Source organism: Miscanthus floridulus, chromosome 11 (assembly GCF_019320115.1).
Source record: "Miscanthus floridulus cultivar M001 chromosome 11, ASM1932011v1, whole genome shotgun sequence".
In the NCBI taxonomy this organism is placed as follows: domain Eukaryota; kingdom Viridiplantae; phylum Streptophyta; class Magnoliopsida; order Poales; family Poaceae; genus Miscanthus; species Miscanthus floridulus.
Genome location: NC_089590.1, coordinates 80328274 through 80399360, shown reverse-complemented (window position 1 = coordinate 80399360; position 71087 = coordinate 80328274). Strand labels below are relative to the sequence as shown.

The 71087-nt window shown below is 46.2% G+C and overlaps 3 protein-coding genes and 1 pseudogene across 5 annotated transcripts; all 4 read left to right on the top strand.

Annotated features, from left to right (window-relative positions):
- Nucleotides 1-34166: 34166 nt before the first annotated feature.
- LOC136491340 (uncharacterized protein At4g15970-like) lies at nt 34167-36967 on the top strand. 2 transcript variants are annotated; one of them, XR_010768026.1, is made up of 5 exons: nt 34167-34527; nt 35441-35806; nt 35981-36462; nt 36563-36678; nt 36785-36967. XR_010768026.1 is itself a non-coding variant. In XM_066487611.1 (4 exons), exons 1-4 carry the CDS (start codon nt 34285-34287, stop codon nt 36582-36584), a joined length of 1113 nt encoding a protein of 370 aa, XP_066343708.1. In that variant the 5' UTR covers nt 34179-34284; the 3' UTR covers nt 36585-36967. The 2 variants fall into 2 exon arrangements, 1 of the variants encoding a protein (XP_066343708.1); XM_066487611.1 differs by having other exon boundaries at nt 34179-34527; nt 36563-36967.
- A 68-nt stretch (nt 36968-37035) lies between these two features.
- LOC136492279 (glutamate receptor 3.1-like) lies at nt 37036-49970 on the top strand. The gene is made up of 22 exons (XM_066488352.1): nt 37036-38056; nt 38162-38254; nt 38493-38566; nt 38650-38708; nt 38814-38862; nt 39429-39526; nt 39813-39847; nt 39935-40033; nt 40295-40353; nt 40448-40622; nt 41191-41364; nt 41550-41661; nt 42498-42555; nt 42635-42740; nt 44106-44297; nt 45685-45703; nt 46063-46374; nt 46588-47936; nt 48029-48306; nt 48515-48546; nt 48651-49057; nt 49163-49970. The coding sequence occupies exons 1-22, from the start codon at nt 37328-37330 to the stop codon at nt 49646-49648; spliced, it is 4995 nt and encodes a 1664-aa protein (XP_066344449.1). The 5' UTR covers nt 37036-37327; the 3' UTR covers nt 49649-49970.
- A 10628-nt stretch (nt 49971-60598) lies between these two features.
- LOC136493548 (protein S-acyltransferase 21-like) lies at nt 60599-66843 on the top strand. Of its 2 annotated transcripts, none has more exons than XM_066489645.1 (10): nt 60599-60963; nt 62782-62895; nt 62977-63079; nt 63171-63376; nt 63899-63967; nt 64077-64148; nt 64282-64410; nt 65053-65133; nt 65240-65431; nt 65948-66843. In XM_066489645.1, exons 1-10 carry the CDS (start codon nt 60919-60921, stop codon nt 66752-66754), a joined length of 1818 nt encoding a protein of 605 aa, XP_066345742.1. In that variant the 5' UTR covers nt 60599-60918; the 3' UTR covers nt 66755-66843. The 2 variants fall into 2 exon arrangements, with proteins under 2 accessions (XP_066345742.1, XP_066345743.1); XM_066489646.1 differs by having other exon boundaries at nt 60601-60963; nt 62819-62895.
- A 3422-nt stretch (nt 66844-70265) lies between these two features.
- LOC136492278 (probable E3 ubiquitin-protein ligase ATL44) overlaps nt 70266-71087 on the top strand; it is a 1660-nt pseudogene continuing 838 nt past the window's right edge.

Sequence of the window (71087 nt, the reverse complement as noted above, 5' to 3'; positions counted from 1 at the left end):
CCCCATATAGTATTCAAAGACCCAATTACTCTAAAGACTAATTGGAAGTCTGAGTCAGAAAGTAACCTCATGAACTTCTTAGTGAACCAACGCCACAAGAAGGATATACTCTTTCCCTATAACTTCAAGTGAGTGTTAATCATGTCGATCATATCCTTAATGGCTCATATGTTGATTCTAGTTAATTAATGAGTGTTATGCGTTATATCCTATAAATACATGCAGCAATCACTGGATATTGATGGACATCGATCTGGTGAAAAGTCACTTGATAATCTATGACTCGATGAGAAAACCACAACAAGACTACCAAGATATGATAGATATTATCCAGAGGTAATTTTGGGATCTTTAGCAACTATATATACACACAAACATGATGATTAACTATATCTGATGACGTGGCAAATTTTTTATTGGGCAGTGTTTGGAAAACCTTTATTGAGAAGCAACACATGGAAAAATGCAAAGCGCCACTGAATGTAATCCCTTTGAAAGTAAGTCCCCTGAATCGCATCATCTTTATTAATTAAACATATAGCTTTCACCGGATCACCAGATTGGATGACAAATCTTTTTCTCGTAAAGTGGTGTCTGAGGCAGGAACAGGGGAACAACTACTGTGGTTACTATGTTTGCAAGTTTATCAAGATGCTCTCCCAAAGAACTCCTACAGAGAGACTCAAAGTACGTTAAAAATACACTATATATTCATTTAATTATTATTATTGATTGTATTACTATGTCTTTATATATATATATATATATATATGTACATATATTAATTTATTTTCCTTTAATTCAAACCTGTAGACTCGATGGTTAGAGGAAAAGGTCATACGGCAAGACCAAATCAAAGCAATTCAAGAGTCTATAGCCGGATTTTTAATGAGCAGGTCATCGATTCCAAGGGCGAGTTCTACTTCGACCCAACACTGCCATTGAAGCCAAGCTAGAGGATGAGAGGAAACTTGTTATGTTACAACAACTATAATGCAATCTTTTGTAATATATGCACATGAAATAATATAATGTAAAATACACATATGCATGCATGCATGTAAATATATATATATATATATATATATATATATATATATATATATATATATTTCTATGCTTGTGTGATTTAATACGTTCATTGTGCTTGAACCAAAACATACTATATGCGCGTATAAATGTATAATTAGCAGCGTACAATACGACTTCGAAAACCTATTTTGAAAAGAAAACAAAAAAATGAAAAGAAAAGAAAAAAGAAAAAAACCTTTAGTCCCTGTTCGTATTACCAACCGGGACTAAAGGTGCCGGCCATCGTGGCATGTCAGGAGGCACCTTTAGTCCCGGTTGGTATTACCCACCGGGACTAAAGGTCCTCCTTTAGTCCCGGTTCCTGACCCGGGACTAAAGGACCCCCTTTAGTCCCAGATGCTTGCTCCCGGGTGGGGAACCGGGACTAGAGGGGGTTCCTTACCGGGAGTAAAGCTCGGTTCTCTACCAGTGAGCACAGCATCGACAATATCGTGGGCGACGCGTGCATCATTCTTCTGCTCTTTGGTTCTGCCAAGAAATCGTCTAGCCAGAAACAAACGTAAGTGGGCGGAACTTGCAGATGGCCAGTTGCTTTGTTTAGTAATATTATCTTCATTTCCAGTTGTTTCTGGTTTCCGTTGACCTTTTTTTTCTGTATTCTTCAGATGATGTTGTAGAATTGCCTAGCGGCTCATATGCCATTTTTGTACTCTTTTCCTCTATATAGGTAGTTGATGTACAATATGAAACTGTGCATTTTTTTTACTTTCCCCTCCGAGACGTTCTCTTCCCACATATATTGTTTGACATATGAACGCTGAATCCATCTTGCAATAAGTTTCCCGGATGGATGGGTGCATTCTTGAATATATTTGTTGCAAAAGTTATGTCTGGTAGTAGGCCCCGGTCGGCAAAAGCTGTCATCTCAGACAAGATTTTGGACTTGCAGTTGTCTGAAACGTCAGTTTTTTTTGCTTAAGTGTCATGCCACAATTTATTTGTTGCACATTTATATAGGGTGATTACGAGGGGGGTACAGTCATATGGCATGAGTTCACATGGTTTTGTTAGATGCTCATGAGATCCGGTATGGATAAGGTGATAGGCTAACAGTGATAGACCAGGTCATATATCTATCTATTGAAGTAATCACATGGACGACTTAGACAGAACAGGTAAAAATTATTTCTCTCAGTTGATTATTTCTATCAATTGAGTTTGTGTTTCTTTTATAAGTTGATTTATATTTCAGTTTTATGACTTATTTTTTTCTAGATGTTACTGTAGCATTAGCACGGGCAATATACTCGTAGACATTTAATTCCACGATTCATAGAGAGTTAGTTTCATTCCATAGTTTCATAGACATTTAATTCTATGACTCATAGAGAGTTGGTAATTATGCTAGGAGAGTTTTATCCCATGAAACCTAATTCTTCTCTCTCTTCATTAAAACGTTGCCATGTATTCAAAAATACATATGTGGTATGCTATTAAATGCAATTGAAACTCCAGTGAAACTCCCACCGAGACTGGCCCACCGGCAAGTCCTGCTTGAGAACCAGCTAATTAGTGTTGTTCTAGGTCGATAACCTACCTCCAATGGTTTTTTAAGGCTGGTGCTGTGCAAGTTTAAGTGTGTGTGGCATGTGCCATTTATTACTGCTTTTTGTTCAAAACGACGGGAGCGGTTAGCTTAACACTCCGCACTAGTTTTCGGTTGGCCGCTGCTTCAGCGTAAGAACATCAACCCTGAGAATGTCTTCGAAGTTGGTCGACATGTAATAAGCAAGCAAAATACCACCAAGAACACTTAACTGCAATGTAGGCATAAGAACATCAACCCTGAAAAATGTTTTCGGAGTTGGTCGAAATGTAATAAGCAAGCAAAATACCATCAAGAACGCTTAACTGCAATGGTACAGTGATGATGTTTCGTACTACTACTGGTAGTCCGTAGGATTTGACTAGGAACATGGAGGCTTTCGCTTTTACCCTTTTGGTACACGGAGGCATCAGCGAGAAACGGCGCGGGAAGCAAAACCTAAAATTGTTAGTTCGATCTTCACCAATTGGTCCAACGATTAATTGGGTCTTTAGATTCACGTCCTGATCGGGGTGCTCAACCGCTCTATAGTTGGTGGGTTCTTATCGCACAACGTCATAAAAAGGGAGGTGGGGGCCGGGGCACAAGGCACGAGAATCACTTGCGTCGCCAGACATCCCACATACACCTCTAACCCTAAGCCGATCTAAGTGAGGGGGCGTTGCCAGCGGCGGAAAACACCGCCTATAGGGTCGAGATGACAACTAGAGGGGGGGTGAATAGTCGCTTCTAAAACTTAATTGCGTCGGCTAACCGAAACAAGTGCAGAATTAAAACTATCGATATAGCCAAGACGACACCCCTCTATCTTTGTTCTCTAGCACCTCGCAAAGATCCTAATTAAGCAACAACGGTGCCGGGCTAGCTAGAGCTCACCTACCTAATTCTAGGAGCAATGTCACACAAACCTATGCCACTAGAAATTCAAGCAATGAGGCAGCTCCTACACATGCTAGTAAGCAAAATCACAAAGCCAACTAAGCTCACTAGCAATGCTCAATAACAAGGCAACCAATATCAAATTAGAGAGCGTAAATACTTAGCTACACAAACTAATCAATGTGACTAACAAGGTTACACAAACCAAATTAGCCACGCAAGGGAGCTACTTCTATGTTACACAAGCAAGAAGGTAACTAGTGAGCTACACAGGCTAACTAATTACAAGAGCAACTACACAAGCACAATGTATATAAAAGTAATCACAAGCTTGTGTAAAGGGATTGCAAACCAACGGGAAGAATAAGGTTGACACGGTGATTTTCTCCCGAGGTTCACATGCTTGCCAACATGCTATGTCCCCGTTGTGTCGACCGTTCACTTGGTGGTTCGGCGGCTAATTGGCATCACCCGCCAAGCCCGCACGTCGGACACCGCAAGAACCTACCCTAAAAGTAAGGGTAGCTCAACGACACGCTCAACTAGTTGTTGCTCTTCGCAGCTTCCGTGGGGCGAGCACAATGCCCCTCACAAAGCTCTTCTCCGGAGCACCACACAAGCTTCTTGTGGGCTTCGACGGAGACCGCCACCAAGTCATCTAGGAGGTGGCAACCTCCAAGAGTAACGAGCACCACTGGCTTACAACTCGATCACCTAGTGCCACTCGATGCAACCTCACGATGCAATTGCACTAGAATCGCTCTCTCACACAATCGGATGATCACTATCAAGCATATGTGAGATGGAGGGCTCCCAAGCACTCTCAAACATGGACACAAAGTCCCCCGAGGTGCTCAGCACGAGCCATGGCTGAGACCACCTTCTATTTATAGCCCCATGGGCTAAACTAGCCATTACCCCTTCACTGGGCAAATTTTGGGACGATCGAACGCTCCGGTCAGATCGACGGACGTCCCCTGCCGGCGTCCGATCGCTCTACGCCATCCACGTGTCACTCTGCGATCAACCGGAGCCGCCCAATCTCAATGGTTAAGTTGCACCCGGATGCTGCACAGTGAATGACCGGATGGTGCTATGCCTGAGTCCGGTCGTTTCCAGAGAGCTCCCTGAGCCTCTGTTTTGCGACCGAACGCGTCTAATCCACCATGACCGGACGTAGACCAGCGTCCGATTAGTTCTGTGCCCGCGTGCCTAACTCCAGCGCCACCTACATCACCATACGTCAGCACTGACCAGACGCAGACCCTGAGCATCTGGTCACTCTTCGCGCCAGTGTCCGGTCATAAGACCGAGACCACGCACTCACTGCTGCCACTGACCGAATGCTGGACCCAGCGTCCAGTCACTATGTGACTAGCGTCCAGTGCACTCTGTGAAACCCTATCTTTTCTATACAGGGCACCGGTGGCACCATCGGACTGTCCGCACTCTACAGGCGGACACTCCACCGGTGGAGTTTCGAACCTTTCTCGCCTCCGTTCCTTCACCGAGTTGATCCACATCAACTCCAACTTCATCTTCTTTGTAAATGTGCCAACACCACCAAATGTACACCACCATGTGTATGTGTGTTAGCATTTTCACAATCATTTTCCAAAGGTTTAGCCACTCAACTTGCCACGCCACTCAATCCTAGCGACGATGCAAAGTTAGATCACTCGAGTGGCACTAGATGACCGATATACAAACAAGCTTACCCCTCTTGATAGTACGGTCATCTATCCTAAACCCGGTCATCAACTTCTCTACATACCTATGACCGGTGAAATAAAATGCCCTAGGTTATACCTTTGCCTTGCGCATTCCATTCCATCTCCTCCAATGTTGATGCAACACAGGCACCAACACGATTAACAATGATATGATCCAGTTTATATCATCACATGATCATATTGGTTCATCGATCTTGACTTCACTTGCTTTTCACCGTTCCCTTCGTCCATCAGCGTCAAGTCTTGCTTAAGCTTCACCGCCACATGGTCCATCGCTCTAAAGCCTTCAACTTGCCCTTCACGCTTGCAACTGGTCCATCAAGTCAAGTCATGTCTTGATCTTCTCCACCTTGATCACATGACTCAATGTTCGTCTCATTTGCAATAAGCTCCTTCATCATCACATGTGTGAGCTTTGCAACATCTCCAAGCCATTTTTACATTCATGGCATATGTTGCTCACACACATGTACCTATAGACTAATCACCTATGTATCTCACAAAAAAAACACAATTAGTCCACCTAGGTTGTCACTCAATTACTAAAACCACACAAGGACCTTTCATCGCCACCGACCAACACCGCCACTGCACCGCCGCCTTTCACCACCAATGCCTCCACTGATTCTCCACCGAGCACCGTGATGGCTAGCTCGTCTTCTACGAAGGCGAACGATGGTTTGCCACCCACATCCCACTCTCTCTCTATTTCCTCACACTAGGCCATGTTCTAAGGTTTACTATTTTGTCCAAATGTTAGTGTACATGCTAATCTATGGCTAGTGGATCCTGTTATGTTATGTATCAATGGTATCAGTCGCCTAACTAGGCGTAGATCTAGCTTATCGAGGTAGAAAACCGAGTAGAAGAATGTAGAAGGAGGGGACTCGATCTGTCAATCGAATTAAACCCTGAACCCCTAACCCTAACCCTAGAACGAATGGATGGAAGGGGGAGAGACCTTCCCGATTTCTTTTCTCGCTACCGTCACCACGCCATTGTGTGGAAGGAGCTCCGCCGCTGCCTCATCGGCACGTGGGGAGAAGCCAAGCCGCGCTCATCGCCATGAGCACGAGCCCCGTCCGAGGACACCGTCATAGGACCGCTCAACGGCAGCGCGCTCACCCACTAGAGAGCGCGTGCTCTGGCGAGGGGACCCATAGCGGTGCTGAATAGATCTAGGGTTTAGGGTGAGCCCGCCGTAGCCTGTGTGGTGGTTTAGGGCACCGTCGCCCAATCCGCTCGATGGTGTCGTGCTCAGCCTAGGGCGAGCGCGCATGCCGACGAGGGGATCGGCGGCGGCGCTGCTCCGCACTCCTCTTCTTCAACGGCACTGCGGGTGGCTATCAGAGCTGCTGCGCTGAGTGTTGCGGTGAAGAGAGAGAGCGTAGGAGAGAATGAAATTAGGGTTAGGGCTCTTGGGCGCGGTGAGGCTTTTTATTCCACCGAAGAGCGTGGATGGCCGTCGGATGACTGCAAACGACTACGATTCGCTGGACCTAGTTTCTGCCTAGGCAGGATTCAGAAATCCTGACCCAAGCCTAGGTTGTGGCCTAAGACATGGGGGAGCGCAGCGTGAGTAAAAATGGCAACGGGTAAAATCCGCGTGGATATAGGAATCACAAACCCGCACCCACGACAATATATCTGTGCCCGCGCCCGCCACCCACCACGGGCAACACTATGTGTGGTAGAACCGCCTAATCTAATGTCTCCCTAGAGTGCTCGTCTTCCATTAGACACTAAGCACCCAAGGGAGAACACTAAATTACTCGGTTCCGTCGCACACACCTTAGGGGAGAACCCGAAAATCCATATTTTTGCCATTAGGATCACAAATGAGAGAATAAAGCTTACGTCATTTAAGCCATTTCTTACATCAATTTTAATACAACATCAGAGTATAATATTTATTATTATAGTAGCGGAATGTAATCATATTATCAGAGTTATAAACAGTTTAATTGAACAGCAGAATATAAATATGTGATCAGAATTACAGCGGAAATAAATATCTAATCATGACATGATGAATTATTGATATATAAACTATGACAATAGATTATGAAACTTTTATTTATAAAAACATTTGGTGAGAGTTATAAATAATAACTATGATCGCATCATAAAGGAAATTCCCTCTGAGCCCGCCAGGAGGAATCCACACACAAGGGTTAGCTCTAGCCTCCACCTGCCACCTGCAACAGGGGGGATAAAACCCTGAGTACTCAAATGTACCCAGCAAGACTTACCCGACAGGAGAAAAGAAAAGACTCTAAGGATATGCAAGGCTATTTGGCTTATGGGTTTATTGCATTTGTAGGAAGCATTACTAAGCGTGCGCCCGTATATTCGATTTTTATTAATAGCCGCATTGGTTCATTAACTAACCATTCTATGTAAGCACCTGTGCTACTTTCAAGCAGGTGGTAAGCAATCATATTTCCTTTCTCCGTCTTTCATCTTTTAGTCCTTACTACGGTGCTAGAGTTAAGACAAGTCGTACCAAAACGTTGGCGATTCACAAATCAATGCCCCCAGCTGGGTACCCCAAAAACACACGTTCCGCTTATATCCAAGGCACAAGCAGGACCAACTCATCACCCTCCTATCCTAGGTTCCTAGGTCTCCATCCAAACTAGGACTCCAAGCCCCCGCCCTTGAGTCCCAGACTCAGTACGGTGCAAGGACCTCCTCCACCAAAAAGAAACCCTAACAGTCGGTCCAAAAAGAGCCAGAACCCACGATAAGAGAGCAATAAGTCTTCTAAGCGCCCATATCCAAGCATGTGCTCGAGATAATAAGTGTGTGACTTGCCTCGAGTCTTATACAACGGTCGGTCCTTAACTGACATAGACAGACAAAGCAGTGTAACCAAGCTATGCCCCGCGTCCACGGCGACACAACTTCTTACACCCACCAATACCCAAACCATATTCCCGCCCTGTCACCAATTTCCTTTCCACCATTTATATTTTCCAAGTGATAATAATCTAGTAATATATTTCCTATCTCTCGCGAGTGACAGGCAATCACTCGACTTCTACCGGAGTCCTATAGCATAGCATTCTACACGATCCTGTAATACTAGTAAGACTCATAGGATATATATATATATATATATATATATATATATATATATATATATATATATATATATATATGCAAGTGGGTTTCATTCAACTCCTTAAAACTTAATGCACAAATATGATTTAAACTGTAGAAAAGTAGAGGTTACACACCGGGGCTTGCCTGGATAAAATATAACCAAAAGATAGCATTCCATCTTCGTGACATGATCCCTGGCACCATCTTTTTAGCTACTCTAGTTGATACCATCGATCCACCGTCGTTCCTATTATGATATGTATTGATGCAAATACACAGATGTAAATAATCAACGACAGCCGAAATTCTTAGAAATCCAATCACGCTTCCAAAAGTACCATTTCTTCAGCAACTCCCGATGACTCCATGATCCATTGACATCCCTCCGTGTACGTCCAACTCGCAATACTCGGCAAATAGACACAAATAAATATTCACATAAATTCAAATACGTTCAAAAAATTATGAAACTTTATGGATAGGTAGGGTTTGATTTTAGATGAATTTAGGAAGAAGAAGTGACCGAATCGGAGTTAGCATAGTGTAGATATTAATTGTGCAAGGTGGACGCTAATTAATCACAAGGAGAGAAAATGAAACGTGATTAGTGGCCATGTGCTGCTGCTGGTTTATTAGAAAGGGAAAAATAAAGAAATGGGTGGAGTGGATTAATGGCTCATGACTCTTGACCTTACGTGTATAGGAGCCGAGTTGATTCTCGGCTTTGCTACTAGCACATGGCGTAGGACAAGCTGCTGTTGTGGACTAAAACAGAGCAGAGCGGGTATACAGCTATGACTCTTTGAGAGAGATAGAGAGCTCACCGGGCGTTCATGCTCCATAGCTCGTCCGCCATGGACAGCTGCTGGACCTTCGCCTGACGGCGATTCTGGCCACGACTTCCAAATCCAAGGGCATGGGGAGGTAGAGGGGAGGTTGAGGATGTATGGGGACTATCTACCTTGGTATATTGCAGCTCAAGGAAGGAGATCGACGGGGCACTCTTCTCTCTGCACGAACAGAGGAGGAAGGAGAAGAGCGAGGAGTGGGCAGTTACAGAGCTGAGCGGCTCAGCGTGGTTGGCGTGGTAGCTGCGGCCATCATGGCCACATGCGCAGGTGGTAGGGGTCCAAGGTGGTGGAATAGAGTAGGCCAGGGCTGAGCACCTAGAGCATCGATGGGTCCATGCTGCTAGAGCCTTACACAATGAGATTGCAGTAGGTGCCATTGCAGACAAATCCACCATGACCAGGGCATGGCTCAGAGGAGACGAGCACCGACAAGGTGGAGACGCTGGCCCAACGCGAGTGGGTGCGGGCAGCAGAACATCGGCGGTGGTTGCTCGCGAATAGGGTGCTCGCCATGGCGGCTGCGACAGCAGCACAACCACGACGGGGACGTGGCATGGGCCAGCGTGGTCAGTAGGGGGGCCGAGGGGCACGCACGCGCATGTGAGGAACCGAGCGACGGCAGCAGCAGTCCGTGATTGGAGGCGACATGGTGCTACGGTGGCGCGGGGGAGCAGGTGATGCGGTGCACGGTAGTGCGGTGGCCGAGCGACAGTGGGCAGTGCGGTGGTCGAGCGACGGTGGGGGTGACCTTGATTCGATTCTTCGGCATGGTCGTCCGCGAGAGGCGCGACAACACGGGCGCTAGATGTTGCAACGACGGTGTAGCCATGGCGTCCTGCGGTGTAGCGGCAGCCGAATAGGAGGGGTGCCGGCGCTACACGCGGTGGAGCGGGGGAGAGCGCCAAGGGACGAGAAGAAGGGAGCGGGGCGGGACTGCGTGGCTCGGCTTGGAAGAGCCAGCAAAAATAGAGGCAGAGAGGACAGAGGAGAGCGGCACAGAGAAAAAGACGAGGAGACATGAGCGAGCTCGGTTACTTCTTAAACACGATGGTAGGACGGCCTAGCCCAACATGGCCGACAGGGTGTGCTGGTTGGCACGGACAAGACCGTGGCCTTCATTGCAGCAGAGACGACGCGATGAAACGGGCAGTCAATAGTGGCGCTCGCATAAAAATATCGGACGCGACGCAAGCGAGGGAGAGGGAGCAGCGGCACAACGATGGGACTCGACGACGCGGTGCGACGCAAATGTGAACAGCGATGCGTTGTCGGCACTCCAAAAGATTTAAATCCTATCGACCACCATCCCTAAACATTTCACGCGATAGCTCCTACTCTATACCCAGCCATAGAACAAAATATTAAGTGTTATGTAATTATTTTGCGCAAAACAATTCACCACAATTAGCGATTTAAAATATAATTTCCGATTTATATTGTTGACGCGAAAAACTGGTTTTTAAATTTTAAAATTCGAGAAAATCGGTTCGGTAATTTTTCTTAGGCCTAAATCGCGGTGCTAAACAAGCCCAGTAACACCAGAGGTGTTACAACCAACCCCCCTTAAAAAGAATCTCATCCCGTGATTTGAAGCAAGAACCAAGAGAGGGAAAAACATGATCACATTCCGTAGATCAGGGATTACACAAAAGATTACACGACTTCGAATGCTAAACCACACTGAGGATTTAGAGATACATGGTTAAGAGCAACCTGGTACAACCTGAGACTTAATCTAGAAGGCGAGATAGACTGAGGACAATGGTGAAACAACAATATAATGATGATCCAAAACATGGTGTAGGTTCAATAAATCCAGAAACTAGTCGACTGAGAAGTAAAACATCATGAACCCTAAGACCAAACTAACCAAGTGAACTTGAACTTCTTCAGGAAGTCAGATCCTTTCTTCTTCTTAGATTACACCATCACCTCAGACTAACGAACCTAGCTTTACAATGTCGACTGGATTTCGTAGCTCTGCTCCGAATGTAAGGGGAATGGAGATGAAGAAGAAGAGCTAGGACCAAGAGTATTTTATAGTGGCGAACGGTGGTGGGGCACAACACATTGCAAGTGGAGGTGGCGGGGATAGGATACACAGACGGTTCATGCTATGGAGATAAGGTTGGGCATGGTGCGCTTCCTATGTGAGCAGTAGAGGGGAAAATAAAGGAGAGGAGAGGGGGATCCGCTCGACGAGGTAGGCGTGTGGGCGGTCGTGTTCCCCAAAGAAGAAAGAAGGGAGGGGTCGGGGGTCCGATATGGGGGACGAGGCATGGGAGTCGGGAGCCGACTGGATGTCAGGAAAAGAAAAAAAAACGCATAGTGCACAAAGACGGCGAGCATGGCATGATGCCGCGGCCACACGAAAACGGGGTGATAATGGACCCGACACCGACGGTGTTCGCAAGGCACGCAGCAAATAACCCGGCATGTGTAGCGCAGTCAACTAAACACAGGACTTAGGACATGACGTCCACTCAGGCTTCTACATTCTCTCTCGACTACCCACGGCTAACTTTCCTTACTACTCTTCTTTTCTTCCCTTCCTTGTCCACATCCGTCTTTCATATAAACTAAAACCATGCCATAGTTCTTCCTCCAAAACCACATCCTCTTGTCTACCTTGAGAGAACACTAATTCATCAACCCGTTGTGGATTTTCTGTTTGAACACCTGAACATTTTCAAGGAGAAAATTTTTAAAAACAAAATGGTACGGCGGTGTAACTTGGTAAAGGTACTTGGTTAACACTCTCGATATCAGTGCGTGCTGAGCAGCGTCACATGTGGCAGTTGTTCCACAGAGAGCCCTCAGTTTCATTGTGGCATCATAAGCTATTAATCTAGGACACTACTACTAATTTACACGCCATGAAGGCGGTGGGGTCATAGACCACAGAATAATAGGAGTATTGCAAGGGAGAATTCAAACAACAAAGGTTCCCTTCACAACAAGGAACAAGGAATTCAAATCCAACGGCAGATTTGATTTAAAAAGATTCAAGCATTTTGTTGGGACATCCACAACTAGTAGATACAGTATCCTATGTCATCCAATCATGGCTGGTTTGCTGACATCTGAATGCCAACTTCTCTTGTAACTCACTTAACATCGCCTTTGAAACCTTAAGCATGTCTAATGGGACTTAAAGTAGATGGACACAATAAACACAATGAAATAATACAATGCATATTCCAACGGTCTTATATGGGTACATCGTACAGGCATTCAGGCTCCCATTCTACGTCGGACGATTTTAACAACTACGGACGACAACAACGACAAGAGTACAATACCGGAGGACAGCGATGAAAAAACACTACTGCTACGGGTATAGCATCCCAAGACGACTAATCTACTCGACACCATGCATCTTCATTTCTGGCACGGCGGATTCTTCCACCGACCAGGCTATGGATCTGCATCATCTCATGGCAATGGCTGAGTGAGAGGAATCAAGGGTTCTACTTCTAACACTTTCAAGGGTGGGGTGCTGGCGGCACTGCAACACTGGTTCTCCTTCTTTTTGGCGGGTGGATAGGGATTTTTTCCTAGATTGGGGCGTCCTACCTTTCAGCAGCCAGCGTCCTTCGCTTAGCCCTGGTGATAAGATAGGCCACCCGCAGCTGATGAACATGCTGATCTTCAGCCTCCTTCAGAGCTTCCGACATGGCAGTCTCCTAGCTCTCAGCAGCTACCATACTGGCATGCACTTCGGTGAGCTGCACCTAGAGCATCCAGGTGAAGATCTCGGCTTCCTCAACTCGCTAGAGACAGATCCTCAGTTCCAAGGCTTGCCGGTCATACTGCTCATCTAGAGCAAGAAGGTACATGGTCAAGTGCACCACAGCTGGACTATCTTCTTACGCATTCTGCCCTTGCAAGGCCTCAATGCGAGCCCTCCATGCCTACCTGATTCCTGTCCAAAGGTGGAAAGAACTGCATAGGGGTATGGGCAATTGGCTCTCATAGATCTGGCATAGGTACCACAAGGCTTTGTGGGCCACAACCTAGTAGGTGTCGACGAAGTGAAACCCGGTTGTGGTCACACTCTAGGCTTCAATGGGGTCGAGGAACTCTTCACTCTTGCCGATGTAGACGGTAACCTCACACCGCTCGGTGCCATGCTCCTCATACACACGGCCCTCATACTCGGGAACGATCTTTGACTCCAAGCTTTTGCAGGGTGGCATGTAGGATTCTAGGAAAACCCTCAACGTTCAGGCAGTAACTACTAACCCAGGCTCCTACCATCTCTGTAGGTGGTGGTGAGGAAGGCTGAGCGAAAAGCTAGCTCAAAAGAAAAGCTAAGCGAGCTAAAGTGCATCGACTGGTGGTACCAATGGCTAAGCCAGGCTCTACTTATAAAGGCGGAGCGTTCAGTGGTCCTGACATGGTTCACCAGGGTTACTGCGTGGGGTCGCTATGAATGAATCGACCAAATTCCACGCGTTCGAGGCGAGCGACGTGCGATGCCATTACTGACTAGTACGACTATAGGGCAAGGGTCCAACAAGAGCATAGAAAAGGGGTACGGGGAGACGTGGGTCACGACAGGCGTGAACCATGGGTGAACACAGAGCACGATGCCACAATGCAGACCTAACTCTAGAACTAGAACGAGTCAACCGTGCACCATATAACACATGTGACACCTATGGATGGCGTAATTTCAAGCAATATAGCACTTCAATGCACAAACAGGATATGCATGGATGCACGTTCTATACATCCTTCCACTGTTGCCAATATATAGGGCAACCGTTCTCAGATTTTTGGCACATCGTTCTCTTCCTGTAGCTAGGCGATACTATCGGACTATGCTCGAGTCAGTATACCTATAGAAACTTAATTAATCCTATCTAAGTTAGCGGAGTGCCATCTATCCTGGATATATAACGGCTTGAGAACTGGCTACCTGCTCGGCTGGTCTTTTGCTATTCTTCTACTTTGGACCCTAGCACCACATGACTACGTCATCTACTGTCAGGCTCGGGGACTAAGTGGGCACACTTCACCTTGCGATGAATGTGCTCTCTCTCATTTTGGGGCTACGCTCGAGGACTGGCTGCCTGCTCGGCTGGTCTTTTACTATTCTTCTACTCTGGACCCTGGCACCACATGACTACGTCATCTACTATCAGGCTCGAGGACTAAGTGGGCATACTTCACCTCATGGTGAATGTGCTTGCTTTATTCCAAAAGACTCCACGCCTCTTGAAGTTGAAGAAGACTATCTCCTTTTCTCATGGTCGGACTCTAAGTGGGCACACTTGTTCCACTACGAAGAAATTTTCAATTCTGAAGTTGAGCTCCTTACACCCTTATGGCAAGTCGTGCTTGGGTTATGCTGCTCAGCTATGGTTGGTGCTACTTGGTTACAGTATGCGCTGCTCAGCAACTGCTAACAACTACTCGGTAACTCTTCAATGTGGTCGGACCATGAGTTTTGACTACTCGGCTTCGTTCGCACTTGCTCGGACAAGCTCAAGACGGCATTGCACTATGGGTACAAGGCGCTCGGGGACTAGCTAGTGGGGGTACTGACCCCGGATGCTCATGGTAGACCACATGAGCTGCGCCCTCAGGGGCGGCCTAGCCCACAAGACGAAGCCTTCTGGGGCATGACTCTAGTCGGCGGCTTTCGCAAGACATCTGGACGATATCCTAAAGATACTATGAGATCTGTTAGGATATGTATGATCCCAACATTCCTATAATCAGTTATTACTTTCCGGTTATCTCTCAGATCTAATTGACTTATAACCCTGCTCTCCTGGACTATATAAGGCAGGGTAGGGACCCCCTCCAAACACATGCAATATCATACGATAGCTAATACAAACCAACAGACCACAGTAGTAGGGTATTACATCATACTGATGGCCTGAACCTGTCTAACTCATGTGTCTCTGTTGCCTTCTTGTTCTTGATCTCACGCTCCTTTGCCGATCAATCTACCTTCGTGGGAAACCCCTCGGAGGACTGCCGACTGATATTCTATCGACACATAGTAATAGGGCTACTTATATAACTTTGCATACAAACGTCCTAACTTTTTGAAAGGGATTTGTTGTCAAATTTTAGTTTAGAAAAGGTTTTTGAAGCCTTATTTCCTCATTTGCGCTCTGATACCACCTATGGCAAAACCACCTAATCTAATACCTCCCAGGAGTGCTTGTCTTCCATTAGACACTAAGCACTCAAGGGAGAACACTAAATTACTTGGTTCCATCGGGCACACCTCAGGGGAGAACCCGAAAATCCACATTTTTGCCATCAGGATCACAAATGAGAGAATAAAGCTTATGTCATTTAAGCCATTTCTTACATCACTTTTAATACAAAATCAGAGTATAATATTTATTATTATAACAGCGGAATGTAATTATATTATCAGAGTTATAAACAGTTTAATTGAATAGCGGAATATAAACATGTGATCAGAATTACAGCGGAAATAAATATCTAATCATGACATGATGAAGTATTGATATATAAACTATGACAACAGATTATGAAACTTTCATTTATAAAAACATTTGGTGAGAGTTATAAATAATAACTATGATCGCATCGTAAAGGAAATCCTCTCTAAGCCCGCCAGGAGGAATCCACACACAAGGGTCAGCTCTAGCCTCCACCTGTCACCTGCAACAGGGGGAATAAAACCCTTAGTACTCAATTGTACTCAGCAAGACTTACCCGATAGGAGAAAAAAAAGACTCCAAGGATACGCAAGGCTATCTGGCTTGTGTGTTTATTGCATTTGCAGGAAGCATTACTAAGCGTGTATCCTTATATTTGATTTTTATTAACAGCCTCATTGGTTCATTAACTAACCATTCTATGTAAGCACCTGTGCTACTTTCAAGCAGGTGGTAAGCAATCATATTTCCTTTTTCCATCTTTCATCTTTTAGTTCTTACTACAGTGCTAGAGTTAAGACAAGTCGTACCGAAACACCGATGATTCGCGAATCAATGCCCCCAGCTGGGTACCCCGAAAACACACGCCCCGCTTGTACCCAAGGCACAAGTAGGACCAACCCATCACCCTCCTATCCTGGGTTCCTAGGTCCCCGTCCAAACTAGGACTCTAAGCCCTCGCCCCTTAAGTCTTGGACTCAGTGTGGTTCAAGGACCTCCTCCACCAAAAAGAAACCCTAACAGTCGGTCCGGAAAGAGCCAGAACCCACGACAAGAGAGCAACAAGTCTTCCAAGCGCCCATACCCAAGTGAAAGCATCTAGGCCCCTAGTTGGGTTTCGGTAATTAATGATAATACATGATTACTATGAGTAATGTGTGTTTTGAAGAGGCAATTAAGTTAGATCACGGTAATGGAGATCAATTGGGCTATCATGGTGGTCATGCCCCTACGATGGAAATCATTTCAGTTTTCAATAGATGGATGACAAGGTTAAGGATAGACTAGTTCTAAGTGTCGTTTGGTATTGAGGAGACACTTAGAGTAGTTTAGGACTTTGTTTTCCTTTGGCCATACTATTAAGGGGGTATGGACGGGTAGCTTGACCTAGATGAGTCTAGTGAGTTAGGTGTGGTGCACATTGCTAAATATAGCACTAGGTAGCTCATAAAAATCTATTAGATCCATTCAAGCAAACTTCATTCACATATGATCGAGAGTTGGAAGTGAATGGAGGGTCAAATGCTGACCGAACACTGGTTCCGGAGCGACCGGACGCTGACACAGAGTCCGGTCAGTTCATTTGATCAAGGTGAAATCGTCTGATGCGACCAGACGCTGAGAGGTGAACTGACCGGACGCTGGGTCCCAGCGTCCGGTCGACTCCAGTAAGGTTCCAGAGAGAGAAAATCATGACCAGACATGTCCGGTCAGTGCTGACCAGACGCTGTCCAGCATCCGGTCACAACTTAAACACAGGAGTTTGGCGAGAACTGACTAGAGCGTCCGGTCAACATGACCGGAGCGTCCGGTCACCCCGTAGAGGCACATAACGGTTTGTTTTTCAACCAAGGTTATAAATACTTCCTCCATTCGTGTGAGGGGGTATTTTTGCTCATTCCAATAGCTGAGAAACACCTTGAGAGTGCCAAGAAGAGCAAGGTCCTAGTGAGGTGATTGAGATTTGAGAATCTCAAAGAGAGCCCTCATTAGCGAAAGCAAGAGTAGCAAAGTGTGTATCCACCCTTCTTATTAGGCTTGTCATGGTCAAGTGAGAGTTCGTGCTTGTTACTCTTAGTGATCGCCATCACCTAGACGGCTTGGTGGTGATTGGGAGCTTGGTGATCATCCAGCGGAGCTTGTAGATGACCCAACTCAAGTTTTGAGCGACTGTGGGTGATTCATTGCGACGGAGTGTCAAAGAATCAACCCGTAGAGAGCACTTGATCCTTGCGTGGATCAAGGGGGAGCTACACCCTTGCGCGGGTGCTCCAACGAGGACTAGTGGGGAGTGGCGACTCTCTGATATCTCGGCAAAACATCGCCGCATTCCTTCTTCTCTCTTTACTTTGAGCATTTACTTTGAGCAATTCAATTCTTGTCATTTACATTCATAGAATTGTCATGCTAGAGTAGCATTGGAACATAGGGTGCTGAACTTTTGTGCGGTTGATCAATAGAAACACTTTCTAGGCACAAGGGGTTAATTGGGCTAACCGTAGAACTTAATTATTGCCAAGAAATTTAGAATTATCCCAATTCACCCCCCCCCCCTCTTGGGCATCTTAATCCTTTACCAAGTATATGCTCAGGATAATAAGTCTGTGATTTGCCTCGAGTCTTATGCAATGGCCGGTCCTTCACAGACACAGACAGGCAAAGCAGTGTAACCAAGCTTCCACGACAACACAACTTCTTACACCCACCAATACCCAAACCATGTCCCCACCTGGTCACCAATTTCCTTTCCACCATTTATATTTTCTAAGTGATAATAATCCAGTAATATATTTCCTATCTCTCATGAGTGATAGGAAATCACTCGACTTCTACCAAAGTCCTATAGCATAGCATTCTACACGATCCTGTAATACTAGTAAGACTCATAGGATAAAGATATATATATATATATGCAAGTGGGTTTCATTCAACTCCTTAAAACTTAATGGACAAATATGATTTAAACTGCAGAAAAGTAGGGGTTATGCACCGGGACTTGCCTAGGTAAAATATAACCAAAAGATAGCATTCCATCTTCGTGACGTGATCCCTGGCACCATCTTTTCAGCTACTCCAGTTGATACCATCGATCCACCATCGTTCCTATTATGATATGTATTGATGCAAATGCACAGATGTAAATAATCAATGACAGTCGAAATTCTTAGAAATCCAATCACACTTCCAAAAGTACCATTTCTTCAGCAACTCCTGATGACTCCACTGATCCATCGATGTCCCTCCATCAGCGTCAAACTCGCAGGTACTCGGCAAACAGACACAAAGAAATATTCACATAAATTCAAATGCGTTCCAAAAATTATGAAACTTTATGGATAGGTAGGGTTCGATTTTAGATGAATTTAGGAAGAAGAAGTGATAGAATCAGGAGTTAGCATAGTGGAGATATTAATTATGCAAGGTGGCAGCTAATTAATCATGAGGAGAGAAAATGAAACATGATTAGTGGCCACGTGTTGTTGCTGGTTTATTAGAAAGGGAAAAAAATAAAGAAATGGGTGGAGTGGATTAATGGCTCATGACTCTTGACCTTACTTGTATAGGAGCTGAGTTGGTTCTCGGCTTTGCTACTAGCACATGGCGTAGGATAAGCTATTGTCGCGGACTAAAAAAGGGCAGAGCGGGTATACAGCTAGGACTCTTTGAGAGAGACACAGAGCTCATCGGGCGTTCATGCTCCATAGCTCGTCCACCATGGACAGCTGCTGGACCTTCGCCTGACAGCAATTCTAGCCACGACTTCCAAATCCAAGAGCATGGGGAGGTAGAGGGTAGGTAGAGGATGTATGGGGACTATCTACCTTGATATATTGCAGCTCAAGGAAGGAGCTCGATGGGGCACTCTTCTCTCTACATGAACAGAGGAGGAAGGAGAAGAGCGAGGAGTGGGCGGCTGTCGAGCTGAGTAGCTTAGCGTGGTTGGCGTGGTAGCTACGGCCGTCTCGGCCACAGGTGTGTGCGGTAGCGGTCCAAGGTGGTGGAGTAGCATAGGCCGGTGCTAAGCACCTGGAGCATCGATGGGTCCACGCTGTCGGAGCCATACACGATGAGATTGCAGTAGGTGGCATTGCAGACAAATCCACCACAATCGGGGCATGGCTTGAAGAAGGAGACGAGCACCGACGAGGTGGAGACGCTAGCCCAGCGCGAGTGGGTGTGGGCAGCGGAACATTGGCGGCGGTCGCTCGTGAATAGGGTGCTCGCCATGGCGGCCACGACGACAGCACAACCACGATGGGGACATGGCGCGGGGTAGCATGGTCAGCAGCGAGGCCGAGGGGCACACATGCGCCTGAGAGGAACCACGCGACAGCAGTAGCAGTCCATGATTGGAGGTGGCATGGTGCTACGGTGGCATGAGGGAGCAGGGGATGCGGTGCACGGCAGCGCGATGGCCGAGCGACAGTGGGCACGACCTTGATTCGATTCTCTGGCATGGTCGTCCGTGGGAGGCACGACAACGTGGGCACGAGACGCTACAACGGCGACATAGCCATGGCGTGCTATGGGGCAGCGACAGCCGAACAGGAGGGGATGCCGGCGCTACACGCGGTGGAGTAGGGGAGAGCCCCAAGGGACGAGCAGCAGGGAGCGGGGCAGGACAGCGTGGCTCAGCTTGAAAGAGCCAGCAGAAATAGAGGTAGAGAGGACAAAGGAGAGCGGCACAGAGAAAAAGATGAGGAGACCTGAGCGAGCTCGGTTACTTCTTAAATACGACGGCAGGACGGCCTGGCCCAACGTGGCTGGCAGGGCATGCCGGTTGGCATGGACAAGATCGTGGCCTTCATTGCAGTAGGGACGACACGATAAAATAGGCAGTCGAACAGTGGCGCTCACATAAAAATATCAGATGCGACATAGGTGAGGGAGAGGGAGCAGCGGCACGACGACAGGACTCAACGATGCAGTGCGACGCAAATGTGAACAGCGATACGTCGTCGGCACTCCACAAGATTTAAATCCTATCGACCACCATCCCTAAACATTTCACGCGACAGCTCCTACTCCATACCCAGCCATAGAACAAAATATTAAGTGTTATATAATTATTTTGCACAAAACAATTCACCACAATTAGCGATTTAAAATATAATTTCTGATTTTTACCGTTGACACAAAAAAACTGGTTTTTAAATTTTAAAATCCAAGAAAATCGGTTTGGTAATTTTTCTTATGCCTAAATCACGGTGCTAAACAAGCTTGTAACACCAGAGGTGTTACAACATGCGCCCGTGCCCGTTATCCGTGGGCATGTTTTGCCCATGGGCATACACGCTATCAGGGAAGACGACGGCGGCCAATGGGACGAAGACGGCAGCCTACGCGGTAGGGATGGTGGTCTGGTTCGGAGCTTCAAAGCAGCGAGGATGATGGCCGGCGTCGGAGCCTCGGAGCGAGGAGGCCGGCGACCGACGAAGCAGCCTCGGTACGGGGAGGCCGGTGTCTAGTGACCGGCATCGGAGGGGGAGGCCGGCCACCGTGGGGGACTGGGGGAGCTATGAGTGGGGAACTAGGGGCTGGGGGTCTAACTATCTGAGGGAGGCTGGACCGTCGGAGTGGAGGAGCAATGGCGCTAGGGAGGCCGGGATCGCCGGCCATGTGGCTGCATGGGTGAGCCCATGAGGGTGATGGCGGCTGGTGGTGGATGGGATTGGGAATTTGGGATGACGGATGAGTGAACTAAAACCCTAGAATCTAAAGGTTATATAGCTCTTACATAGTGGCCCCACATGTCAGTGCGGGTTTTGTGGGTTTGCGGATGTGGGCATGCTCTTTTTCTACCCGTTTACATTTGCCCGTTGGGCACAACTCTATGCCTTCGCCTATGCCCGTGGGCATAGGTCCACGCCTGTATCTATGCCCACCGTTTCAGGTGCCCATGGGTACGTGGATTTTTTTTGCTCGCTGCCATCTTTAAGCGTGAGCGGGCACCGCGGGCTGATTTCGCCTGCTGGGCCACGGGAAAGCGGTGCAGCGTGCTGGGCCGAATGCGGACGCATGGGCATGATTTCATCAATGGGCCACGACCGTTTCACCAGGACAGGCCAAATGAACAGTAAACAGAGACTTTTTGTTTTATTATTTTCAAAAGCAAATTTTGATGATTTTTTCCTAGATTAAATCTATCGGGTATCGATATTAGGGATACCCAAAGCAAGAAAGATAGCACCCATGCTGGCTTCCCCAGATGGCTTGAGACATATTAAAAGGTCTCGCTTGACCCCAAGGCTATGGGCTCCATCTTGCCTGACCTCAAGGACGCGAGTTCCGTCTCGCTCGACCCCTTGGGTGCGTGCCCCATCTCGCTTGACCCCAAGGACGCGGGTTCTGTCTTGCCTAAGGCCATGAGCTCCGTCTCGCTCGACCTCGATGTTGTGGGCTCTTTCTTAACTACAAAAAGAGTCAAAACGCATTAAAGAGTATATCTACCCGGCAAACATTCTCTGTGCCCGACTCTTTCTCACGTTAAGATCTTAGATGTAGGGATTGCGAAAACGAACATTGAGTAAAAGTGGTCGGACTACAAGAAACCTATGCCCTAGAGGCTATGACGTTTTTGCTCACCAGCGTGATAAGAGTTTTTCACCCGCACCCTGAGCTTTACAGCCTTACCGATGGAAAGGGTCAGAATGCATTAACCTTTTTATACAAAAGGGAAGAAGAGCTAAAAATTTATTTGGCCATAACGAAATTTATGAGCTTGTCCACTTATTTCAAGTTCACCGCCTGGCTTATCTACCTAACTAATTTCTTGGGGGAATAATCTCATCCTCTATCTCGGCAGGTAAGTTTAGTGCCAGAGGGGCCACCTCCTTCTCGATGTCGTTCAGCTCGGCGTCGGTGTAGATAGGCGCGAGAACCATCATAGGTAAGGTGGGATACGGAGCTAAAACGCTTCTACGGTCCATTCAGCCCCAGGAGTTTGAAGGTTGGCTCTCTAATGGGTTCACAGCCGCTCTAGGGCGCCCATAGAGTGAGGGTGGAAAGGGATGGGCCTACTAGCATCTAGTACCCGGGCACACTTGCGCCATGGGCATCCTAGCCTATGTTTGAGTCTTGGTTGGTTCTCAGTCCATGGTTTTTCATCGAAGAAAGGCAACGATCCCTTGGGACTGGTTGAATAGACCCAAGAACTATATGGATTGGCTACTAAGAATCTAGAGTCGGTCATCAGCTGACTCATGTCGGACACTCATAGATGGGAAGCCGGGGCCCCACTCAAACTAGCCCATTAACAGCTCACCGAGCACCATGTTTTGTCTATCGAGGGAAAACATGGCACAGCTCAGCCCCTCTGTTTTATCAAAAAACGCTTGAGGGATGACGATCACAAAGACGAGCTGACCCCTCAATCGGACCCCTACAATGCGTAGAGGTTCAAGGGAAGTTGGACTCATAAGGAGACCGAATACGTGATCATAGGACAATGGCTCAGATCCTAAGGAGGGGGTATGAACAAAAACTAAGAATAACGTTTCTAAAATAAAAAATGCTTTCTCTTACCAGTTTCGATATCGTCTCCTCAATCTTTAGTGAAACCTGACCCCAGCAACGGTAAGGGGTCGGGCCTCACTCGGGGGCTACTGTCGGGTATCGATATTAAGGATACCCAAAGCAAGGACTTTCCTGGATGGCTCGAGACATATTAAAAGGTCTCACCCGACCCCAAGGTTGTGGGCTTCGTCTTGCCTGACCTCAAGGACATGGGTTTCGTCTCGCCCGACCCCTTGGGTATGGGCTCTGTCTAGCCTAACCCCAAGGATGCAGTTTTCGTCTCGCCCGACCCCTTTAGTGTGGGCTCAGTCTTGCCCGACCCCTTGGGTGTGAGCTCTGTCTCGCCCGACCCCAATGACACGGTTTCCATCTCGCCCGACCTCGAGGACGTAGGCTCTGTCTCACCCAAGGTCGTGGGCTCTATCTCACCCAACCTCGAGGACCCATACTGATAAGGACATGACACCCATGCATATGACCATGTTTGATGCATGAGATAGAGGGTAAGGAGGCCAGCAAGGGTGTCCAAGTCAAGAAGGAGGCCCGAGGCTAATTCGGTTCGAGTCCCTGAGGTGGAGGCCCAAAACAACTCAAGTTCGAGTCTGCCTCGGAATCCAGGATCAGTCTGGCTTAAACTGGTCACCCAGGACGCATCTGGACTCTATTTTCAATGATCCACATATGGATGGAAAGCTAATTTAACAAGGAAGCCAATCCAAGTGGTTTCATGTCAAAAGCTGTTCGGAATCAACAGGAATCATCGAAACAATTCAGCATCCAGAATCTACCAGGGTGCTGCGACACCGTCTTTCGGTCCATTGGACCATGTATCGAGTTTGGGCCCATTAGGGGCATGTCCAGGGGTCTAGCATGACCCTAGAGTCTTCATAAACAACTATCGCCCCTCCATTAGGGTTCAGGTTTTGCTTAGATTAATCTGTTGAGAACAGTTTCGCCGTTCATCGGTTTGTGAGACCCCAACTTCGTGAGTTTAATCATTCATCTGCAATTGTCACTTTAATTGAGTGGTTTTTTTATCTTGTTCTTGCTTGTGTTCTTCGATTCACAGCAGGGATTAGCCTTCTTAGCGAGGTCAACCGGATTGTGACACGGTTGATAACTAAAGGAGATGTGGTGCTAAGGTTACAGGGTTTGGGTCTTTGTGATCTAAAGCCGGATCGGTGTATCGCTCTCCGAACAAATCGTTGTTTATCTTGAACCTGACGAAAGATTGGGACCCTTGTCTACATTAAGTGGTATCAGAGCTAAGGTATACCATCAGGTTCACTTTTATTCCCTAGTTTGAGTGTTTTGCATTCGTCCCATAGTCTAGTGCCATACTCATTTTTCCTGTCCTAGAACCTTCCACGCCATAGCCTTTGCATATTTTAGTTTTAGAGTCCGTCGTGTTGAGTTTGTGTCCTAGTCGAGGTCTTGTTGCTGGTTAGGTTGTGTTAGAGTCTGGATGTGTCCTAGGTGACCAATTTAAGGTAGACCGGTCCTAGATTCTGAGGTAGACTCGAACTTGAGTTGTTTTGGGCTTCCACTTCGAGGACTCGAACCAAATTAGCCTTGGGCCTCCTTCTTGACTTGGACACCCTTGCTGGCCTCCTTCCCCTTTGTCCCATACATCAAACATGGTCATATGCATAGGTGTCATGTCCTCATCACATACCACCGCCAACCACTCCAGGTCCAAGCGTATGGGCCTAGATCAAAACTCTGACACCAGGAAAGAGGCTGGCATGCCTCGATGTAATCCATGGCCATGACGGGCCATACCTAGGGATTCACATCAAAAACAGTGTCGAAGGTGTCGGTGCTATTTCGCCTAATTCTTGTACGGACGCTGACAGGTGCGTCTGTTCACCATGATATCCGTCGGGATAGAGTGGAACACCATAATCGATAGATGACGCCTGCGCATGGCACCCGTGATGAACAGGGCCATGACATGGAGCCGTTCATGTTGACATCTACAGGATCAGCGGCACCCGCATGAAAGAGAAGAAGGACCCTGACAACCCTGAAAGCCTTCTTCTCTCTCTCGTTCTTCTCCTTTTATGCCTCTATGACCCACGCTTTCCCCTCGCTTATAAAAGGGGAAGCTGGGTGCCCCACCCTGGGGGGATCAATAGCGGAACACAAAATTGAAACACAAGGGCACAACATGAGCACACGGCTGAGCGGCAATTGAGCTCTCGGCACCCGTTCACTCCTCCCACCAGAGACTTGGGATCCTTTCCCTCTCTCACTTGTTTGTAACCCCTACTATAAACCAAGTGTCGGTAACAATAGCAGCAGCAAACTGGATGTAGGGATGTTCCGCCCGAACTAATATAAACCCTTGTGTCCTTCGAGCTCACCATCCGAGCCAGACACGCAAATACAAATGTACTCGTCGGTGGTCCAAAAACACCGACAAAATCTCTATCAAAATTTGAACCAACGGGATAATTTTTTAGAGAGTAGATGAGTACAGTAAAATACTTCTAAAAATGTTAAAGTTTATTATCTTCTAATTAAATTTGAACCAACAGGAGAATTTAATTTGAAGAGCAATTAGATTTTATTCAGTAAATTATGATATTATTATTTTTCTAACCAATGTTGATAATAGCAATATTATAATGCTTATTCATAAGTTTTTCCATATATTAATTCTATTTCTGCCCAATGATGATGTAGAATTAGTGTAGTAGTATGTTGTATGTTTTAATTTTGACCAACGTTAAATTAAGACACGCAATTATTGTATCAATTTTCTCGCTCTCTCTGACAGTGTTTTTCAGGACTCAACCCAATGGCTTTTATCTCGCAGATACCGCCTCTTAAAGGGAGCAACTATAGGGTATGGCGAGAGAAGTATGAACTAGCACTTGCGCTATCTGGAAATGACCCAGAGCTTACCTCTTCGTGTCCTACTAAGCCAGTGGACCTGGTAAGGGAAGAAAATGAGACTGATACTGATTTCACTACTCGGCAGCGAGATCATGCAGAAGTACGAATGAAATATGATCTCGAACGTAAGAAATGGGACATTTCAAATTACAAGTGCTTGATGGTAGCTCAGTCCACTATTTTAGATGCGATAAGAGGGCCACATAGTAACTTAAGAAGGTGGAGAGTTAGTTCACTGGCTCTTCAAAGGTTTATGCCAGTACTTTGAGCAAGAAATTATTCAATGAGAAATACACTGGTGGTGGTATCAGAGAGCACATACTGAAGATGAGCAACACGGCTTCGAAGCTGAAGCCAATGTATTTGGGGCTCAAGGTTGAGTTCCTGATTCATTTGGTTTTTGCTTCCTTGCCTAAGGAATATGGAACTTTTGTTGTTAATTACAACATGTAGCCCAACAAATGGGATACAGAGAAGCTCATTGCAATATGTATTTAAGAAGTGGAGAGGCTGAAAAGCTGACAAGGTGACTCTGCTAACCTTGTGAAGGACAAGAAGAAGAAGAACTTCAATAAAAATGCCAAACCTCAAGGGAAAGCCCCTCAGAATGACCACCATTAGAAGAACAACAATGCTCAAGTTGAGAAGGATCAGTGTAAATAGTGCAAGAAGCATGGATATTACCAGAGGGAATGTCTAGACTTCCTAAAGAGCCTTCTAAAGAGAGGTGAGGATTTCATTACATTCATAGTGAATCCTTGTATTTAAGTTATGCAAAATCTACTTGGTGGATTGATTTAGGTGCAACTATTCATGTTGCAAATTCATTACAGGGATTCCATACGAGGAGGACCCTGCAAAGAGGAGAAAAAAGAATTAAAGTTGCAAATGGAGTTGAAGCTGAAGTTGAAGCCATTGGAGATCTCTCTTTAGAATTAGATGATGGTTTTAGACTACAGCTTTTAGATATTCTTTATGTACCCTCTTTGCTTAGGAACTCGATAAGTGTTTTAAGATTAGACGATGATGGTTATGATTGCCATTTTGGTAATGGCAAATGTCGGATTGTGTATAATAATAAGTGTGTTTGTCTTGCCTTTTGACAAGATAAGCTTTATTTATTATCACTTTCTAAGAATGTGAATGCTATGAGCACTGAGAATGAGAATTCTTCCTCGTCTATGAATGCAAGTAATAAGCGGAAGAGAGTTCATGATACATCTTCGAAATTATGGCACGGTCGTTTAGGCCATATTTTGAGGGGGGAGAATAGAGCGATTGATTAAGAAATTAATTCTTTCGCCTTTAGAATTTTCAGATCTAGAACAATGCATTGACTGCATAAAAGGAAAGTACATTAAGAAAATAAAGAAAGATGCCAAATAAAGCGCATGAATTTTAAAAATAGTTCACACAAACATCTGTGGTCCTTTTCCTGTGAAGAGTGTGGATGGTTATGATTCATTTATAACATTGATAGATGATTATTCTCGTTTTGGCTATATTTATCTAATTAAGGAAAGATCGGAAGCATTGGATAAATTTAAGATATTTAAGGTTGAAGTAGAAAATTAGCACAACTTAAAGATTAAGATAGTAAGATCCGACCGTGGGGGAGAGTACTATGGTCGACACACCCCATAGGCCAAGTTCCTGGACCTTTTGCAAGGTTCTTACAGGAAAAAGGCATAGTTGCCCAGTAGTCTACATGGGGCGAGCCTCGACAGAATGGAGTAGCTGAAAGATGCAACCGTATCTTACTAGATATAGTGAGAAGCATGATAAGTTACTCTACCCTACCGATAAGTTTATGGATGAAGACGTTAAAAACCGTCATTTATATTCTTAGTCGAGTGACAAGCGAGTCGGTGCCCAAAACACCATATGAGTTGTGGATAGGAAAGGAATCCTCACTTAACTATTTATGTGTGTGGGGTTGTCCAGCTAAGGCTAAAGGCTTTAACCCAAACATAGAGAAGCTAGACTCCAAGACAGTTAGTTGCTATTTTATTGGCTATCTAGAAAAGTCAAAAGGTTATCGTTTCTATTGTCCTAATAGACATATGAAGTTTGTAGAAACGAGACACGCCGTGTTCTTGGAGGATGATATGGTAAGGGGGAGCATGGAAGCGGGATAAATTAATTTGGAAGAGAAGCGGGTATACATGCCCACTCTAATGGTTCAGGAACCATTCTTCATGCTACCTGTTGTTGCTATACCAATAGTGTAAGACACTGTAGTAACAACACCTGATGTTAGCTCTCCTATGGCAACAATGAATGAATATGAGGAACATGTCGTTCAGAATCCCATAGAACCCATTGTCGCACATGAGGAGGAGCAACAATAGCCTCATATAGAACAAGCGTCATCTAGTGAGGCCCCTAGAAGGTCTTAAAGAGTTAGAAGATCAGCCATTCCTGATGACTACGGAGTTTATGAATGTGAGGAAGTTCAAATGGAGGGTGATCCCACCTCATTTGAAGAAGCCATGAGAATCCCTCACTCATCAAAGTCGCTTGAAGCCATGGCAGATGAAATGAAAATCAACGGTGTTTGAGACTTAGAAATAATTCCTAAAGGAGCCAAGACAGTAGGCTGTAAATAGGTCTACAAAACCAAACATGACTCCAAAGGAAATATAGAAAGATTCAAAGCACGACTTATGGCGAAAGGCTTCACGCAAAGATAAGGTATAGATTATAATAAGATATTTTCTCCAATCTCATGTAAGGATTCTTTTAGAATCGTAATGGCGCTTATAGCACATTACGATTTAGAATTACATCAGATGGCTATAAAGATGGTGTTCCTAAACGGGGATCTAGAGGGAAATGTTTACATGGCACAATCTAAAGGTTTTGTTGTGGAAGAAAAAGAACGCATGGGATGCCGCGTGAAGAAATCTATTTATGAATTAAAACAAGCTTCAAGACAGTGGTATTTGAAGTTTGATAGTACAATAAGAAAGTTTGGGTTTCAAGAAAATGTAGAGGACAATTACGTTTATGCAAAGTTCAAGAATGGGAAATACATTTTCTGAGTCTTATATGTAGATGACATCTTGCTCGCTTGCAGTGATGTTAATCTACTACTAGAAACAAAGAAGTTCTTGTTCTCGAAGTTTGATATGAAGGATCTCGGTGAAGCTTCGTTCGTCCTAGGAATAGAGATTCACCGAGATAGAGAAAAGGGGTTTTAGGATTATCACAAAAGGCATACTTAGAAAAAGTTCTAAATAAATACAGTATGCAAAATTATAAGTCTTTACCTGCTCCCATAGTCAAGGACGATAGATATGGAGAATTTCAATATCTCAGAAACCAATATGAGATCGATCAAATAAAAGCGGTTCCATATAGTTCAGCTATCGAAAGTTTATAGTATACTCAAGTATGTACTCACCCTAACTTAGCATTTGTTACCGGGTTACTTGACAGATATCAGAGTAATCCAAGAATAGAACACTAGAAATTAGTAAACAAAGTTATACGTTACCTGCAAGGTACGAAGGGTCTCATGCTAACGTAGGGAAGATTTGATTCCCTTCACATAGAGGGATATATAGATTCTGATTATGCGAGAGATGACAGAAAGTCCACATTAGAATACATATTCACTCTCGCAGGAGGAGCTATATCATGAAAAAACTCAAAGCAAAACCGTTACTACATCGTCCACAATGTATGCCGAGTTTATAGCATGTTATGAGACCACAGGGCAGGTGAATTGGCTGAAGAAATTCATGCCCTGATTGAAAGTGGTAGACGACATATATATGCTATTCAAGTTATACTGCGATAATAATTCAGCAATATGTTATGCTCATAACAATAAGTCAAGTGGGGCTACCAAACACATTGACATAAAGTATTATATCGTGAAAGACAAAGTCTGGGATCATATAATTTGTCTTGAGCATATAAGAACACAAAAGATGCTCGTGGATCTGCTTATAAAAAGACTTACCACCCAGTGTGTTCAGAGAACACTTAGCCGGCATGGATTTAATAGAAAACATATGATTACTGGACAATGAGGGCCTAACTGAGAATCTGTTTTAAAAATAGAGAGGTGCATTGTAGCTGTTTAATCTAATGGCAACCGACCGTGACGATGAGACACGCTCTATGCACTGATCTGTGATGGAATAGGAACAAGATAAAGCAAATAAATTGAGTTTATGTCATAAGGTGAGATCAAGGGAATAATGTTAGATTGATCTTTACTAATTGACACAACGGTCAATTGGGCCCTTGGATCCGTGCCCTGATCGGGGGCGTTCAACCGCTCCAAGGTTGGTCGGCCCCCATCGCACAGCGCCATAAAAAGGAAGGTATGGAGCCGAGGCACAAGGCACGAGAATCACCTGCGCTGTCAGACACACCACCTACACCTCTAACCCTAAGCCGATTTAAGTGAGGGGGCGTTGTCAGCGACAGGAAGCACCGTCACCCGCCAACGCGCCACCGTACCACTATCTTTCGCCGCTGGCGTCGCCACCGAGCACTGCGATAGCCAGCTCGTTTTCTGCGAAGACGGTTGATGATTTATCACCCACACCCTACTATTTCTATTTCCTCACACTAATCTATATTCTAGGATTTACTATTTTATCCTAAATGTAAATGTAATGTATGGCCGGTGGACGCTGTTTCGTATCTATCAAAAACCACGAAAGTCGATTCGTACAGACGGTACAGTCCTCGCCGAATCTACAGCAGATGTACTCGCGCCGCAGGCTAAACGACAGCAACTTGCAACTTCGTCGAGCCATGGCGGGGAGCATTGACCCTATAGGCCATAGCCCTCTCTATTCTCGTCGAGCTCTTCCAGTTCCAGCACTTGCAGGGTTCCTTCCTTTAGGCTAGAGCACTGTAGAAGAACAGCAGTACGTACAGCACTGCAATTGAATGCCCATTTGACGCGAGAGTGGAGGAGCAGGTGAGGATCGAGTAGCAGCGGGAGCTTGCAGGAGGCAGCAGCGGTTAATGCCACCCCACGAAGCACGCCGGTTTTATGCAAAAAAGTAGGACTGCCGCCCGCCCGAAGGCTGAAGGGCCCGCACGTCAGCCTCCACCGACGTCCCGCCACCGCACCGCGGGCCCAACTGCCAGTCCCTCCTCAAGTCCCTGTGCAGTGCTGCAGAGAAGACTCACATCATCCACCGCACTCGCCCTGCACCTGCGCCTGTCTACTCTCCTCTTCGTCAAGGACCGCAGCAGCACTGAGCAGCGCTTGGAAGAAAAGTTTCCGATCGATGCGGGAAAGGAAAAGCGCGGGCAGACGCCGACGGCCATGTGCTCGTTCCTCCTCGTCCTCGTCGGTTGTCACAGGCGGCTCTTTCGCGCACTGGAGGAAAATGATGGCGCGCCTTTGGTTTGACGTGAGTGAGCTCGATGGATCGGTCGCCCGCCCGAGCCGACGAGAGAGGCAAGGCAAAGGCAAAGGAAGGCGCACGGCGGCGTGCCGAATCGATGAGGATTCGCAGGGAAGGACTGTGGTCGGTGATGGCGCCTGGCCGACTGCCAGCCCACTACTCGGCGTCCGCTGCCAAAAGCGACCAACGAACCAACCCCCCCAGAACACAAAAAGGCTGCTCCCGGCTTGCGTCATCTGCCCGGTTTTCTCTGTTTGGGGTGGTTGGGCAAATGGGCAGGCAGGGCGCTGGGGGAGTTGCTGTCACAGTAGCGCAGCCTCCGCAGGGTGCCTAAACAGTAAACACAGTGTCGCCTTACCCACCGACTACACTGAACAAGTCAAACTTTGGAAAAAGAAAAATCAAACGCGACCAAGTCCTTTGGGCTGCAGCCCGGTGCCTGATCGGGAACAAAGCGAGGCTAGCCCAGCCTTGAACAACCAGGCCCAATGGAATACTGTAGGCAACAAAGTTCTTCATATGGGCTGAACAGAAGTGATCCGGCCTAGTCCGAGCCTGCTCACGCCGATGATTTGGGCCGTTCTATTCGCGCTTCTTCCGTTAAGGAGCAATTTCGGTTCGGTAAAGGCAGAAATGACCGTCCTTAGACTATCCCGACCCATTCTAGGACTTGGTTCTACGCAACAAATGAGCCACCGATCCAAAACCTTCCTTCTCCAACAGTGAAGGCAAAGGAAGAGCCCCCAAACACCGCCTGCGTCCCTCCCCGCCGAGCTCCCTGCCGAGCACCGGCCGCCTCCCTCCCCGCCGAGCTCCGTCCGCCTCTCTGCATGCGCCGCCCGCCCCCCTCCCCACCGAGTGCCGAACCGCTCGCCTCCCTCCCTACCTCACCGTCGTTGTCGTCGGGCCCGCCTCGCCGGCGAGCTCCCTTCCCTATGAGATCTGGCGAGCGCTGCGTGAGCACCTCTGCGCCCCACGCGGCGCTGCTCATCACCGGCAGCGGGGGAGCGGTCCTAGATCCGGCGAGGCAGCCAAGGCCGGCGGCTCCGGAGGTGCTCCCACGGCGAGCTCGCCTTGCCGAGTCGGCCACGCTCCGCCGCAGTCCCGCCTGGCACCCACCACTGCTCCACCCCGACGCCTCCTATGGGCCCACCACTACTGTCTCTGAAGACTTTGCGTCCAGGAGAAAGACGACGCTATAAAGAAAATGGACCCTAGGTCCATTTAATTTGGATTTTGGTGTTTGATGATCAACACAACTAAATTGGACTAATTATTTTGCAAGGATTTGTTTTGTAGTTCAATAGGGTGCAAGACGTGACTTGGACGAAGACGATGTGATGATCCGATGATCAACACTACAAGCAAGACCTTAGGAGCATAAGAGTAGACCCAAGATATCAAGCAAAGTCCAAGCATAAAGAAAGGAACCAAGCCGTACGCAAGATCGCGAAGAAACGAGCTCACAGAAGTGACCGGACGCTGGATCGGACGCTGGAGGAAAGTGACCGGATGCTCCGATCAGTGGCTCGGCAACAGCAGGCGTCAGCAGCTGTGACCGGACGCTGAACAAGTGAATTGACCGGACGCAGCAAGCATTGCTGCTATGTCTGCTGGGTCACCATCCTTACAAGTGTACCAATGATGTACATATTGCTGACAGATCGGACACTGATGCCTACCCTTGCCTTCTTTGCTGCCACCCTCTGCTACGACCTTGTATCTATTTTGCCTTCTCCTACCCGCCGTTGACTTCAACAATGGACGATGTAGGAAGAAACCAAGTTCTTTTTTGGGCCACATGGATTTGTCTGGTATAGAAGGGATTGTACCATCATATGCAGCCCGGAAGCTCTGTACAGAGTAGTAGTTGTCCACATGATCTTCTATCTTCTCTCCAGGTATAGAGGTGATGTAGGCAATTGCATGCTTACATGGTAATCCAGAAACGTCCCATGCTCTACAAGAGCATGTTCTTTCCTTGAGTTGCTAATACAAGTCTATCAGGCAGTAGTTGCGATACATATGGTACACTAGAACATCACATCCAACAATCTTACGAGGTAGATCAGCGTACAGCTAGCAAGAAGAAACTTGAAATAAGTACATGCACACATTATTCTACTTCAGCTCCCTCCAAATCTGCAGATCACTACGGCAATTGAACTACCCAGATTTTCAGATAATGAAATATTCCAACCTCCACATCACGGATACATACATCCGTAAATCAACTGCACAGATGCAGATCGAAAGGCCCAAAACCAAAATTACGTCGTTTCCTTGTACCAGGCCAAAAAACATGAACAGATCCTTTCATCCCGTAAGCTCCCTAGACCAATCAAGGAGGACTAACGCTTGAGCCACAACGGCAAGCCGGCAGCAATCTCTCATTCCTAAGCATTGGGCGCGTGAGAAAGGGGAGGCTTCACCTTCTTCGCGACGGGCGGCGTCGAACCGGCGGGGCTGGCGACGAGGACGAAGACGAGGATTGCGACGATGGCGAGCGCCACCAAGTGCTTCCACTGGTCCTCTGCTCCTCAGGGCCCGTGAGCCTGCCTGCCTGGGCACCGTGCTCGCGCTCTGGGGCCGCGAGTGCCCCCGCTCGCGCCCGCCTGTCTCCGCTCTGCCGCTACGCCATCTCGCCCGCCGCCGTGAAGCCCTGCAGAAGCGCACCGCGCCACGACTCGCTTCCCCGCGCGCAAGCCCGCGCCCGCGCGGATCCTCCCCGCACGCGCGAACCACCTGCAGCGGCCGCGCCTCACCCGCGAGCTCCCTCCCCGCTGACCTGAGTGGCTAGCCTGCTTAGGGTTTGGATAGGAGTGGGGAATGAACCAGAGAGTCCAACGAGAAGCCCATGGACGATAGGGAATTGACCGGACACAGTAATAGGCAAAGGAGTCATTTCGTGTCTAGTTGCGTGTCAGCTCTGTTAAAAACAAACGGTAAGGTGATAAGAGTGGCATTCAGGCGAAAGAACGGCACACGTTAAAAGCCCTATTTCCGACGGTTCTCACAATCTCCACTTCCGCAAACCGCAACCGCCGGCGCTATGGCTCGAGAGCGCTGGGGCCGCCACTGAACTGCAGTAGTTCTAGTAGTTCCGTTCTCTCCCGGCCCGACATGGCTAGGCCAGCGCGCAAAGCCCTGATGGGCGCGCCCCCTTCCGCGGCGCGCTCGCGTGGCCTCCCGAGGCACGCGCTCCGAAGATCCGGTGCCGCTCTCTTCCTTGCCACCCTCGTCGCGCTGCCCTTCGCGGTGCTATACCGCGCCGCCGTCTGGCGCTCGCCGGGGGCTTCCTGGGGGTGGGACTCGCTGCCCTCGTTCGCCGCATCCCAGGAGGAGGGCGCCGTAGGCGACGATCTGGTGAACCCGCTTGCTTCTACCTTCTATTAATGCTGATGATTTGGTGTTTCACTGTTCTGTATGATTGAGAGTTCTTAAGCATAGTGACATTGACAGTCTGAGTTATTGGACAATTGAAGTTCGTGGTTGTGCGGTTGTGCCATATGTTTGTTCACTTAATGTCTGGGAAACGGAAGGCTTACCTTGGGATGAAGCAACTGAAACCAGTTCTCTGCAAGAGAGGAGAGAGCGGCGACTCAAATCTGTTGGCCGTGGTTTTAGATCGGCTAGTACATTAAAAGTGTACATGAGCACGTTGATTTTTTAACGAAACATGCTTCCTCCATCTAAACTAACCTCTTTTGATGCCATAGATCGAAAAATGGAAGACCGATACAATACTCATCTCATTCTACTGTATTTTCGGTGTCAGTTCGACTGTATATCCATCTGGAATAAAATTACTGTGGCTTGGAACATTTTTTTAATTCTAGATACTTTATTTGAATCTTGCTAAATGACTCTAAGTTTATTAATGTTTGCTGCTGGTCATTTTTGTCATTCACTCTTTTTAAAGTACGGATTGATGCCTTCTTAAAAAAAAATTGGATTGATGATGTTTTCCCAACCTGGATAGGCCAAACAAGCAACAGCATGCTGCGACGCTTATATGTAGTAGCTGTGCTTGGCTTCCAGCTAATCACAAACTGATGTTGGTTGTTCACATGGAAAATGCTGATTGTAATGGCAAATGAAATGGTGAACTAGGCTTATGAGACTTACTAAGTAGTGATCATGCTGAAGTCTTGCTACTTATCTCTCTCAGAAGATCTGTTTTGTTTTAGTTTTGCATTGCTGATTTTTATAGCCAGTGGATAAGTCACTTTGCTCATTTATTTATTGGTTTCCAGTTAATATATAATGATCTTTATAGGACAGTGAAGATCTCAAACTTGAGCGAGTCCTAAAGAAGGCTTCGATGCGAGACAATACAGTTATCTTGACTACACTTAATGCTGCATGGGCTTCTCCTGGGTCAGTGATAGACCTTTTCATCGATAGTTTCCGTTCTGGTGTCAGAACAAATTTGCTGTTGAAACACCTTGTAATTGTAGCATTTGATTGGAAAGCATACGAGCAATGTGTCAAAATCCATCCCTACTGCTTTGCTCTGGGAACCGAGGGTGTGGATTTCTCTGAAGAGAAGAGGTTCCTGACTTTAGGATATCTTGAAATGATGTGGAGAAGGCTAGATTTCTTGCGGCTGGTTCTTGAAAAAGGCTACAACTTCATATTCTCGGTAAATTCTGCAATACAGTAACTTAACTTGATGACTAGTTATTCCCATTTTGCAAATGAGAAAGATTCAGGTGTCGTTTGTCTGTGAAATATGACCCCATGCATTATTGAATATGTGAAATGAAAGTAATTTGGTAGTCTTATTTATCTTTCTTTCGTTTTCATTGAAAACCAGGATGCAGACATTATGTGGTTTCGCAATCCGTTCCCACATTTCTATCCTGATGTAGACTTTCAGATTGCATGCGATCACTATGTCAGGAATGCAACTGACTTGAGAAATATTGCTAATGGAGGCTTCAGCTATGTGAAATCAAATGAAAGAAGCATAGAGTTTTACAGTTTCTGGTATTCGTCAAGATTGAGGTATCCTGGCTATCATGATCAGGATGTATTCAATGCTATAAAGCATGATCCTTACATTGCAGACATTGGATTGACAATTAAGTTTCTGAGTACAAAGTACTTTGGAGGGTTCTGTGAACCAAGCAGAGATCTGAACGAAGTCTGCACTATGCATGCTAACTGTTGCATTGGGTTGCGAAGCAAGATTCATGATCTTAGGATTATGATGGAGGATTGGAGGAGTTATTTGTCCTTGCCCCCAAATTTGAAAAGATTGCAGATATCTGCTTGGCGGGTGCCACAAAATTGCAGGTACGATATCCTACACTCAGTTCAAACGGTATGAGGTTAAGCTGGTTTCCAGCATGCTGTTGTTGCTGTGTCTTCATCTTAATTAGTATTCATTTTGCAGTCTTTCATGGTCGCACCGTTAAGGCGATAAAGCATGCTGAGAGTCAAGAAAAGGATGCGAGATCACTGATACATAAAAAAAGGTTCCGTGTATTTTGATTTAGAATTAGTCAAAAGGTAGGCCCCCTAACCTTTTTTATTTAGTGTATAGTTTTTTCTGATGCCAACCTCGGCAGGCTAATTTCGTTTGTACCTCAATATGACTCATGACTGCTTACCATAGGTTCCAATGTTAATCGCTGACTTGACTGATAAGTGAATAAGTGATAAGTTTCATCTTTAAGACAAGCAAATAGCTGCACTTTCTTGACGCTTTTGCTGTTGCTAAAACTTCGCTATTGCTATTGCTATGCATCTCATCGGAACAAAGAAGATTCAAGCTCTGTCTCCTTTGCTTCTTAGATGTTTTACCTGGATGTGCAGCTAAGCATGGTAAGCCAAGCATTAAATTACATCACAGCATCAGTTTAGCATTAAATTGCATCACAGCATCAATTTAGGATTTGGATGGATCACTCGGTTGCATAGGTGCTCTATGAATGAGCAGAGCTGTTAAGGCTGATCCGGGGATATAGCCACAACAGCATCAATTATGGCGATTCAATATATTTCTTTAAAGGAACTCAACGTTTTCATTTGCATGCTTTCTTTGAGCCTCTAGACGATAAGATCTCACCAAAGACGCACGAACAGCTAAACACCACAGTTCCATTTTCGATTGGATAAAATCAGTAAACTTCATTCACACTATCCGGTAACTATCACCATGGATGCATGGTCGATTACTGCTTGTTTCATCGAGCATGCTTCTTTTTATGGATGTACACACGCACTCCAGAGGGCAGAGGAGTCGTCTACCGCACTTAAAAAAAGAGGACTCGTCGTCTACGGAGTACGGAAAATACAGGGAGCTGTGCCGCGTTCCAAATTCTGTAGTCTGGCCGTGTGTGAGCTATCGCTAGACGGGCCTCCATTGGGCCACTTCATTCATACTGGACGCGCGCGTAGCTTAGCTTTTTCTACACAAGCCCGCACCTACGTCCATAAACCCCAGAACTCACCTCCTCCCCCTGCCTCGCCGCCGCCGCCGCTTCCCACCCCTCCCGCCATGGCGACATCGTTGTCGCCAACGGCGACCGTGTCTGCCTCTAAGAAGCGGCGTTCCAGAGGCGGGACCCTAACCCTAGATGAGGTGAAGAAGCTGGGAACCGAGCTCCTTTCGTCGCGCGCCCACCTCAACCACGCCCCCGCCCTCCTCGCGCTCCTCTCCCCCACCACGCCGTTCGACGTCGCTCTCGAGGCGCTCATCTCGCTCCAGTCCTTCTTCGTACCACTCATCCCATCCATACCTTCCGCCTCTGCGGCAGCCACCGCTGGGGATGCTGGCAGCGACCCCGAGCTCGTGTTTGGAGCCTGGCTGCGGCAGCGGTTCGACGAGCTCGTTGCTGCGCTGGTGGAGCTCAGCGTGTCTCCACACAGCGATGACGCAATCAGGGTGAACTTCGATAGCATTACTAGCATCTTCTCTGGGTGTGTCGAGTAAATAGTTGAACAAACAATTTGGCTTTACTCTTAGTCGCGTACCTTTTGTGCTGTATAGGATGTAGCGCTGGATGCTCTCATGGATTTCGTGAAGCTGGGGAAGGACGGGAAGTTCCAATCGGCAATTTACCACAAGTTTCTCTACGCTGTCGTGAGTTTCTCTTCAATTATAGCATTACAGATGTTCGATTTTTGCCTTAGAAATGTATAGTTTCCCCTTATTGCTGGGGAGGTTTGCGTTGTGTCAGAGTTGAGCTTGTTTCTTAATTGATATAAATCTCTCTTTGTTTCTACTCAAGTAACCGTGCTGCCAACTCAATATTAGCGACTATGTATCTCCTGTTTATTACTCTAGGGTTTGCTCTTATCTGTTCCCATTCTTTCTACAGGTTCATGCTGCTGATCCCATTGATACGTTGTTAGAGTTGCTTGGATCAAAGTACTTCAAATACACTGATGTTTGGTAGGATGTGCTCAATTTTTCAATTGTATTACTGGCATTTTTCTCAATATGTACTTATTTTCACCCTACCATTGCTTCTGCAGTTACTTTACTTACACTAGCTTAGACAAGATTGCCAACAGTCTGGGCAGTAAAACCACTGGTAGTCTTCAGTCTTTGTTTTTTGTTCTTTCTTTGTTTGACCATCAAAACACTTGCATAGTTTGACATCTCTACTAATTTGTAACTGTATTGTTGTTCTATTCAGGCTCTGGAAAAGATGCCATGCAAAATGGAAATGATGGGTCAGAAAACAGGTATACTTTCTTTTACACACTATATGTCTTAAATCTTAAGCTGTAGACCTTTAGTTTAATGCTTCCAGAAACAACTTCAGCGAAGCTCACACTTTGGACTCACAATGAGACCATAGAAAATTGCATTTCTGTGCCAAATTTATGATTATTACAAACCTATGCACAAAAAATGCATGCAACTCATGCTTCCTTGTAAAGAACGTGGGTAGGAAAGTCTTGTGTGTAGGTGTTATTGTTCCAGTACTAGCTTCTTGGTTTTCGGCAATTAGCGTGGAATCGTGGATTTGTTGCTTGTATTTCATCCTGCGCTTGTGCACTCTAGCCATTTAGCAAAGGTTTGTTCCTTGTGGTGTTATAGTTTTGGCTCTGGAAAGTCAATCCGTAGGTTATGGTCATTGGTGTGGATTATTTAAAGCATGATCATGCATTGTCTTACTTCTCAGCTGAAAGATTGGAACCCATACAACCCCTGTGACCCTGTGGCTGTTGCAATATTTGATGCCTTTGAACATCTTCAAAGCTGTATAGTTTTAATGTCTTATGATGTTCTTCTCCTTACATAACAGAAGTAGTATTTTTGTACACAACATATACAATCTTTTGGCACATGTTCCTTCGATGGATTTTCAAAAGGAATCATCATTTGATATGTGGAGTACTGTTGGTGAGTAATTTATTGGCCCTGTTCGCTTGAGCTTATTCAGCACTACTTTTCAACCATGGAACAATATTTCTCTCTCATAACATTTCAGCATAAGCCAAATTTCAGCATAAGCTTTCCTCTCATTTACAATAGTAATTTCATGTATTCCTGTGAACCTACAAAATTATTCTCATGTAAATTATAAAATGGCTTTAATATTATGCTTTTATGAGCCCACGTATGTATATGCGCTAATGTGTGATTAGTGTTCTTACTCTTGCCTTTTGGTTTTGTACTTTTGATGAAGGGCTGTCTTCTAAAGGAGAAAAGGACTCTTCCAAGGTACTTCATCATATATACCACAAATAAACTGGCATTTTTTTAGCTTAAGCTCAAATTTTCTGGGTGTTAACTGATGGAATTATTTAGGACACTTCTACTTACATCAAGAAAAAACTAAAATTGAAGTTCACCAAAGCATGGCTGTCTTTTCTCAAGTTACCACTACCACTTGATGTGTACAAGGAGGTAAAGCTGTTCTTGCCCTGAAAGACATAAATATGGTTACTGTTGTATCTGAATTATGAGCCCTTGCTGCAATGATTTTCTAATCCTATGTGTTGTCTAGCACATTGTGGTATGGTAACAATATAAGTACTTAGGAAGATGAAAATATTTATCGTCTGCTTTCACTAATCTACATTACGAGCACTCACTTTATTTTGCAGTAGTTAGGTGCTTCATTGTTGGCTATGGTTTCCTGCCTTGATTTTTTTTGGGGCCTTGCAGGTCCTTGCTTCAATTCATCAAAATGTCATTCCTTCAATGTCAAACCCTTCCATCTTATGGTAGGTTGTACGATTTCCGTATTATTTGCATATCAGTTCAACATTTCACTGACATAAATCTTCTCATATGTATAACTCTTTTTTTCTGCTGCAGTGATTTCTTGACTAGATCATATGATATTGGTGGTGTTATCAGTGTGATGGCCTTAAGTGGCCTTTTCATTCTTATGACACAACACGGTCTGGAGTATCCAAAATTCTATGAAAATCTTTATGCACTATTGACTCCTGCTGTTTTCATGGCAAAACACCGGTCAGTGTTCTTGCAAGTAAGTGAAAAAAAAGTATGACTGCCACATTATGGTGCCTCTCCGAGTATGGTAGATCACCCTTTTTTTTATGATGAATCAACTTCTGTGAGCTGAAAAATATCATAAAGTTCCACTATGGGAAAAATATCAAGGCCTGCAGCCATCCACAACTTCGTATTTTATAAATGCTGCTCCAGAGCATCTCATTCAGGCCCTATAACAGTGATAGTTTGCCATCTTTGTCTGGAACTATTTTTCAGTTGGAACAATCATGGCCATCTTAATGCGGACTCTAGCAGCTGGCAGAAAGAATTATCCATGTGCAAGTTACCTACGAATTATAGTAGGCTAAACTTGTAGTTTATTAGTTAATCCTGATGCTTGAAAACCGTGGGAAACACCTTTGAGTTCGTGTCCACTGCTGGTCTAGTTGTGGACAACACTTATGATTGAAAAGGAGCAAATATCCATAATACATGCTCCTGAATCTTGAAATAGATTTTGTTTTTATCTTTCTGTAACCATTATTATTTTAGTTACCATTTAGTTATGGCTATCTGCTGACATTTGACTTGTTTTCTTGCAGCTTCTTGACACATGCCTGAAATCTTCTTATCTTCCTGCATATCTTGCTGCTGCATTTGCAAAAAGATTGAGTAGACTTGCTCTTTCAGTTCCTCCAGCTGGATCTCTTATTATTATTGCTTTAATTCATAATCTGCTGCGGAGACATCCCTCAGTTAATTTCTTGGTCCATTGGGTATGTTACTTGCTACACCATTTTTTTATAGTTGTATTGGATGTGTAGGACACTTGATTGATCCAAGTGTGCATACTCCACTGTCCACTGGGCAGATTTTGAGCTACATTGGTAGCATATTCAGCCGTGCAATCTTCCTTTTGTTGTTTCACAAGCTAATTTTTATGCTATGGGATTCCTTTCAGGAGGTTGATGAGAGTGATAGCAATGCCACAGGAGAAGCTAGTCAATCTAAGAAGATTGGTGCTGATCCTTTTAACAATAATGAGGCAGACCCTGCAAAGTCTGGTGCAATGCGTAAGTATTTCATCATATCAAACAGATGTTATCTCATCCTTTTCTTTTTCTTCGGTTGTTTTCCTTGCAGTCCAGAGTGACAAGCAATCACCTAAAAATCTTTCTTTGAGCTCAAGTTACACTACTGTCAATTCCCAAGCATGTTTTTTTTAACTTGATGGTCAGATTAAGGATTTCACAATAATGAGATTGAAATAGGAAGAATTATAACTCTGAAATAGAAAGCAGTAGAACTGTGAACTTCATCCCTTTTTTGGTATATACTGACCTCATCAACCTACCTTGAAAAATTAATTATAGAACCTATACTTTTCTTAAAATAAGAAATGTAGCTTCATTCTTTTGGCTCATTGCTTTATGATGCTGATGTAATTTTCTGTCTTTTGAGTAAAAAAACTTTAGAGGAAGCATGTTTACTATCAAAATCGGTATTGTATGAGCTTTAGTATTTAGAATTTTATTGGACTGCTATAAATTCTCTTGCTTGGACCCCCACCTTTTTTTAGAGCTTTCAGCACTGTTTATGCCCTATGCTATAAAATATCCAGGTTGTCTGGTGAGAACTTAAATGAAATGACCCTTGGTTGATTCTATGTCGTCTGATATGACATTTTTGGACCAAACTAAATGACTATTCTATATTATGATTTATCAGCCATGGTTAGATAATGACAAGTTCTAAATTACAGCCTGAAGTTACATCCATAATAACTTATGGATGCAACTGCAAGTTGATATGCTTGCATGTTTACATATTTATGCCAATAACACATTCATTTATGATTTTTTTGTGAACTGATTCCTCTGTATCATGTGTTATATTTGTTTATGTGTAGGAAGTTCTTTGTGGGAAATAGACACGCTCCGCCATCATTACTCTCCTGCAGTTTCTAGGTAATAGGAAAGTAACTTGCTGTCCTGATTGCTACGCAGTTTTCTTTGTTGTGTGCTCATTTTCTCGTGGTACTCTTAGATTTGTCGCATCACTTGAGGAGGATCTCACTGTCCGGGCCAAAACTACTGAGATGAAAATAACGGACTTCAGTTCAGGTTCCTATGCAACAGTTTTCAGGGACGAGGTACACCTTCACTGCCTTAGTACTTTTCACCTCGTGCATTTATACTTTAATCAATGCCATTTGCATCCTCCCCCCTGGAACTTGTCGCTGAGATTTAAAAAAATGAACTTGAGTACCAAACAATATACATCCCTGATCTCTCAAAACCACACAAATTACGTGGTTTCGAAGGTGGTTTTGGCTGGCATGGCATATACGTGGCATGTGATATATGCCATTAGTTTTTTTAGCCATGTCATCTATATTGGGTCATGTCTCTATCCCTCGTTTTAGCCATGTCATCTATATTGGGTCATATCCCTAACCTTCGTCTCTCTCTCCCTGCGATGCTGCACGTCTGCTGCCTTCTCCCTCTGTGCAACACTTCCACCTCCCTCTCCCTCCTCAAGCCTTGTTTGGAAGCCCATGTATCCACCTCAATCCATGTGTGTGGGAGTGGTTTGGTGTGGATTTTAAACTAAATTCCACATCAAACTACTCCCACACACATGGATTGAGGTGGATACATGAGCTTCCAAACAAGCCCTCAAGGCGGCATGGGCCAGCTCATCTGACATGGGCTCTTCTTCCTCAGTTCACTAGTGCGCTTCTTCCTCGTATCTACGCGGCCATGGCAGGATGTGGCCGAGCTCCCATCTCCCTCTTCTCTCTCTCCACCTGGTGGGATGCGGCCTAGCTTCCAAGCTCTGCACGGGAAGTCATGGCAGAGGCGTGTGACAGTGTTGCATCTCCGGTTGCTCACAAGTGTTCATTGAGGGAGGTGGTGGTGGCACGTGTAGAGAGGGAAAGAAGAGAGAGACCACCTAACATGTGGGCCTCACTGCCACGTCAGCAAAACCACTTTGGAATAGTCAAGGGGGGTAATTTGTCCGGTTGTGGAAGTTAATGTATTTGTGATGTCTGGTACTTTTTTTTTTGTGTGTGTGTTTTGGGGGGGGGGGGGATACCCGTAAATTTCACTGCTTTTACCAAATGATTTTTGTGCCATGAAGTACGTTAATTGTGCCATCTATTGGGCTGAAAGGGAAGGTTTGATCGCGGCAGCAATTTCAGGTACTTTAGCAGAAACTGCAGGAACTTAATCATGACCTCAGATTTCTTTTGAAACCAGAAGGAAGTGAAGAATTTTGGCATTTGCCATTAGAAGATATGAGGCTGCCTGGTTTATGCATAAATACGGACTATTGCTAGATGGTGTCTGATAGTCTAAATTTGTGTCTGCTAGAACCCATCTCCTTTCTTTGACTTCTATGTAGAAGTTCAAACCAGAGCTGAATTTGCATATTATCTGTTGTCATGTCCATTATTAATTATAACTAGGAATTTTCCAGAAAAATTCACCAGTCTTTCAATTTTGAATTGTAGGTACGTCGGCGAATAAAACAGGTCCCCCTTGCATTCTACAGAACCACACCAACTTCTTTATTTCTAGGATCAGATTTTCCTGGATGGACCTTTGGGGGCCAACACAATAGCACCGTAGAAACTATTGTAGAAGGCAATGGAAAAATCGAGGTGGTAGGGGACAGCACACCTTCCAAAAGGTTGCGGATGGAGGCCTGAGAAGGACTCAGAGCGAATCTCCAAGAATTAGGCCGTTGGCTTGTTTGGGTAGCATTGGGTTGTTGTGTGGTTCTCATTGGGAGTTTGGTTTCCTTGTGTTATCTTTATGAATGTCTGGGTGTTGTAGCTTCAATTTTGAGCTGAAAGGGTTATGTGAGGAAACTATTATTTCTGTTACAACTAATATAAGATGTAAGCCTGGTTGCCGATTATATAGAGGAAATATCGTTTCAGCTTATTCAAGCAATTCAACAGGTGGATAGTGATATATTTATTCGTTGTTCTGGACGTATGCTTTTCTGATAATGCTCACGTGTTTTTGACTTTTGAGGTAACGTTCTGTCATCTGTGTCTCTTAAGTATTGTATAAAATACACATATTTGGTGAAGACGCATTAAAATAAAAGAAAAATTGGGCCCTTAAGTAGAATTAATTAGTGATCGATTAGACCAAATGACTAAGAAATGAGGAATTTGATGAGGATTTCTCTTTCATAGATGTGATGGCCGGGCCCAACGTCGTGTTCCGTGGCTATTGTTTGTGACAACTCGCTGCACCGATGATGTTGCTGCTGTTGGCCTTGACAGGGGAGGTTTGTGGACTGGGGTTGTCAAGGTACCTAGTCCACCCAAAAGAGCACAAGCTCGATGTGTCCTCAGGTATTACTGAGAGTACTACATGCCCAGATACGCTCACGTATGGAGTCGCATTTTTAAAGGTTACGTGGAATGTAGCTGCGACTGAGTTACTCCCCGTCACATGTTCGACGTGAGGACCTGAATTTCTGAAGTAAAATATCTGTGTCTTGCTGATCTGTTTAGAACATGTTGGCATTGTGTGATATTTAGGCACTCAAAATATCATGCTTTACAGGACAAACTGGAGCCAGTATCTAGGAAAATATTCAGTGCCTGAGCTGCAAGAGCCAAGCAGTGCGATCACAGTCGCAAGAGCCAAGAAGTGCGATGACAGCCAGACGAATTTAAACATGTATTTCGGTGAGGCTTGCACCGTGCAGCTTCCAGAGCCAACAGGGTTATTCTCGTTCACACGGGCCACCGGCCCCTCACACCTATCTCGTGCAGTCTGAGAGGAAGCAACTGCCAACTAAGCTGCTCCGGAGCCAACGGTAAGAGCAACCATGCCTCAATTCACAAAAAAGAAAGCGCAGAAAGGGAAGAGGTTCCGGGGGGCAATTATTTGCGAATCCTGCATGCTCCACGCTTTTGGATTCACATTGTTGTTTTCTCCAAATAGTCCCATGTCCCCTTCGTACCTGATCTTCTTGCCCCTTGAGCTCATATATAGAGAATTCTGCGGTCAAACCCATCTCAGCTCATGCTTAGGTTTATGTTCTAATTTTGCTTGTTATGCCGATAGTTCATGGCCAAATCTTCAGGTGAGAGGTTGCTTAATCTCCACAGCTTCTAGGATCAGAACTCTGTTTTTAAGTTTGTTTTGGTGCTTTACCTTCCAGTTGTTCTTTGTTTCTTTTTATGGAATGGAATTCCCAGTTTTTTTCCACCATGAGTGTCCATTTTTGTGTTCTTGAGCCCTGAATTCATGTTGATGTGGAATATATCCCCCCCTATACCTGATATTCGTTCCAGTTTGTAATTTGTGTCTGTAGTTCATCATGTAAATGCCTGAATTTTCCTTGATGAGTGGCTCGAGTCATTAGATAGCGAAAATATCTGCCAAACAGGCATCATCTTGAAATTTTCTTTTGGTTCTTCCAGAACATATGATGTTGAGCAGGAGGATGGACTCTTAAAGAATACCCCAGCTATCCTTTGGAGTCAGGACTAATCATGAAGTTCATGCTCCATATTTTGAGCATCTTCTGCTGTTTGTGGTCCTGTGCACTTGGACAAAATATTTCTGTGAGACCCAGTGCTGTAAACATTGGAGCTCTTTTTCCATTCGATTCGACAATTGGGAGAGTTGCCAAGGTTGCCATCGCTGCTGCAGTCAATGACATCAACAAAGATCCAAGTGTTCTTCGGGGAACAAAGCTGGTTGTTCAGATGCAAGATACCAACTACAGTGGTTTCATCGGCATTGTTCAAGGTACCCCTTTCATGTCTCTCGCCCTTTTGTTAGCTAGTCCTCTCTGCCTTTGCGACAATAAAACATACTCCTTCTGGTTCCGGTTAACAATAGTTGACATAGTTTGTCCTAAACGTCAACTATTTTTGACTGGAGGTGCCTAAGTCTTGTTACAAAAATACAATCAGCATGGTGCCTGACTGACTCCTTATCCTTTTATTATATCTTGCTTAGCCTTGCAATTCATGGAGAAAGATACAATCGCAATCATCGGCCCACAATCTTCAGTTGTTGCACACGTCATATCCCATGTTGCAAATGAACTCCAAGTACCTTTGATGTCCTTTGCTGTAACTGATCCGACTCTGACACCACTTCAGTATCCTTTCTTTGTGCGTACCGTCCACAGTGATCAATTTCAAATGGCTTCCGTTGCTAGCTTAATTGATTACTATGGGTGGAAGATGGTGACAGCCGTATATATTGATGACGATTATGGAAGAAATGGCATATCCTCCTTAGATGATGAGCTTGCCAAGAGGAGATTGAAGATCTTGTATAAAGCTGCAATTAGGCCAGGAGCAAAAAAGAGTGAAATGGCTGCTGTGCTGGTCAAGGCTGCGATGATGGAGTCCCGAGTTTTTGTACTGCATGCACATGATGATTCTGGAATTGACGTGTTCTCACTAGCGTATAATCTTAGCATGACATCCGGTGGATATGTGTGGATTGCAACAGATTGGCTCACTGCATACCTCGATTCAGCTCCTCGTCTTGAAAATGGATTACTAAGCACAATGCAGGGTGTTCTTACATTGCGTCAGCACACAGAAAACACCAATAGGAAGAAGACATTAGTTTCACAATGGAGTAAACTAGTGAAGGAGGATAGTGGCAGCAGCGGCAGCTTGCTCAATTCCTATGGCCTTTATGCTTATGACACTGTCTGGATGCTTGCTCATGGGTTGGATGCATTTTTCAATAGTGGCGGAAACATTTCCTTCTCTCCACACCCCAGACTGCGTGCAGTTGCAGGAGGAGCTTTGAATCTGGATGCATTGAGCGTCTTTGATGAGGGGATGCTATTACTAGAAAAAATTCGCAAAGTAAATTTCATGGGTGCAACTGGCCCTGTAAAGTTGGATTCAGATGGTAATCTTATCCAGCCTGCATATGACATTGTGAACATAATAGGGTCTGGTTTGCGGACAATTGGTTATTGGTCCAACTATTCTGGGCTGTCCATTGTGTCTCCTGAGACACTATACAAGAAACCATACAATGTCAGTGCAAATCAGGAACTCCACGCTGCAATCTGGCCAGGTGAGACTGTAACGACGCCCCGGGGATGGGTGTTCCCTAATAATGGAAATGAGCTGAGAATTGGAGTTCCCAATAGGGTAAGTTACCGTCAATTTGTATCAGTTGACAATCAAACTGGAACGGTGGGAGGTTTCTGTATTGATGTGTTTGCTGCTGCAATAAACCTGTTGCAATACCCAGTTCCATATAGGTTTATACCTTTTGGCAATGGCCGTGAGAATCCAAGCTACACAGAACTTATCAGTCGAATTGTGACGAATGTAAGTTCTATTTTCTATTTCTGAAATAAGCTTCATTTACAGTTAGTATGTGTCACTGAGTCATGTTTTAATAGTCGTTTTTCTTTTTCTAGGAATTTGATGCTGTTGTTGGGGATGTAGCTATTGTCACAAATCGGACAAAAGTTGTTGATTTCACCCAACCATACGTTGGTTCTGGGCTTGTCATACTTACTGCTGTTAAGACACAGAGCTCGAATGGATGGGCTTTCCTGCAGCCATTTACCATCAGAATGTGGTCTGTGACAGGAATTTTCTTTCTGATAATTGGAACAGTGATTTGGTTGCTCGAGCACAGAATCAATGATGAGTTCCGCGGTCCTCCAGTGAAACAGGTTATTACTGTTTTCTGGTGAGTCCTTACTGTCTAACATGTATTTACATTTGCTTATTAATTTCCTTAATGTTTGCCATCAACTTACTGTCATCTTACAAGGCGGGTTGGAAGGATAAGCAGATCAATTTTGCTTGTTGAAAACATTTCTCTGCTTCTTCTGCATAGATTTTGGCTGTCTGTCGAATGTCACATACTTAACATGCTATATATGTGCTCTTTGCAGGTTCAGTTTCTCAACTCTGTTCTTTGCCCACAGTAAGTGAAATGCAGCTCTTTACATTTCTGCACAAGAATCAAGACAAAACTCCGCAAACATGCTCAGGAGTCATTTCTGCATCTTGAACTTTTTTTTTTTGCAGGAGAGGACACCAGGAGCACGCTCGGCCGCTTCGTGATCATCATCTGGCTGTTCGTAGTTCTGATCATCCAGTCCAGCTACACCGCGAGCCTGACCTCCATCCTCACCGTGCAGCAGCTGACGTCGCCGATCACGGGCATCGACAACTTGATCGCCAGCGACGAGCCCATCGGGTTCCAGGTTGGGTCCTTCGCAGAGAGCTACCTGGTGCACGAGCTGGGCGTGTCCCCGTCGAGGCTCAAGGCGCTGGGCACCCCGGACGAGTACAAGACGGCGCTAGACCTCGGCCCTCGCAAAGGAGGCGTCGTGGCCATCGTCGACGAGCGTCCGTACGTGGAGCTCTTCCTGCTCCAGCACGACAAGGTCGCGATCGTGGGCGCGGAGTTCACCAAAAGCGGCTGGGGCTTCGTGAGTCACCTTCACTCATGCCATGCATACGTACAGCTCGATGAGCTGTTGTTCTGCTGCAGATGTGCTTTCTGATAATTGTTTGGTGTGGTCTGGCTCTGGCAGGCGTTCCCGCGTGACTCGCCGCTGGCCGTGGACTTGTCGACGGCGATCCTGGCGCTGTCGGAGAACGGCGACCTGCAGAGGATCCACGACAAGTGGCTGTCGAACGGGCCGTCGCCGCAGTCTACGGCGGACCTGGAGCCGGCCGAACGGCTGCGGGTGCAGAGCTTCTCGGCGCTGTTCCTCATCTGCGGCGTGGCGTGCCTGGCGGCGCTGGCCATCCACGGCTGCATCCTGGTCCAGCAGTACTCCCTCCACGTGGCATCCCTGCCGCCGGACGCGGTGGCCACGGGGCCCGACGGCGCCATCTCCCGCTCCCGCCGCAGCAGCATCCGGGCGTTCCTGTCCTTCGCGGACCGCCGGGAGACGCAGTGCCTGAAGGGGGGGAGCTGCAAGGACCCCGCGGCGCTGGGAGGGTCCGGTTCCGGTACCAGCTCCAGCAGCGGCGTCAGCAGCTTCACGTCCAGCAACGCCAGCATGTCGAGGTAACCGCCGCGCGAGTCCGGTGGACGGACCGGCGTAGTACGCACGATACGGCGATGCGTCACCAACAGCTACTAGTACGGTACATGTTGTACGCGCGCGTAGGCCGTTTATGGAGCAGGCGTGTACGTAGATGGTCGCAGCGACATTGATTCGGTTTTTACCGTGCACGAACCGGGGTCCGTGCAGGGTGTAGTGAATTTGGATCTCCGTGTGCTGCGGAATTGTATAGATGCGTAAAGCAGCGCACATGGGGGCAGGGTCGTGGTCTTAATTTGCCGCACATGTTGGGGTCTAGGCGTGTGATTAAGAAAGCTACCAGTACATACATACAGTAGAGAAATACATGGTTTTTTACGAGCCCGTCACGGCGGTGCGACGCGAGTCCAGCGGAGCGGAGCCGCGCTCGGGAGCCGAGTGCGGAGTGTCCCCCGCAAGAACCTCGGTCTCGGGGGCGGGGAGGAAAGCGTCCCCCGCGGCTCGTGCCGGCTGCCGGATTGAGGGCATCATCGCGTGGCGCGCGGTTGCCCGTTGAGCGAGCGAGCGTCCGGTGACCCTGACCCAGCACGCGAACGGGCAACCGGGTCGTAGTCCCAGCAACCTGTCGCGCGCCGCGCGCGGGACACTTCACATTTGTATTTGTATCGCTTGGGTGGGTCCGTCCGTCCGTCGGCTACTACTCGGTCCGTCGGTTTGCCCTGCGATTCCTACAGCCCCGCCGAACCCAGTACTCCAGTAGCGGCATTGATGAACGATGAGTGAACAAGATATCTTTTCCACGACAGCAATCAGGGTCGACATGGAGCTGCGCGTGCGCGCGGATGATGAGGAGGGACACACTGACACACCTCTGCGCGGACGATGAGGGCGAATGGGCTGGGCGAGCATCATCATCACCACTCGTGTTCTCGGGAGATCATGAGTAAGCTCGTGACCGCGAGTTGTCCGTGCTCCACAAGCTACCAATAAAATACGTACACGTACTTTCTACTGTTCCTGATAGCTGTATGATGGACCGCGAGTAGCAAATACCTCATTCAATCCTCGAGGGGTACATCATTTACCGCTATATCGAGAAATAAATTCTGGGGTCTAGAAATAATTTACTGTAAAACAACAAACAGAAAAAGGTTCGAGCTGAGAACACGCCAGCCCAACCGAATGAGCACGCACGCAACGCAACAATCTTTCCACCCCTTGAGGACAAGAAACGGCCTGATCAATGCTCGGATCTTCCATGCCGGATTGTTTTCAGCAGCAGGTACGTACCACATGCGCAGCGCAGGCCACCCTTCGCCAGCGCGGCGTCATCCCTCGCGTTCTGTTACGAAAAGAATAGAAAAGAATCCACATGCGTTGCTTATTGCACTAGACTGCACTAGTAGTGTACAGTAATGTACTATACCCAGCTAGCAGACATTCCGAAAGAAAATATAATAATATACTGCGAATTACGGAGACATGAGCAGGACGAGAATGAAGCAGGGCCGACCCACCAACCACGTGCACACGACTCGTTTTTTTCTCTCGAGCGGAAAATATAACCCGTTTTTTATAAGAAGAGTGAATTATACGACACAGCCACAAGAGAAATCTCGTAATACAGATTATAAACCATTAAAACAGTAGTAGAGTGACCTAAAATAAATATAGTAGGAATAAGAAAAACACCATAGAAAGAGTGACCGCTGTAAGAAGGAATGACTCCAAGTTTATTATTCCTTGCACATAAAAATACGAACAGAGAAAGTGACACGTCGGAATCGAATTGTGGGGTATGTATTTGTACATACATATACGGCTCTGTTTTGGGTGTTGTTGTTTTTTAAAATTGTAGTATTGCTAAACCACAGTTTTAAAAACCATAGACATATAATACCATAGTATTTAGAAACCACAGTGTTTCTTTGTTCCAAAAAAGCCGTGACGTGTTTAGCTACTCAGCAATACGTTCTTTTGAGGCTAGTTGTTTATGTCTTTGCTGCTAAAAAATAGCATGTATCTATACATACGTATGAATTCATTTTTATTTAAATGAATGTTTATAGTACTATACTACTACATTAAACAGATTGGATGAGCAGTCAAACTGTCCTTGATCGGATCACATTTATTTCTGTTACTAGTCTTGCTGTAGTTTTTTTCCCCCTATTGATCGGATCTTATGAACCCACCGAACCAGCACGGGACATGGGCTGTGGAGTGGGAGGGGCTCAAGCAAAAGAAGAATGCACCGGCAAAAAAAGGAAAAAAAAAAGGAAGGCGCGTAGTGAAAATGAGTACGCGCGCCGAGCTCTGTCAAGAAAAAAGAGGGTCTTGGTGGAGTTTCCAGAACAGCAAAAATACTGTAGTTTTGTAAATACTCCAGTTTTTAAAACTCCAAGCTTTGTTCTATCCAAACACCTCCTTTCTACATGAGACCTAAGTATTTTCCAAAAACCACAGTATTTATGTAAAACTCCAAAAAAAAAAACTTTGTATCCAACCAGGGTTTACCGGAAAAGAAGCATGTCAACTGGGCGGGTGATCGATGGATCGGAGTCTCGTGCGCACAGTATCATGTTTAGGAACCGAACAGTGCGCCAGCCGCGTCATGTTTCGTCCCGTCCGGTTATTGTTTTAGTCCCTGAATTTTGTTGCCGGGGTGTTTGAGTCCATAGCAAAAATTAAAAAAGGACTAAAAGTGTAAAATAAGCTGTTCTTCACGTCCCTAACGCTTTTAGCTTGGTTTGCATAGGGGTGTTTGGTTGCCCCTCCTAAATTTTAGTCGCTGTCCCATTGAATGTTTAGACATATGCATGGAATATTAAATATAGACTAATTACGAAACTAATTACATAGTTTGCGACTAATTTGCGAGACGAATCTTTTTAGCCTAATTAGTCCATAATTTGACAACGTAGCTACAGTAAACATATGCTAATGATAGATTAATTAAGCTTAAAAAATTCGTCTCGTGGAGTACTAACGGATTATGTAATTTGTTTTTTTATTAGTATCCGAACAACCCATGCAACATCTTCTCGACATACCTCCTAAATTTTAGTAGTTGGATCTAAACACTCCCTAAATAGACTAAACTTTAGTCTCTCCTTTTACTCACTTTTAGCCAACCTATTTAGATCTGTTTGTCAAAAAAAAAAAAAGCTAAAAACGCAGAACAAAAGTTCTGCTAAGGAAAACCACCAGGGCCGACCTTACGTGCGATTTGTCTCGGCAGATACAGCCGCTACCAGTTGCATTATCGTAGCGTCACGTCGTTGCCAATCCCAACCTCCTCCATGTGCTCGCGAGCGCGAACAGAGGTCCACGCTAAGTGAAGAGAGAGAGGCATGCATAGTATACTGCCCCAGTAATTTTCTCTGTCAACAGCACTGAGAGAGAGGCCATGGTAGTTTAATGAATCTATAAATCCATATATGCCGATTCCCAGGCCGGATCGCACTGGATTTGACTCGGGGAAGAAGCAAGAAACAAATACTATTCGTATTGTAAGCAGCCAGGCAAGAAGATGCGTCCAGCACAAGAAAAACGAATGAAGCACCATGGCACGAGAAACTCCGGTGTACGAGGAGGCAAAAGGCAAAGGCCATGGGCTGGAGCCCAGGATTAAGGCTGGTCCATAAGAGCATCTCCGAAAATCTTTCTAAAACTCACTCTCTAAATTATCATTTAGAGAGTTATTCATATAAAAATCGCTTCTATATCTTATTATTCTCCAACAGTGTTTATATATCTTGTTTGCACTCTAGAGATGATGATGCTCTATTCTGCAGCACTACTTCAACAGTACTTTTCAGCGAACGAACAATATTTTTCTCTCACAATATTTCAGCATAAGTATCACCATAAGTCAAATTTCAGCGAAACAAACAGGACAACTTCTCATTTTTTCATTTTTGATAGCGAGAAATCCAGAATAGAAGATAACTATATTTGGATAACCAAATAGAAAAACTATTTGAGGGTATTTTTTTATCAAAATCTTTATCCCAAATAATTATGAAGACTATAAAGTCTATTGGAGTTGCTATAAGTTAGCTAAGCTAAGTTTGACCATATCTAAATCTCTTTATATTGATATTGAGAATGTTTGGCGGGTCCTAAGAGCATCTCCGAAAATCTTTCTAAAACTCACTCTCTAAATCATCATTTGGAGAGTCATTCGTATAAAAATCGCTTCTATATCTTATTATTCTCCAACAATGTTTATATATCTTGTTTGCACTCTAGAGATGATGATGCCCTGTTTCTGCAGTACTTTTCAGCGAGCGAACAGTGTTTTTCTCTTACAACATTTCAGCATAAACATCAACATAAGCCAAATTTCAGCGAAATGAACAGGGCAACTTCTCGTTATTTTATTTTATTTTTGATAGCGAGAAATCCAGAATAGAAGATAGCTATATTTAGATAACCAAATAGAAAAACTATTTGAGGGTATTTTTTTTATCAAAATCTCTATCCCAAGTAATTATGAAGAATATAGAGTCTATTAGAGTTGCTATAAGTTAGCTAAGCTAAGTTTGACCATATCTAAATCTCTTTATATTGATATTGAGAACACAAGGTTAGTATTATTAGCAAATTGAGCGTAACTCAGCTAAATTGTGTTCAATATGGTGGAGTCTGTCCACTCGGATTCAAATACTTTCAGCAGTAAGTGAAGTGCCCATTGACACTGAGACACCTAGCGTGACTTCTGCCTCGTAGAGGTAGATTCAACAGAAAGTTAGTATTTACTAGATTCATTATCATGATAATCTTCATAACATGTACTCCTTTTCTTTCTATATTTAGAAAAATATATTTATATAGTCGTTCGTCGTCACAAAATACTTGATTTAAGGCTTTTAGGATAAATTAGTACTAAGAAATTAACGATGTATCTTTATTTATTGAAGGTTAACTATGTTAACTAAGAAATAAACTACTGATTAAAAAGAATGGATAAAGACATACATGCTGCTATCTCAGACTGATGTGGGTCAAACCCAGTGTCTATCTAAGAACTAAATCTAAGAACTAAAACATCCAAAATTATAGAGACAAATTTTGAATCCTAAAACATTAAATTTTCTAAAATGAAGGAAATATATTACTTAAAAAAGGGTGCCAATGTGTCATTGGACTTATATTTCAGATAAGGAAAAAGTAAGATTCTTAGGGTACTCTCAACCATGAAACTAGATGATTTCTATATCATTAATTAGAGTGTCAACTAAGCAAAAAGATAATGTGACACTCTACTTAAAGAAGAGAGATGAAAAAAGGATTTCTCAAATAAGAAACTATGGCTACACGAGAATCAAGATATAAAGAGATACGATAGGTAGATACTGATGAGAGAATACGTATGATTGAATAAAAAAATATTCTATAAAAACTACGAGTACTATTGTCGGGTATCATAAAAAGGGGTCCCCTAAGCGAAAACCGAAAAAAATCGCTTAGACCCTGTCAAAATCAAAGCCAAGAGACAACTATTGGCTAACCCCCGGCCTTGTCCGAGGCCACCAACTCTCCGCCTCGATCGAGGCCTCGCATGAGAGGCCTCGGACGTACTACCGACTTTTCGCCTCGCTCGAGGCCTCGCACGTTAGGCCTCGGACAGGGAACCGATTCTCCGTCTCGCTCGAGGCCCCGCGCGTAAGGCCTCGGACGGGACATCAATTTTCCGTCTCGCTCGAGGCCCCACACGTAAGGCCTCAGATGCGGTATCAATCCTCCGTCTTGCTCAAGGCCGGCTCGACAATAGCCCCGTCGCTTCCGCCTCGACCGATATCCCTGACAGAACATCATGTCCAATTAATGCGACCAACCACTCCCGCGACATTAGCCAGACGATGGCTCGACACAGTAGAGCGGCCGACGAGACGAAAAGTCGCATCAACACCATACCATCCGGGACAGGACAGGGCAGGGGTTACCGCCCGCTGTGCTCGGTACTGTGCCCATGACCGACGCCCGCATTGCACTGTGCTACCTAACCTCTGCTCCAGGAACAACGCGACGTGGGGAGTCAAGTCTGGGTCACTATAGCCTCGGAATGAGTGTACAGAACCGACTGCTCCCTCCAAGCCTCGACAATTTACTTCAGGGTCTCGGCAGCCTCGGGATTCGTGCCCACCGAGCCCCATGATGGCTCGGCCTCGGCACCAACCGAGCCTCAGCTCTTCGTACTGTCAACGTACAGCGACCGGCACGTCGCCCGCCATGCCCTGCATCAAGCTATCACTGGAGCTCCCACGTCGCATAGGATCAGGTGTGACCGGCGCGTCGCCCTAGTGCATTAAGGACAGTACCACTCCGTCAACCATACCGCCACAGTGACAGGCTACAGGGCTCGGACATGCCGTCTCTATTCACACAACGCTACGTAGCAACCCCATGTATCACCCCTGTCCCCTCTTCAACTATAAAAGGGAGAGACCAGAGCTGTTTCTAGGGACGGATAGACATATACAGGCATGAACGCGGACAGACAAACTCATTCGCACACAAGCGACACTCTGTAACACGCACGCTTCCCCGTTGCCTGATATCAACATCTCACGCAACTCACACCGCTCCATGTAGAGACCTGGGACTCGCTCCCTCTCTCGCCCTGCTTGTAACCCCCTACTACAAGCACTTTGGTGCAAGGAATACAAGATCGATCTCTCAAACTGGACGTAGGGCACCTATTGCCTGAACCAGTATAAACCTTATGTCTCTTTGCATCACCATCCGGGATTAGGGCCACGCAGTACATTTTCACTAGTTGGTTGAGGGCCCGCTGGTCCAAAACACCGATAGTTGGCGCGCCAGGTAGGGGTGAAGCCACAGCTCTTAATGGGGGGCAATGCCCAAGTACCCTTCGTAGACGGTGACGAAGACGTCTGCCTGCGCGATGGAGTTGGGGTTGAAGTTGTGAAGCTCCACGCCGTAGTCATGCGGGAGCGCTCGCATGAACTAGTCCGCCGGGAGGCTGAGACCGCGCTCGTGAAAAGACACGAAGCTCACGATGTAGCCATTGCGGGGCCTCAACTCTGGCTCTTCCCCTGGAGCAATCCACTCTGGCCTATTGGGGTCGGTAACCAGGTGGAGGAGGCCGTCGTCGACAAGCGACTGCAGCGTCTCCACGGACACATCGGACTGACCCCAAGGATCCGCCTAGAGGACAATAGGGCTGCTAGCCATTGCGCGGTGGAGGATGCGGCTACGGCGGTAAGCCTTGCTCCCTTTCTCCCGCTTTCTCTCTCCCTTCTCCCTTCTTCTCCCCGACGCTCTCTGTTCCTAGCAACGGCTCGAGGGCAGCAAAAGCAAAGGCAGGCAAGGTAAGGAGGAGAGGAGCGAGGCTCGTCACGTATTTATGCAGGAAGGGGGCGAAGCGAACGGGCGACGAAATCGGGGAAGTTTCCCTCGAATCTGATACAGTTAATCCAGATCCGATTTTACCGCCCACGTACCCACCTTTTCCTTATTAATCGCGTGAACAGTTATGTCCCATCCGCTGACACAGCGTCGCGTCCGACCACAGCAGTGGCAGGCGTCGTTCCGCCTCCCTGAGAAAACCACATCAAAAGGCGCACCTGCCGTTGTCAGCCGACGGGAGAGGAATATCCCCCACCCGATTCCTTTTAGATGAAGGAACTGGGCACCGAGCCAGTTACGGTCCAGGGGTTCAAAGGCTGGGCCCCCAAAGGTTTCGATAGCTGCCCCAGGGCAACAGAGTCAGGGACAACTATGGGCGAGCCCGTACATGACCAAGGCCTGAGCAAGCGAAAGCTCAGGATGCCCTAAGTCGTGTCCGAGACCGGCAGGGAAGACTCCAAATGGGATCCCACCGTAGGGAGGTATCGAGCCCCTAGGGTCAATCGAACGGCCCTGGGACCCACTAGAGAAGCCCCCTAGTACTTTTGAAGTGCGTCTATGGACCACTAGCCAACCCCTATTGAATAGGGCACAGGCCTCCACTCAGACTTACCCGATAACAGCTCACCAGAAGTGTCACCGCTCGCACCCACCGAGGTTAGCCTGGCATATTCCACCCCTCCTTCCGAATGAAAAGGATACGCGAGGGTCGCACAAAAAGCCAAGGGAACTCCTGATCGCCCTCTCGCTCCGTGTAGAGGCTCGGGGGCTCTTCCTGCAACCTTGCCGAGACCCAGTGACCCAGGCTCACACCCGAGGGCTCGGCAAACAACCCCTCCTTCCGAACAAAAAGGATGCGCGAGGGTCGCACAAAAAGCCAGAGGAACTCTTGACCGCCCTCTCGCTCCGTGCAGAGGCTAGGGGGCTCTTCCTACAACCTTACCGAGACCCAGCGACCTAGGCTCGCACTCGAGGGCTCAGCAAACAACCCCTCCTTCCAAATGAAAAGGATGCGTGAGGGTCACACGAAAAGCCAAGGGAACTCCTGACCGCCCTCTCGCTCCGTGCAGAGGCTAGGGGGCTCTTCCTGCAACCTTGCCGAGACCTAGCGACTCACGCTCGCACTCGAGGGCTCGGCAAACAACCCCTCCTTCCGAACGAAAAGGATGCGCGAGGGTCGCACAAAAAGCCAGGGGAACTCCTGACCACCCTCTCGCTCCGTGCGGAGGCTCGGGGGCTCTTCTTGCACCTAGGACGAAGACAAGCAACCCGAACTCGCAGGGAAGAACGCGATAAAGGGCACTGAGCCCGTTACGGTCCAGGGGTTCGAAGGCTAGCCCCCCAAAGGTTTCAATAGCCGCCCCAGGACGAACAGAGTCAGGGATGACTATGGGCGAGCCCGTACATGGCCAAGACCCAAGCGAGCAAATGCTAGGGATGCCCTAAGTCGTGTTCGAGACCGGCAGGGAGGTCTTCGAATGGGATCCCACCGTAGAGAGGCATCGAGCCCCCGGGGCCCATCGAACGGCCCTTGGGACCCACTAGAGATGCTCTCTGGTACTTTTGGAGTGCGTCTCTGGACCGCTAGCCGACCCCTATGAAATGGGGCACGGGCCTTCACTCGGACTTACCCGATAACAGCTCACCGGAGGTGTCATTGCTCGCGCCCATCGAGGGTAGCATGGCATCCCCCACCCCTCCTTCCAAACGAAAAGGATACGTAAGGGCCGCACAAAAAAGATAGGGAAACTCCTGATCACCCTCTTGCTCCGCGCAGAGGCTTGGGGGCTCTTCCTGCAACTAAGCCGAAGACTCAGCGACCCGAGCTCGCACTTATAGGCTCGGCAAACGCAATAAAACCCCTCGTATGACATAAGAAAAGCCCCTAGAGGAATAAATCCACTCCTCTAGGGCCTCGGAAGCTACACCCGGCGGGTGCGCTCACGCGCACCCACCGAGGCCTCGAGTACGAAACACCATCCCGCCAGGAGCTGTCGCGAGCCGAGTCTCGTCAAAACCTCAGGGAGAGCGCTCACACTCTCCCTGAGGCTCGGGGGCTACTGTCGGGTACCATAAAAAGAGGTCCCTAAGCGAAAACTGAAAAAATCGCTTAGACCCTATCAAAATCAAAGCCAAGAGACAACTATTGGCTAACCCCGGCCTTGTCCGAGGCCACCGACTCTCCGCCTCGATCGAGGCCTCGCATGAGAGGCCTCGGACGGCCTACCGACTTTCCGCCTCGCTCGAGGCCTCACAGGTTAGGCCTCGGACAGGGAACCGATTCTCCGTCTGGCTCGAGGCCCCGCGCGTAAGGCCTCGGATGGGACATCAATTTTCCGTCTCGCTCGAGGCCCCGCACGTAAGGCCTCAGACGCGTTATCAATCCTCCGTCTCGCTCGAGGCCGGCTCGGCAACAACCCCGTCGCCTCCGCCTCGATCGATCTCCCTGACAGAACGTCACGTCCAATTAATGCGACCAACCACTCCCGCGACATCAGCCGGACGATGGCTCGACACAGCAGAGCGGCCGAGGAGACGGGAAGTCGCATCAACACCATACCGTCCGGGATAGGACGGGGCAGGGGTTACCGGCCGCTGTGCTCGGTACTGTGCCCACGACGACGCCCGTACTGCACTGTGCTACCTAACCCATGCTCCAGGAACAACGCGACATGGGGAGTCAAGTTTGGGTCACTATAGCCTCAGTAATTTACTTCAGGGTCTCGGCAGCCTCGGGATTCACGCCCACCGAGCCCCCATGATGGCTCGGCTTCGGCACCAACCGGGCCTCGGCTCTTCATACTGTCAACGCACAGCGACCGGCACGTCGCCTGCCATGCCCTGCGTCAAGCTATCACTGGAGCTCCCACGTCGCATAGGATCGGGTGTGACCGGCGCGTCGCCCCAGTGCATTAAGGACAGGACCACTCCGTCAACCATACTGCCACAGTGACAGGCTACAGGGCTCGGACATGCCGCCTCTGTTCGCACAACGCTACGTAGCAACCCCATGTATCACCCCTGTCCCCCTCTTCAACTATAAAAGGGAGACAACGGGGCCATTTTTAGGGACGGATAGACATATACAGGCATGAACGCGGACAGACAAACTCACTCGCACACAAGCGACACTCTATAACACGCACGCTTCCCCGTTGCCTGAGATCAACATCTCACGCAACTCACACCGCTCCATGTAGAGACCTGGGACTCGCTCCCTCTCTCGCCCTGCTTGTAACCCCTTACTACAAGCACTTCGGTGTAAGGAATACAAGATCGATTTCTCAGACCGGACGTATGACACCTATTGCCTGAACCAGTATAAACATTGTGTCTCTTTGCATCACCATCCGGGATTAGGTGCACGTAGTACATTTCCACTGGTTGGATAAGGGCCCGTCGGTCCAAAACAGCGACAACTATTAAAACATAATTTCTATAAATAACAGTAGCACTGAGACTGCCTTACCGTAAAACGAAGTAGTACATATTTTTCTTTAAAAAAACGGCTAAAAAAGGAAAACAAAATCGTTTGCATATTTGCGGTGCACACATGACACATCAACTGCAACTGCAAGTGGTCGATTCGGACGGCCCGATCCCGAGAGCAAGAAGGAACCCAAAGCCGTCGCCCATCGCCGCCCGCACGTCTTCAACTTTCTCCTCTCGACCCCTGCTCTCCTCCACCCCTCCCTCCAGTGTCCAGTCCTCGGCTCCGCCTGCCGCGCCGCCTGACACAGCCACGCGCTGCGGCGGCTGTACGGGCGCTCCACTTCGGCCGCTAGGGTTTTCCCTCCACTTCGGCCGCGGGCTCGGGATCTCGCGCCGCACCGCAATGCAGCTCACGCGCCGCTGATCCCGGGGCCGCCTCCATTCCGTTCCTCCTCCCGCCGCCGCCTCTGCTGCAGCGGGCAGCCTCCATGGCGCGGCGCCACGGGTGGCAGCTCCCCGCGCACACCCTGCAGGTTCGCCCGCGATTCTCCTTCTCCCGCACCATGAGTTCTCCTCCGCTCTGAATGTGCGAGTTGGGCGCGCAATGTGCTCGCTTCCGGATCCCGTCGCGCTATGCTCGGGTTTCCGCGGAAGTGGGGGAGGTTTTCCGGTCCGTGTTTCTGGGGCGATGTTCGAACGAATTCCTGGTGCCGTTTCTCTCTGACGTGCTTAGCGTTTGATGAGGAATGCCTGTGATCTGATGCGATGTGATGGGTTGCCCTTCTCTTTTCCCGATGCGTCTGCGCGGTTCTGTTTACTCTGAAAAGCGCGCGAGAATTTTGTCACTTCCGTTATTTCTCTATTTTAACACGAAGTAGTAGCACATGGATTTGGTTTTGTTGAGGTTTTATCCTAACGGCAGGTGTTTACCTGAATTTTATGCAGCGCTACATCCTGATCTCCTGCGGCATAGAATGTGTCTGGTTTTTATCTGGCATTTCGCTTTCTCCAATGAAAGTGTCACTTTTTGTTGGTATTCTCTTGGGCCGTTCTGCTCTTTCGTCTATGATGTGATGTCGGACTTGACATCCAAATTCAGCTTCGCTGCCGCCCTATTCTTTTGTCTCCTTGCGCTTTCACCTTATTCCCTAATATGTGTACCTTCATTTTTGTAAGGTTTGATATAGTTAGGTTGTGTTAAACTGCATGTTGTATTCGATTCATCATGGACCCTATTTTTCGGGGTTGCTGTTAAAATGTGTTACTGTACTTTCCTCTTTGCGTGATGCCTTACAATGGATGCTTCCGTGTTCCTAAACAATAACTGATGCGTTCTGTTTGTTGTCATTCATCTGGATCTGACCCTGCCACTAGTATGTTCCTTAGGTTTATGCCACTGTCTCAGCCAATTAATAGTTGCCTGTGCTACAGCCAGATGTGCGAAACCAAATGTGCTGCACTGAATTAAAAATTTGTTAATGCATCGGTGAGTTTGAATGTCGTAGTGAGTTTGTCGTATTCTATCTTAGCGTCAATGCCCAGCTATTAGCTTTGGCAGCTCTGTGAAGTGTGTTGCTATAAAGCCTTTTTTCTGGATTCAATGAAGAATTGAATTGTAGTATCCTACTTCTGTTGATGCATTATCAGAGAACAATGGTGTCCTGGTGAGGTCAGAATTGTGGAGTAGTGACTAGTGACCAAGATTTTTAAAGCGTGAACTACGAGTATAATATTAGTTTTCGCCTTAGGAAAAAATGTCGATTATGTGATACTATCAAGTAGGTATTTTCATTTTTTTGAATTTGAATTTTCCATGAACATTCAGTTAGCAGTGGCCTGGATCCATTCACAAGCCAATTCATCCTGCTTACTTTCATTTGCTCACCTTATTTGCCCCTCATCTATAAAGTCTTGATACAAGTGCAAGCTTTGAGGGAAAGGCTACAAATTCTCAACTACTATGACTTTATGAGTGTCCTTTAGAAGAAGCATGAAAAGTCTAAGCTGATGAGTTTGTCTTATAAAAAAATATTTTCTCTTGGAAGTGAATATAAAATTTTAAGTCCACACTTGTAAATTTGACGGTATAATCAGTTGACATGCTTGTAAGCTCATTGTTTAGTAATATCTCTTAGGAGCTTCCCGTTTTAGATAGGGATTATTATGTACATTATGGGAGTCATGGCCTTCAGTTCTGCTGAACTTGTGGCCCTCTTACATTTCATTCATGCTTCCTCTTAAAATTCTATCCTTGCAGTCAATGCATCCTTACCTATGCCCTATTGGTGCTTACCCCTTATCAGTGGAACAGTATGATTGCATGAATAACATTTATATATATATTTTTCCAGGTGGTAGCTATAACAGTGTACTTCTTGCTTTGTATAGCATTCTATGCTTTCTTCTCTCCATTTCTTGGGAAGGACTTGTATGAATATATCGCTGTGGTTATTTATAGTTTTCTGGTAAGATTCCACCCTACCATGCTTGGATTTAATACCTGAGTAAGTGATCACTGCTTTGATATTTGTTTTCTGTTTTGCCAGGCCTTATCCGTGCTGATTCTATATGTTAGATGTACTGCGGTTGATCCCGCTGACCCTGGCATCCTGATTTCCATGGATGGCACACTATTTTATAAATCAGAAGGTATATCTTGCTCATTAACAATGCTTCTATAGTTCTATTTTGCACCCTATCACTTTATTTACTAGTACATCTTTTATCTTCTGGTTAAAAGCACCTGTAGACACTCAAGAAGAAGCTGGTAAGCCAGGATTGAGAAACGGTGACGGTGAGGATATCCAAAAGCATAAATCATGCTTTGGAAGGGTTTGCTTTTGTTGCGCTATTTGTACAACTGGGGACTGTCGCGAAGAGGATGAAGCTAACCATGAAGAAGATTATGGTGAAGAGGCACTCTTTTGCACCCTTTGCAATGCGGAGGTACTTTATGCTGAGCCCCAACCCTATTTGATGTGCATAGTGTGTTTCTGTTTGAGCCCAATTTCTCTTTATCTTACCAAGAGTATATTATTGGTTCTTTGCTTCTAGTTTACCAATTTATTAAGTACCCATGTACCTGAAAACCAAAACTGTTGCTTGCAGCATAACCGATGCTAAGAGTTGGTGCCTAAAAAAATATTAGCGATCTTTTTGTATTCATGTAGTTCCAGGTACTCTCAATACGGCACTGTTTGGAATGTTATTACAATTTCAACCTAGATAGTTTTTTATGCAACAAAGTTTTTATTTAAGCATAAGAAAAATGACTCATTTATATATTTTCATGACTATTCGGTGCTTCTGTTTCATTTCGAAGGCAGCAGTTGGCATCTTCATTTGCCATGATGCTTGCTTATTTTTTTTCTTTGTATTAATCTTCAGTGCACTTTATGTTTGGACACATGGTATCAACACAAAGTTTTAGTTGACACTAAGTGCAGCTTCCTTTGTATTCTGATACAGGTGCACACACATAGCAAGCACTGTCGAAGTTGCGACAAGTGCGTTGATGGGTTTGATCATCACTGCCGGGTATTATATCAAATCTTCTCTACCTAATTTGGCTTTCTTTGCTTTTTCTACTTGTTGATTTTTTTTCCTTTTGTGAGTACTCAAACCTGTGTTTTATCTTTTGATGCAGTGGCTGAACAATTGTGTTGGAAGAAAAAATTATATCACATTTTTATGCCTTATGGCTGTGAGTCTGGCTTGGGTATGTTAAAAATCATGGAATGCTAATATTTCTAACTGTGAACATTACATCCTTTTAAATACCAATAAGCTTTTATCTTGTGGATTAATCCAAAAGCATTTTTTGTGATTAGTTGCCATTATTGTAAATTCAGCTTGCTGTTGAGTGTGGAGTTGGTATTGCTGTTTTTGTTCGTTGCTTCACTGATAAGACGGCTATAGAAGATCAGATTGTGGAAAAGCTGGGCGATGGTCTTTCACGAGCACCCTTTGCAACCATTGTGGTAAGTATTAAACTATTATTTTTTTTTAAAAAAATATTAATCTAGTTTCCCTTTACAATGTGATTTTTTTCTGTTATATAGTTAATAGAATTTTTCATGTACATTTATTAATTTTGCAAGCTTTATCATCGCTATTTCGGGATCCTTGTGATAATGACAATCAAATTGGTAGGTCCTAACTTTAATTAGGCTGTTGAGGTAAGAGAAGATATGGAGTTCAATACAACTTAGTATGAAAAGGGGCCAATCTTATATAGAGGTGAAAGGAAGGAATTGCTAACTTTTAGAAGCAGAAATTGCACAACCAATGCTGAGCGTATTGCACATTTGCTACAATCCACAGTAATAGTCTTTGTCCAAACAAGGCATTTTACTTAACCTTTAGTCCAATTGAGGTTTAGGTCTTAGCTGATAATGCAAGGTCCATGCCGACTATGTACACATGCACTAAGAAGAGAGAACGATTATCATAGCTGAGGAAGATAATACTGGCAGTACCTAAAACTGTCAAATTGAGTGGACATAGTTGTCCTGTAAACTATGATGAGTCTGAGATAGTCAATTGTCAATTGTTTATGAATTATGATATGGTATGGCTAGTAAGCTGTCACAATCTTGACAAAGAAACCTCTCTGACTCTAGGCCCTGGCTACAGCTCTTTCTATGCTTGCTTCAGTACCACTAGGAGAACTATTTTTCTTCCATATGATATTAATCCGGAAGGTTAGTCACTTTGTTGTCACTTGTCATTATTTGTCCCATTTTATTAGATCGTGTCCAAGAATGCATCATGTGATGTGGTTACTCTTGTTGCACAATTTTTTTTCAGGGCATAACAACTTACGAATATGTTGTGGCCATGAGGGCTCAGAGTGAACCTCCTGGACCTTCTGTCAATGATGACCAACAAAGCTTGGCATCTTCTCCAATGAGTTCTACACCAACAGGTTTTAGTGGGAGCTCGTTTGCACGGCACTACAAAGGCGCATGGTGCACTCCCCCACGTATCTTCATTGACCAGGTACTAATTGTATCATGTAATACTTCTGGGCCATGTCAACTTTCCTTAGCACCATTATCTTGTGTTTATGTTCTACTCCCTGCAGTCACGTTTTGGGTTGCCCTAAGTCAATCATTTTAAACTTTGTTTACAAATTACTCTTTATGTTTTGAGTTTAATGTTATGAGTAGATATGTCTTGAAATATATTTTCATAAAAGAGTACTTTTGCTATGTTTCATAATATCTTGTAATAAAAAGTAGAGTCAAAGTTGCATTCTGAAGACCGTGTCGAGTCCAAAACGTCACTTATTTGTGACTGGAGTGAGTATAATTGAAGGCACCACAATTTGATGTGCAGTCTATTCTTTCAACTTCAACAAATCTTATCAGAAACTCACACTATCCTAGATAATAATCTATCAAAATTAGTGATGTTCGGCCTGTCACAGTTGTCTGCAATTATAAGTTGCACCTATCTTTTCCTTCTGAGCGAGTCATCCTGCATATATTTGATCCTGTTTGCATCACATTGCAGGACGAAATCATCCCACACCTGGAGCCTGGCCGAGTTCCTTCAACTGTTGATCCTGATACCACAGACCCAATGGAAAGAATGAAAACCCATCCTAAACGTCCAGTTCGCATCAGTGCATGGAAGCTTGCGAAGCTCGATTCAAATGAGGCCATGAAAGCAGCAGCAAAAGCCAGAGCCTCTTCGTCTGTGCTGAAACCGATCAATACCTGCAACCAGTATGAGGCAGACAGTGATAACCTCAGTACCAGAAGCAGTGCCATAAGTGCTGATACCGGACACCATAGGTACCCTCGGTCTTGCGGGAATTCACAGTACAAGCCCTCTTATCTACCCAGCAGAGCAAGTGCAGATGACATCGAGCTGTACCCCCAGACACCGAGCAGCTTCCAGAGCGACTCACGGACTCCAACTCCTCTAGACGAGCACCATCCTTCCAAGCATTTCAACCCAATCTACCAGACATCAGCAAATAGGTCTCCATTCTCAGCAAAAGCAAGCGTCAGTGAAGCTCCTGTCTCTGAAATCACCAATGCAGGGAGGTCCTACCCCCCACCACGAGCTGACAGGTCCTCCCGGTCATCTGTTTACTGGGATCAGGAAGCTGGCAGGTTCGTGTCTGCTCAGGCAAACCAGGGATACACCGGGCAGTCTATATTCTTTGGTGGACCTCTGATCGCAGACCCTGCAGCAAGAAGCTTCAGAGATCCTGGTGGTTCGAGCCAAAGGTCTGCCGGGCCTCGGCCGCACCAGCTCCCGGTGTTCGATCCCAGTGACCCCCAGAAAGATCAGCTGTCCAGGTTACCGTGAAATACTACTATATCAAATTTTTTTTGGAGTAGTCTTCCGAAACACATGTTTCTCTGCTCTATTATTAATGTATAGTAGTTCTTAGCTCTTACATCTGACAGATTGGTTCATCATTTTTCTGTATCCGGTTCATGGAAATTAAGATCAATTTAGGCACTAGCAACCATAACACTGAAGTTATGCAAGTGATGATGAGTAGGATAACGAGGGTACCCCTATTGCCAGTTCTAGTAGTGAAGTGAAAGTGACAAGGATGTTCTGTCACCAAACCTAATTAGCTTCACCTGGCCACTCTCAAAACAAGGCGATAACTACAAACGTGCTCCCTATTAAAATAAAACTACAAATGTGCTAAATCTATTCGCTAATCTGGATCGATTTTCCCTATCTTCTCTCCTGGTGGAATGACCTATCGATGTTTGGATAATCTTGTACTATATGTCAACTGTCCAAGCTATCTCAAATCCGCATGAGGCATCGTGCACTCGCCGCCCGGATTGCCCATGACCATCAGTTTATCTCGGCCTGAGTGGCTGCAATCATATTTTACTCCCGCTTTTTGCACGACTTGTGGCTGTTTAACTCGTGTAATCCGCGAGGAATAAGGCCCCGTTCGCTTCGCTGAAAAAAACAAGCCGAAACACTGTTCCGGCTGATTTGTTGTGAGAAAAAAATACTGTTTTGGTTGAAAAAACAAGTTAAAAAAGACAGATTATAAGATAAGCGAACCGGGCCTAAGTAATTGGGTGGTTATCTAAAAAAAAGAGTAAGTGGGTGGTTGTGACTCCGCGGAATTGAGCCCCTCTTCATCGTGAGCCATTCTTGGATAAAAAGTGACGGTACTTGTCATTTGTCAATTGTCATCGACTAATGCTATATAGTTTGTTATTGCCCTGCACGTGATAAAGGTACACTGATCTCCGTGTTTATATGTTGAAAAAGGTGCATTAGCGGATAAATACTATATAGTTTGTTATTGCTCTCTTGTAATGTGAAAGTGAAAAGTGGGTGTTTCTTTCCGTATTTTTATTGTTCTTCCCTCGCGGACAGAAGTGAAAGTGGGTGTAACTCTCCGACCGATTCATCCAGACTCCAGAGACAGGGAGAGCGTTGATGTTGATGATTCCTGACCACCATTTTCAGGTCTAGTATACCTCAGCGTCCAAACTGAGAATCATGGCCCATTGGCCAGTGTACAGGCATCGCTCAAAATGTGCCTGGGATTATTCCTCGCCGTGTGCCTCGTGGCGATGGCGTTGGTGGTGCTCGGGACCATTTCCACGAACGCGACGGCAACAGGCGTCGCCAGGAGGCATGCAACAATGATGTGTCAAGTGTCAACAAATATCGCCAGCTCTTTCTCAATCAATCAAAAAGAGAGGAAAAAAAAAAGAACGAACAAACAAATATCTCCCGGCTGGTCCGCTGCTGCGGCAAACACGGCATCAATCAAGATGTAAAGCTGTTGTGCAAACCCACGCACTGAACCGTGCACCCTGAGTCACGTCTCATTTGTGCTGGTTCCCGGAGGCACCTGCGACTGCGAACTGAGTGAGCTCTTGGTGACGGGGCGGAGCCAGGAATTTATGGCGGGATATGCCACATGTATAAAATTTCAAAGCAGGGAAAAGGGCAAGGGCCGCAGCCTGCAGGGGGCGACCGGTCGAGCCGGCGAGGGGGGAGTGCAGGGGGCGAGTCGGCCGGAGTGGGGGACGTGGCGAGGTACTGCCTGGCGGTGCCGGTCGCCGGAGTAGGGGAGGTGCTGCGTGCTCAGGGCCGTCTCGAGAAATTTGGGGCTGGAGCGACGATAAATCGGGGACCTAAAGTTTATACAAGTTGTATGGCTAATAAAATTAAATCATAGCTTCAGTAAATATATGACTTTAACATGTATTATACACATACTTTCACTTAAATTTATAACTTTAATATGTATTCTTTTGTACCATATGTAGAAATATAGTAAAAATATTACTAACCTCAAGAATCATATTTTCTATTTCTAGTAGACATGATGTGGATTGAATTAATTTAAATAAATTCATAGAGTGTATATATGTATTAAGTCAAGTCCCATGTCTAAATGTCTAATGTCTTCAGCCCTTCACTCTAATCAGAACAAAAGAAAACACAAACAAATCAAATCAAATCAACCGACAACAACATTAGTAAATTATTAAATTAAAAATTTGCTAGCACGCCAGGACTCTATAGGTCTAATTAACTTACCTGTTCCAGCCAGTCCAGGCACATATTCAGAGTCACAAGCAGGCCAAGATCGGAAGGCACCGAAGAGGACACTCGGTAGACGGGGTCGACGCTCAGTTCTTGCGATATTGCGGCAGATGAATCATCGAGTGTAATGCTTCGGCTTGTGGGGTGCGGCGGCAGATGAATCGTCAGCCAGTCAGCCACACGGCAGGCAGCAACGCGCCGTGAAGCCGCACGCGAGCAGGGAAAGGGGCGCCGGGCAGGGGCGACCGAGCGACGGAGTCATGGAGATGTATTCCGGGGCTTCGTTCGTGGGCTGCCATAAACTTTTGTTGTATTGGGCCTTCGAGTGACTCTTCCAAGATACGTATAAACCTATGTATTAGTGTATATTATACATATTATTTTTTTCTCCCAAATCATGGGTATGCCAAGGCATACAGGGGCATACCCCTGCCGCCGCCCATACGGCCCAGCCCAGGTGCGGGTTCAAAAGCTGGAGATATTTTCATTTCAGGCGCGAAATGATCAGACGGGGAGATTATTTGCGTGTAAATACAATACCCCCCTCGATCGAGCAGGCTGTGTGTTTTCTAGGATAAGGCTCCCGAGTTGGCGGTTCCCTGCACCAGCACCAGGACCATCCTCCTCTGCACCTGCACCTGCACCGGCCATTCCATTCCACGCCAACGGCGTGAGCGCCACCTCCGGACGACACCTCCCGCGACCCGGCACCGGCGCCGCCGCTAGCTAAAGACAGACCAGACGAGACCAGGACCACGCGTTTTCCCCAACAAGAAACCTTGGGCGAGAGGGTAGCGGAAAGTGTCTCAGCAACGCCTCGCCTCGCCGCGACGGTTGGTCACTCAGCGAGAGGCGACGGCGATCGCTCCGGCCGAAACGGACGACGACGCGGACCGGGACCGGCCTCGCCGGGATTAGCGGGGTGCCCCCGGATGGAAGCGGAAAGCCTGCAACCGAAATCCGTGGCGTGACGTGCACCCTTCGGGGGCCTGCCGAGCCCGGAACAACCGGTTTGGGATCCGGGTGCACCGCGCGCACATGGCCCGCCCGGGCCCCGAAAAATCGAATGCTGCCGTGCGCCGGCCAGTGCCACCACCATCCTCCGGAACGAAGGCTAGCCGACTCCTCGCTCCTCGGCTACTACTGCTGCTGCCGGAGTAGCCGCACACTGGTTCGTGAAGCTCTTACGTGTGCTTTCATCGCCGATAGGATAGGCAAATGAACCGTCAGACATTGATTGCAAATGCATACATTTTGTTTTGGTACCGAAAGGAGAATGTACCGTATGGACTCGTCGGCTGCTAATGTACATGAAATTGCTATTACATTTCGTTTGTCCCCGAGAAGAGAACAGACCAGAGGACTTTTGTTAGCAATGGTACTGTACGTAGGTCTGTTTTGTCAAGCTATAGTTAGACAAATTATATTGGACTAGTCGGTCTACACTATCCTTCGTGTGATAATACACGCTTAATATTCCCCGCATAAAAAAAATGCACGCTGCTTAATATTTGCCAGGGAAATAAGCAAGAACAGAAAGTCATGGATGACGCCACCGTCTATCTATGACTACCAGTACTAAATCCTATTTTCGTTCATTTCTCTGAATAATATAAATATTATCGAGGTATCACTAGTTTATCCACAGGGCGGGACTTTTCAAGCCCTAAGATTAGAAAGGACCCGAGCCACCTTTGATCTTTTGCACGCAATGATTCCAGAAGTTTCTAAATTTGAATGAATAGATCAAGTGTGTCCAAATAACGTGTTGTCTTCACGCCACGCTTGGCACCTTAATAAAGCCAGAAAAAGCTGTTTTTTCTGTTCTGATTGGACATACATATACTCCACGCTACCTCAAATTAGTTTTTGCATCGAGCTTCGTCGTAGGCAACACAAAGCTCGAAGACGAAGAGTATAGACATATATATTCGGAGCATATTCCTCGTATATATGAACACTTTTAAAGCGCAAAATCACCCAAGCCAGCATGGAAAAGCGGTCCAAAACGTAGGAAAACCACGTCGGAGAAGACGCTATTTGTGTACTCCTAGTATACTTCACAGTTCACACACCTTAAACCCCGGAGACTGGCTGC

What these genes read in the sequence shown, in the direction of transcription:
- LOC136492279 (XM_066488352.1), top strand. Translation starts at nt 37,328, where the DNA reads ATGGATGCATGGTCGATTACTGCTTGTTTCATCGAGCATGCTTCTTTT. An exon ending in TGATATGTGGAGTACTGTTG is followed by an intron (nt 39,527 to 39,812) that starts GTGAGTAATTTA and finishes CTTTTGATGAAG; the next exon opens with GGCTGTCTTCTAAAGGAGAA. An exon ending in CCAAAAGCGGCTGGGGCTTC is followed by an intron (nt 49,058 to 49,162) that starts GTGAGTCACCTT and finishes TGGCTCTGGCAG; the next exon opens with GCGTTCCCGCGTGACTCGCC.
- LOC136493548 (XM_066489645.1), top strand. Translation starts at nt 60,919, where the DNA reads ATGGCGCGGCGCCACGGGTGGCAGCTCCCCGCGCACACCCTGCAG. An exon ending in TCCCCGCGCACACCCTGCAG is followed by an intron (nt 60,964 to 62,781) that starts GTTCGCCCGCGA and finishes ATATTTTTCCAG; the next exon opens with GTGGTAGCTATAACAGTGTA. An exon ending in ATATGATATTAATCCGGAAG is followed by an intron (nt 65,134 to 65,239) that starts GTTAGTCACTTT and finishes ATTTTTTTTCAG; the next exon opens with GGCATAACAACTTACGAATA.
- LOC136491340 (XM_066487611.1), top strand. Translation starts at nt 34,285, where the DNA reads ATGGCTAGGCCAGCGCGCAAAGCCCTGATGGGCGCGCCCCCTTCCGCG. An exon ending in GCTACAACTTCATATTCTCG is followed by an intron (nt 35,807 to 35,980) that starts GTAAATTCTGCA and finishes ATTGAAAACCAG; the next exon opens with GATGCAGACATTATGTGGTT. An exon ending in CGGGTGCCACAAAATTGCAG is followed by an intron (nt 36,463 to 36,562) that starts GTACGATATCCT and finishes TTCATTTTGCAG; the next exon opens with TCTTTCATGGTCGCACCGTT.